The sequence below is a fragment of the Lepisosteus oculatus genome, chromosome 19 (assembly GCF_040954835.1).
Source record: "Lepisosteus oculatus isolate fLepOcu1 chromosome 19, fLepOcu1.hap2, whole genome shotgun sequence".
In the NCBI taxonomy this organism is placed as follows: domain Eukaryota; kingdom Metazoa; phylum Chordata; class Actinopteri; order Semionotiformes; family Lepisosteidae; genus Lepisosteus; species Lepisosteus oculatus.
In genome coordinates, this window is record NC_090714.1 from 109,164 (window position 1) to 165,530 (window position 56,367).

Here is a 56,367-nt window from a genome sequence, read left to right on the forward strand (position 1 = left end):
ATACCTCTGACTGACAATCAGTTCATCTGGGGGTTTTCCTGACAGTGAAGTCACTGAAGGACCAGGCACACAGGGCTTTCCATGCCAGTAAAAGGAGGCTCTACAACATCAATCCCCCAATACAATTGGCTCTGAATATTAAAAGTGCAATCAAACCCTTTGCCCTATGCAGCAGGGAAGTGTGGGATCCCTTCACTGAGCAAGATGACACTAAATGGGACAAACAGCCTGTAGATACTCCACGCACAGAGTTCTGTAAAAACATCCTCCCAACTGGAATGCCACAGAATCCTAAACAGACAATACACGCAACACACACTAACTCTGTTAACCATAACATTATGCGATGGTACCATTCATTTTTAACAAATCATACACAGTATGTCAGGCTCAACAAAACTCTTTCCACGTCACGATCTATGAGCACAGGTGCCCCTCAGGGCTGTGTGAGCTCTCCAGTGCTGTTCACACTTTATACAAATGATTGTACAAGCAGTAGTCAAAGCATCTTCATTTTCACATTCTCAGACAATACAGCTGTCCTGAACAGCATCGCCAGTTAATGCATAGAGGTAGCAGCTTATCTGTATACATGTCAGAAGTCCAAAGGTTTGTGCAATGGCATGACAACAATAGCCTAATTCTCAATGTTAAAAAAACAAACGAAATAGTCTTTGATCCCAGAGCAGTTGGTGATCACACGCATGTAGTTATCCACAATGAATTTGTCACTCAGGTTGACGGATACGATCAAGTGCGATCAGGTGGGGATTTTGTTTTCCTGGGGGGGGTTTAGTGGTGCACCTTGACTTGCAAATTCATTTTTATTTGATGACAATGTTTTGAGTTGTTTTAAAGAACTTACTGTTTTGATTAGATGTATCAGAGACTGTGACTCTGCTTTTAGCTTCCCATTCCTTCCAAACAAAGGGTCTTCTGTTATAGAGAACAGCACAGCATATCCAAAGCGAAGCGCAAGGGGGCTGCAGTCCAGAGAAACCTGTAAGTTTACAAAGAATGGAGGCAATTTCACACCTCTGGTTGTGCCAGAGGGTCCTCAGTGGAAGAGATACCGGGGTCCCCAGCACTGCTGTCAGCTCTTCTGTACTCCTCCTATGCTAACAACTGTGTATCTACTGCTGACTCTGTGAAATGAATCAAGTCTGCAGATGATCCCACCGGAATAAAAAAAAAATCTGTAGAGGAAGGAGGTCATTGCTATAGTCAGCACCCCAGAAATCCGGACCCACGAGAACATAAGCAGAGCATGCAAACTCCACACACACAGCACCCCCGGAAACCAGACCCACGAGAACAGGGGCAGAGCATGCAAACTCCACGCAGACAGCACCCCAGGAATTAAATCCAGGGTCTCAGTGCTGGAACCCACTGCGCCGCCGTCTCTCACCTCCACATGCAGGAGACATGCAGGTCTCGACCGGAGACCGGAGACTCCTCACTCCTGCAGTAACACACCCAGCAGGACTCGCTCATGGTCCAGTGAGCCCAGCGCTGATGTGTCCCTGATAGTCCTGTCCCACAGCCTGCGAGTCACCGTTTCTTCCTTTTCTTCCGCATAATGTCCACAAAATACTCCAGCTAGCGCTTTCTAGACTAACGTTTCTGCTTTGCTCGCTGATTAGATTAAAAAAGCCGTCTGTTTATCTGCTGGAGGTCAGATCGCAACAACTTCTGCAGCACCGTTTCCCCGGCAACCACGTTTTATTTAACAAAGTAAAATAAACACAGGAGAAAAGTTTGCAAACATGCAGGCAGGATGAGCGCTGCAGACACAGGCTTGTGAAATACACAGAACAGAAAACAGAAAGAAAAATACACACTAGAGTACACATAACACAATCAGGGGGACACAATACTCCTGCCCTTTACACAAACAGGTCGGCGCAGCTGTCATGATGTCTCATTTACAAAGAGTCTGAAGATTTGCTCGTCTCTTCCCAGAGCAGCTTCACTCCGGAGAGCAAGAAACAGCTCCTGCCGAGTCCGTCTTGCAAGAGAGACATAGAAATCCGCGACACGATTAAACGCTGAAATTGTAGAATTAATTCTGATGCTCAATCAAATCTGCGGAACGCGTGGGCAGCGCACGTGTTCTGTAGTGCGCTATAGAGCACTAGAGAGACTACATCTCCCACAAGCCCTGTGGGCGAGTTCCTTTTGACGTCATCGATTCGCGTCTTTTTTCTTTTTAATTAGAACAACAATACATGCCATAAAAACAAGAATACATATAACATAGAGTATAGTGAGGGGTACATACGATAATACATGTACATGTTATGCAAAAAGATGAAACAAGTAATCTTGTTTAATAGTAAACAAAAACAGATAAGGTCCGTACATGTTTCAAATTGTCTGTACAAACGCATTTACATCCGTTTTAAAGTGTTTAAACATGGGTCTCCTCCCACAGCATTTCGTTAGTTATTATATCGTGGAAGTATCATATTTTTTTAAATACAAACGACATTTTCATATTACTTTCAATGGGTTTAAATGTTGCATGGTGTTACTTCTTTAAAAGTAATGTCAATATTAGTTTCCTTCTTTACATTAGCTTTCAGAGTTGCTGTCACAAAAGTCACAGTTACCATCTGTTTTGATTTTCAATCTCTGCACAACGAGGATCTGTAAGGAGGCGCTTCAAGATTCGCCGCCATAGACTCGTGTATCTCTGTCGAAAGTGCAGTTCTTTTTGAACTCTTGTAGCAATAAAAATAGATACGATACAAAACAAGAGTATATATAGCAAATCAATAATGTCATCAGGGGTACATAGATAGTATAAAATATTTACACTTCTGAAAAAAAAAATCAATATCTGCACAACAAGTCTTCGACAGCGCTTTGAGACTCACCGCCATAGACTCGTGTATCTCTGTCGCCACCCAGTGGCCATTTCTCGGAAGTGTCACCGCCCGCCGTAATTCAGTGCAGTCCCGGAATAGAAATTCTGATTGGACGAGAGCCGTATCCATCCCGCCTCCTGCCTAAACTCGGCGCTGATTGGTTATGACCCGAGTCACTCAAGGTGGGGGCGGTATTTCCGTTTAAGTACACGGAAGTCCGCGGTGATTGGCTAGGAGTTGTGTCACTCACCCAACGAAAAGGAAGTCCCGCCTTTTCCCACCCAACGGCGTTGATTGGACAAACCGTGCGTCACTCTTATGACGTCACTTAACCACGACGGATCCGGATCTGATGCGTGATTAGCGCGACAGCCGGTCCGTCGCTGAGATCGGTGTGGAGCCGCGGCCCAGGATGCTATGGTTCCGCTCTCTGCTCGTCAAGCACTGCGGACTCACGGAAAACCGTATTGCAGGGCAGAGAGTTATTGAACTCCAGACGTCGCCGGAGAGTTACTTTACTGGCGAGTCGCCTCACGTTGTTGATTAATTCGACCTTATTGTGTTTTCTCTTCTTTAACATTTATATTGCAATAGTAAAAATGCTATTCAATGCACACAAGAGTACATTACAGATCTTACATTACAGACCGGGGTACATTATACAGGCAAATACAGACTAGGTAAGCACAGCTTTCATGTTGGGACATTTAGAAATAGTTTGGAGACGTGCCCTCATGTGTTTCAGATGTGACTTCTTTCCATTTGGAAGCGCCTTACTTCTACCAAGGAAAGAAAAGGCTTCGATAACGAGATCGTAATGAAGAAATAGTAACGATCATTTCATCGATTCTGACATTTATTGCTGAGAAATAGGTGTTATTTTACTGCTGTTATATTGGGCGAGATTTCAAACGGATAATCAAACGAGAACGGGTTTGCCCTGGAATCCATTCCACTGCCGAAACTGAAAGTCAGAGCAACAGAACGGACGTATTGTAAGGCGATTGTGGTGTTGCTCGACCACATCAATTAGGCGAGAAGTACACTCTGCTACTACGACATACGGTCTAATTATTAAATGCTCGATTATTTTTTATCTTTAGGCTATGTACACATATTATAACGAGCAAGTATAATGATTAAGTCAGTGATACATTATATGTTATATTCGGTTCAGCAGTATTGAGCAGTAAAATAACATCTATTTCTCACCAATAAATGTCCGAATTAGAAACCTTCTTTACACAATTGTGCCGATCAATTCAGTGTTTTAATAACAGGACAAAAAAACAAACGTGAGGTTTCTGGGCTGCTTTGAAAAAGACAATTATCATCTATATTACTTTTAAATCTCTGCACACTATGTATCTTTACCGGGTCGATTCAATGTACAATATTGTAATGACGCCTTAACCTTATTATTCATACAAAATGTGTTTGACAATCGTCATGTTTTATTCCACTCAGTTTCCCCAAAGAGGTGCTCCAAAATAGTTTGACAAGATATTGTGAGATTGCAAGAGGGATCTTAAGTATTTATTAGTACAAGTAGAACTAAATTGTTTTCCTTGTAGTCTAATAAAGGTTGTAAATCCTTCTATAGTTTCTGATGGGCTACTGTTAGTTTCTTAAAAGCATCAATACCTCTCTAGGAGTAGCTCTGGTTACGACGGATTGTTATCAGACTTATCACAAACATTATATCTATTCATAAAATCTTCTTGATTCTACATTTCATCATCCACACCAGTTAATTTGTTGACCCCACTTATACTATTTTAAACCCAGTTTTCAAAGCACGGGTTTATTTTTTCTCTGTATTCTAGATGATGATATCAATGGGAGGTATGTTTATCTATAAGAGACCACGTGAGGAGAACTTCTTCATGGAAGCTGGTACGTTTTGGGGGGGTTTCCAGCATCCAAATGACATTCAAGTAAAAAGTCTATACCCGCTAGTTCCTGAATGATTGAATTAGGGGAAACATACACCACCTACTTTGCTTAATTTTGTAAATAATACTCTGTCGGTATCAGTATTAGATGCTCTAAACCCTGTAGCATTTAGGCCTCCTTCTGCCTGTGTTTGACAAATAACAACCATGAATATTTTTTTTTATTTTACAGTAGTAAAGAACATCAAATCACATCTCTTTTTGGATTTTTGAAAATCTTAATACCAAGATATTTAATCACATCTTTTACATGTATATTACGTATGGTGCAGACACTTTCCAACAGCCACCAGTTCACTTTTCTGATATGTAAAGAAAGACCAGATACAGAGGAAATGACTTGTAAACGCATTTAATTGCTTTGTCTACATCTGTGTGCTTTCTCAAAGAGACAGTTGTATCCTCAGCCAATTGGGAACACCTTTAATCTCTTTATCCCGTACTTGAACACCCTGAAACTATTTGTTATAGGAGCGTAGGCAGTGGGAAGAGGAGTGGGCTCGTGTCGAATTGCCTTACCCGTTCCCAATCTGCAGGAGGTCCCACGACGGCAGGTAGCTGCTCCAGTCGCTGGAGCTCAGTTCGCTGTCGAGGGAGGACGAGGGCTCTGGCTCGGGGGAATCACGGCTCCACAGCTCCTGTGCAAGCACTCACAAAACAATAACCAGGAGACGGTATAAGAAAAAGTATTGTAAGACTTGCAGAGTAGATTTGAATAGACAATGGATGTCACACTGCGTGCTTGAATATCACGAGATTCAGTTCATTCTTTCCTGCAGGTTAACTTCCTGTTTGACATTGTACCGCTGTCACTTCTTTACAAACTCATAACTCGCCGTGTTCAATTTTGTGTTGAGTTACAGGAACCTCAGCATCAGATGAAATATTCTCCAGCGCCCCAGGGAGACTGGGGGACTTGCCAGATTTTCAGCTTTATTACTGGGTCCTTCGGCTCAGGGCTGTTGAGCAAAGTGCTCCCCTCTGCTGGAGAGCCACAGGGGCACTACAGAGCGGCCTTGTCTTCCCTGCTCCTGCCCGTGCCTGTGGACGGCCAGTGTGACCGCGTGCGAGACAAAGTAGTGCATTCGTGGTGTAAATACAGAACGTTCACTAGCTGACTGAGGAAAGTTACAGAGACGGGAGTATACGTTCTGAAATAATGTGAACCACTGTTACTACACACAGACAGACTACTCAAAAATCGTGTGGCTTTTTAAGGTCATTTTGTCTGCCTAAAGTATGTTAGATTTGTCACAGCAAAGAGTTTGAATACTTACAGAATGCAGCAGCTAGAATTGTTACTTGGAGCAACAGGTATGACCACATAACCCCCATACTTATCTCTCTTCATTGGCTTCCTATCATGTACGGGGCGGACTTCAAACTCCTTCTACTTACTTACAAGGCTCTCAGAGGTCAGGCACCTGTCCTGCCTCGCAGGGATGCTGCAGAGGAGAAATACCGTACACAGCATGGTTTCAGGGGCATCGTGGATACAGCTGTCGTTTAGGAGGGTTCTGCTGGTCTGCAGAGACCTGCATGGGGTACTGACATACAGACGACGTGATGGATGGATGGATTGATTAAAACCCGCATTCATTTCTTTCTTTTTTTTTAATGATATAATATTAGCATGCCCAAAGGGGTTGGGCAGCCAGTTGACCTTGGACCCCTAGAGGATTTTATTCTCCTTACTGAGGAGCCTTTGGTTCCTTTCCTCCATTGTCTTCAGTTCTGTATTCACAAAATGTATTTTTACTTGCACTGTTAAGCACCTTGGGGCAACCTTGTTGTGAAAGGCGCTATATGAAAATAAATTGAATTGAATGACAGAGTCACGGCTTTTCCAGTTTCCTCTCCTATTATCTTCTTTATCTGCACTCTAAAGCACAGCGAAACCTTGAACCTTTCAACTGGACCACTGCCGTTCTAGATCACAATGACTTTAACTAGGACGGAGACTTGAATGGGATGAAAAAGGAAAAGGCATTATTTGCAGGAAGAAATTAAACTGTTACACCTGATCACTTGCTAAACAAAGTGATTCACTGGAGTGGAGGCGGTGAAAGCTTTGTGAATCAACTTACAAAAGGATACATGTAAGAAACGTAGCTCCCATATTTAACCCTTGAAAAATCTCTGAGTGTTATGTGCAGGTGAAAGTATTGTTCAATTATTCTAATAAAGCTCACTCAACTAAGACCCATGTTGGAAAAGTACCAGAGTATTCTCATCTAAGAGGAAATACTAACAAGTAGGATGTTAAAATGAAAAGCATTAAAAACTGAATGATCTTCAGTAGCGAAACGATTACTGAGCTCTGGGTCACGGTGCTCTTCAAAAAAAAATCAAATTTGAGCAGAGACGCCCATGGACAACAGGTGAGTGAATGAGTTGTTTATTTTGTTTCCTGTGAATTATGTAGAATTCACAACGTTTTCCATTTGTACAGGAAAACCATTGCGAGCAGATTCACTTCTTCTGCACTAGAATGAATGATTTCCATCTTCACTCTAGGGTACTGTGCTTTATAGCACTGTATTGTATTCTGCATATATGTCTGTTATGTATACATTTTCTTTCTCACTTTGTCTCTCTATCCATTTGTATCAGTTTTTTGGAGAGCACCATCACACCAGCATCACAACATTTATTCTACTGCCTTATTAAGCAAATGTCTCTGCTAAATTATTTTTATATACAAAACAAGACCACGCATTGAGCAGAGCAACTGAGCAAAAGCACACTATCGATCTATCCAACCCAGAAAAGCACACATCTCTGTGATACAGAGGCTAAGGCAACATGTGAGTAAAGGATTTTGAATCAGCAATTGCGCTGATGAGCCAGTCAGCAATTTTTCAGAAACAGCAAAAATGTCGTCAGCCTCCAGGAGCTGCAGAAGCTTGTGAGATATAAAGGAGTGAAACCAGGGCAGGAGAAACCGATTCCTTCTGCAGGAAGCTGAGGAAAAAGATGCACACCCTGCAGACTGAAAGGAAGACAGCACAAACTATCGGTCATGTCAGCCTAGAAGAAAGTGTAGTGCAGTGTGAGTTGCAACTAAGTTTTTGTTCAATATTTGTTTTGTCTGAAAGAGTCTATTTTGATTAGATGCATGCAACACTATTTCTTTCTCATTCTCTGTCTTTCTATGTCTTATTTGGATCACAAAGCTCATAACCCCGCCAGCTGCTTTGGCTCTGAAAGCATCCCTCAGCAGGGACAGCCCTGATCCCCAAACACAGGGCTGCCCTTCCCACTGCCCGTCTGCTCTCTGCCCAGTGGAAGTAGCGTTTCTACCCGCAGCTGTGTGAGAGAAGATGAGCTGAGAGCACTAACCCACCTCTGGAGAGGGAAGAGTCTCGGCCGGAGGGGAGCAGGAGCTGCCGGGCTGCCGCAGACAAGGCGCCGCTGAAATGACAGAGAAATCTTTTAGAATCAAACGTCACCTGGCTCAGTGTTTAAGCTGTAGTACACGATCACATTAGATTATTAAAACATGCAGACTGCCATTTCCATTCTGTACAAAGGGTTTTCCATTGTAGAAAACACCACCGTATATCCAAAGCGGAGTGCACTGGGACTGCAGTCCAGAGAAACCCATCATGTTACAAGAACTGGAGGCCATTTCACACCAAAACCGTAGAACAGGATTCTTTCTGCACACCCAGTACTGGGGGCTGTGTCGGAGGCTCCTCACCGGAAGAGACTTGCATTCCTGTTGGCTCCTCTCGTTCTGTGATGATTTTAGCCGTCGAATCGGGCAGGAGGCAGGCGCTCTTCGGGAGCTCTCGTCCCGTGCTATAACTCGGACCACGCGATGGCACAACCGCTTCCTCCGTACAAACAGAAACTTCAAACAACAAACCCCAACAAGAAATCTGTGCACACTTGGACTCCTGCTGCAGCTGAGCAGTCACGCACACACCTCCTGTTGCTCCCAGAGAGAAACAGGCCCAGGGTCCCAGCGCTGCCACCCGCTGCGCCGCGTCTCTCACCTTTTCACCTCCACATGCAGATCATGACGCGACCGGAGACTCGCCGTTTCAACAACTTTTACAGCTCCGTTGACACGGCAACCACGTTTTATTGACAAAGTAAAATAAACACAGGAGAAAAGTTTGCAAACAAGACTGGAGCTAAAAGAAACACGAGGACAGTGGGTTTGCTTTATGTGCCGAGTCGATAAACCAGCGCTGCAGACACGTGAATAAAAGAAAACATACACACAAGGGAACACAGAAGAGAGAGATAGAAATACAAGAGACGATAAATACGCTGAAATTGTATTAATATAATTAATTCTTACGTTCAATCAAATCAGCGAAACACGGGGGCAGGGCAGCCCAGTGAACTAGAGACTACATTACCCATAAGCCCTGTGGGCGACAACATTTTAACGTCATCGACTCGCGTCTTTTGTATTTTTTATGAGATCAAAAACTACAAGAAAACATAACGCAGCAATCGTATTGTGAGGGATACATGCAATAATACATGTACAGTTAGTGGAAAAAAAGATTAAACAAGGTAAATGCAGAAGGGTCCATCCATGCTTCAACGTTCTTACTTCTAGACACAGTACGTCTTTACATCTGTTTGAAACTGTTCAAACAGGGTCTCCTGGACACCATTCCGTTAATAATTATGTTGCGCAAGTATAATAATTTTTAAAAATACAAACGATATTTTCATCTTCCTTTCAAGGGGATTAAAATGTAACAAATGTATTCCTTTAAAAGTAAATTAGTCTCTTTCTTTATATAAGTTTGTAAAAAAAAGTCCTGAATTTTTAAAACATTTCTGAGGTACAGAATTTTCAGAGAACCCAAACACCGGAAATAAAAAGATGCCAAAGACCAGCTCTAATCGTGCCATATATTAAAAAAAAACTAAGAATTTTTTATTCCTTTTTTTCCTCCAAGATAAAAGATAGTCCATTCATTTATGCTTCTTTTTTTTTGGCAAAGCCGCATGTCTCCCGCCTCCTGCTGAAATCTCAGCGCCGATTGGACAAAACCTGCTCACAGTCCGGATCCAGTGGAAGGCTGATCCAGTCTGGGTTTTCCTTAGCCGACAGTCCGGATCCAGTGGAAGGCTGATCCACACCGGGTTTTCCTTAGCCGGCAGTCCGGGTCCAGTGAAAGGCTTTTCCACTCCGGGTTTCCCTTAGCCGACAGGGAGAGAAGGAATCATGACATTGAATACGGGAACAGTGGAGCTGGCGAGATTCAGGGAGGGTTTTCCGGACACATTTGAGTTGATAGTGGAATACACGTTTTTCTTATTGCGCATCAGGAATTTCTGTTGTAAATGTGAATTAGGTTTCTTATTCTAATTCCACACTTCACAAGGATCCCTATCTCATGTCTCTCCAGCGCTGGCTGGGATTACCATTTCAGTGGGCCAGCACTAAGAAACAGGTCTGCACCACCCAGAAAGACAGATTAATTTTTTTCTGTTCAAGCAAGATTGTCAGCTTGTGCCACTGTGAAATCACTTAAAGGTTATTCCTCAGAGACCAGCTCTGCCCCTGTGTTGTTCTACTTACTGTAGTTTTGCAGGACTGAGGCTACAAAGACCTGGCTGTCCATCTTGAAAGGGGCATCACTGTTCCATTTCAGATGGGACACAAGCAGGCAGCCAAAGGGAGCAGAAAACACACTGAGGTGCTGGATCATTCAGGCACATTGTGTCATTGAGAGAAGCTGCTGTAGGAAACCGGAGAAACTGTGCAGAGCTGACCTGGAGACGTGGAGGACATGAGCCAGACAGATGTTCTACTTTAACACTGAAAAGCAAACCTTAATACTGTGCGTAAAAGGCAGAGCTGGGGTGATAAAGGAGAGTCAGAGCGGTGCAGAGAGAGGGCAGGGGAGGTCCAGTCAGTCAAGATGAAGACTAGACAGTGAGAGAGGGACTCTGCAATGGGAGAAAAACTAATGTAGCATTAGTATGAGACCAGTCCATGCGTCAACAGCACAGGCCAACAGAGGAAGGGAGGAAATCAACAGTTTAGGATTCTATATGTGTATTACAAATGAGAAAGTAATAAAGTCCGGCTGTGCCAGGAGATATTTCACACTGTAACGACCTAAGAAAAGCAGTTCATCAGCCTGACAAAGTTTTATTTATCTCATATTCCTTCTTCTTATATTTTTCCACTTTTTGCACAAAATCAAGTAATTATGATCTTTTCTTGATTTTCTTTTCCTGGAAACTAGTTAAGAGATCAGGAGCTCTTGGGATCCTAAGAGGCGACCACTGCATTTAAACGTGAAAGAGTTTTTAATACCATAAACCGATATTGCACTAACCGGAAGCCTTTCCAAATCCTACATGAAAACAGACAGCTTCCCACTTTACAACGCCAGCACGAGTCCGATACAGACGGCTGCATTGGACAGTTTCCCGCACATCAGATACACTCTGTGCAGAATATTAAATAAAGTTCACGATGTACGGAAATACACTGTGTACGTCTTTCCAGACCCTATTCCACTGTTCAGGCCCCAGATGTTCAGCCAGGTCCTTCTCCCAGATCAACTCAACCGCATGACATGCCGATACTCCAGAGTTCCTGTTAATTCAATATAGCTGACAGTCTACATGCGCATACGTTTTAAATACACCTGTGAGCTTGCAAGAACTGCACTGTGAGCTGCAAATCACTTTTTGTTTGATGGCATTTTTTTGTCAAATACACTCTGTGCTGAAAATTAAATTATAGACACTTATGATGAACGGAAAGAGACCCTTTTGTATTTCAATATAGTTTAAGGGCTACATGTTTATAAGTTTTAAAGATCGCTGTAAGTCTCTCCTCAATTCTGACACTATTAGGTGAAGAGTATTTTTACAAAGTAAAGTACAGCTCATACATGTTAGTCTTGAAAGAATCTAGGAGCGTTATTTGGGGACTAAACAATTATACGAATATTTGTGGATGTAATTAATTGTTAAGATCTCTGTTGCAAGATGACAATATCCACGCTGTTACAGTATATTGGAATTTATCATTTGTAAATTGGGTTGTTTTGAAAAAATGTGGATGCTGCCCACCCGAAAAGAACTACCAGAACTAACACAAAAACACAACCACACTACTCTGATCTGTGAGCTTTTTGGACAAGCACACGTTCAAGAAGAAAAGCACAAACACAAACAGACAACTCTCAGACATTGGAGGATACTTTCAATGCATAAATTCTATATATCCTATATAATGTAATCTATAGGAGTCCATAAATCAAAACTATTTCTAGGAACAATGGAATCATTGAAATGAATGAAAACCAGCCTCCAAAATGGATCAGTCTGGAAAACATACTGTGAAAATGTCTACCGACAGATCCCAGACACAGAAGCATTAGACCAGAACAACATATATGTAAACCTGAAAATATTCCAATTGGCTATAAGAGACCACCCAACCCCTTAGACTCCCCAGTCACTGAGCAGGAGCCACTAGACAAACCCCAGGCCCTCAGACCACGAAAGGCCTGTGGCCAAGACACAGTCGACAACACTTGACTCAACTGAAGAACAACACTTTGAAACACAACCAGCTACACATACCTCTGACTGACAATCAGTTCATCTGGGGGTTTTCCTGACAGTGAAGTCACTGAAGGACCAGGCACACGGGGCTTTCCATGCCAGTAAAAGGAGGCTCTACAACATCAATCCCCCAATACAATTGGCTCTGAATATTAAAAGTGCAATCAAACCCTTTGCCCTATGCAGCAGGGAAGTGTGGGATCCCTTCACTGAGCAAGATGACACTAAATGGGACAAACAGCCTGTAGATACTCCACGCACAGAGTTCTGTAAAAACATCCTCCCAACTGGAATGCCACAGAATCCTAAACAGACAATACACGCAACACACACTAACTCTGTTAACCATAACATTATGCGATGGTACCATTCATTTTTAACAAATCGTACACAGTATGTCAGGCTCAACAAAACTCTTTCCACGTCACGATCTATGAGCACAGGTGCCCCTCAGGGCTGTGTGAGCTCTCCAGTGCTGTTCACACTTTATACAAAAGATTGTACAAGCAGTAGTCAAAGCATCTTCATTTTCACATTCTCAGACAATACAGCTGTCCTGAACAGCATCGCCAGTTAATGCATAGAGGTAGCAGCTGATCTGTATACATGTCAGAAATCCAAAGGTTTGTGCAATGGCATGACAACAATAGCCTAATTCTCAATGTTAAACAAACAAACGAAATAGTCTTTGATCCCAGAGCAGTTGGTGATCACACGCATGTAGTTATCCACAATGAATTTGTCACTCAGGTTGACGGATACGATCAGGTGCGATCAGGTGGGGATTCTGTTTTCCTGGGGGGGTTTAGTGGTGCACCTTGACTTGCAAATTCATTTTTATTTGATGACAATGTTTTGAGTTGTTTTAAAGAACTTACTGTTTTGATTAGATGTATCAGAGATTGTGACTCTGCTTTTAGCTTCCCATTCCTTCCAAACAAAGGGTCTTCTGTTGTAGAGAACAGCACAGCATATCCAAAGCGAAGCGCAAGGGGACTGCAGTCCAGAGAAACCTGTAAGTTTACAAAGAATGGAGGCAATTTTACACCTCTGGTTGTACCAGAGGGTCCTCAGTGGAAGAGATACCGGGGTCCCCAGCACTGCTGTCACCTCTTCTGTACTCCTCCTATGCTAACAACTGTGTTATCTACTGCTGACTCTGTGAAATGAATCAAGTCTGAAGATGATCCCACCAGAATAAAAAAAAATCTGTAGAGGAAGGAGGTCATTGCTATAGTCAGCACCCCAGAAATCTGGACCCACGAGAACATAAGCAGAGCATGCAAACTCCACACACTCACAGCACCCAAGGAAACCAGACCCACGAGAACATAAGCAGAGCATGCAAACTCCACACACACAGCACCCCCAGGAAACCGGACCCACGAGAACAGGGGCAGAGCATGCAAACTCCACGCAGACAGCACCCCAGGAATTAAATCCAGGGTCTCAGTGCTGGAACCCACTGCGCCGCCGTCTCTCACCTTTTCACCTCCACATGCAGGAGACAGGCAGGTCTCGACCGGAGACCGGAGACTCCTCACTCCTGCAGTAACACACCCAGCAGGACTCGCTCATGGTCCAGTGAGCCCAGCAGTTTGAGTCTGGTTTCCAGCGCTGATGTGTCCCTGATAGTCCTGTCCCACAGCCTGCGAGTCACCGTTTCTTCCTTTTCTTCTGCATAATGTCCACAAAATACTCCAGCTAGCGCTTTCTAGACTAACGTTTCTGCTTTGCTCGCTGATTAGATTAAAAAAGCCATCTGTTTATCTGCTGGAGGTCAGATCGCAACAACTTCTGCAGCACCGTTTCCCCGGCAACCACGTTTTATTTAACAAAGTAAAATAAACACAGGAGGAAAGTTTGCAAACATGCAGGCAGGATGAGCGCTGCAGACACAGGCTTGTGAAATACACAGAACAGAAAACAGAAAGAAAAATACACACTAGAGTACACATAACACAATCAGGGGGACACAATACTCCTGCTCTTTACACAAACAGGTCGGCGCAGCTGTCATGATGTCTCATTTACAAAGAGTCTGAAGATTTGCTCGTCTCTTCCCAGAGCAGCTTCACTCCGGAGAGCAAGAAACAGCTCCTGCCGAGTCCGTCTTGTAAGAGAGACATAGAAATCCGCGACACGATTAATACGCTGAAATTGTATAATTAATTCTGATGCTCAATCAAACCTGCGGAACGCGTGGGCAGCGCACGTGTTCTGTAGTGCGCTATAGAGCACTTGAGAGACTACATCTCCCACAAGCCCTGTGGGCGACTTCCTTTTGACGTCATCGATTCGCGTCTTTTTTCTTTTTAATTAGAACAACAATACATGCCATAAAAACAAGAATACATATAACATAGAGTATAGTCGGGGGTACATACGATAATACATGTACATGTTATGCAAAAAGATGAAACAAGTAATCTTGTTTAATAGTAAACAAAAGCAGATAAGGTCCGTACATGTTTCAAATTGTCTGTACAAACGCATTTACATCCGTTTTAAAGTGTTTAAACATGGGTCCCCTCCCACAGCATGTCGTTAGTTATTATATCGTGGAAGTATCATATTTTTTTAAATACAAACGACATTTTCATATTACTTTCAATGGATTTAAATGTTGCATGATTTTACTTCTTTAAAAGTAATGCCAATATTAGTTTCCTTCTTTACATTAGCTTTCAGAGTTGCTGTCACAAAAGTCACAGTTACCATCTGTTTTGATTTTCAATCTCTGCACAACGAGGATCTGTAAGGAGGCGCTTCAAGATTCGCCGCCATAGACTCGTGTATCTCTGTCGAAAGTGCAGTTCTTTTTGAACTCTTGTAGCAATAAAAATAGATACGATACAAAACAAGAGTATATATAGCAAATCAATAATGTCATCAGGGGTACATAGATAGTATAAAATATTTACACTTCTGAAAAAAAAAATCAATATCTGCACAACAAGTCTTCGACAGCGCTTTGAGACTCACCGCCATAGACTCGTGTATCTCTGTCGCCACCCAGTGGCCATTTCTCGGAAGTGTCACCGCCCGCCGTAATTCAGTACGGTCCCGGAATAGAAATTCTGATTGGACAAGAGCCGTATCCATCCCGCCTCCTGCCGAAACTCGGCGGTGATTGGTTATGAGCCGAGTCACTCAAGGTGGGGGCGGTATTTCCGTTTAAGAACACGGAAGTCCGCGGTGATTGGCTAAGAGCGGTGTCACTCACCCAACGAAAAGGAAGTCCCGCCTTTTCCCACCCAACGGCGTTGATTGGACACACCGTGCGTCACTCTTATGACGTCACTTAACCACGACGGATCCGGATCTGATGCGTGATTAGCGCGACAGCCGGTCCGTCGCTGAGATCGGTGTGGAGCCGCGGCCCAGGATGCTATGGTTCCGCTCTCTGCTCGTCAAGCACTGCGGACTCCCGGAAAACCGTATTGCAGGGCAGAGAGTTATTGAACTCCAGACGTCGCCGGAGAGTTACTTTACTGGCGAGTCGCCTCACGTTGTTGATTAATTCGACCTTATTGTGTTTTCTCTTCCTTAACATTTATATTGCAATAGTAAAAATGATATTCAATGCACACAAGAGTACATTACAGATCACCGGGGTACATTATACAGGCAAGTACAGACTAGGTAAGCACAGCTTTCATGTTGGGACATTTAGAAATAGTTTGGAGACGTGCCCTCATGTGTTTCAGATGTGATTTCTTTCCATTTGGAAGCGCCTTACTTCTACCAAGAAAAGAAAAGGCTTCGATAACGAGATCGTAATGAGGAAATAGTAACGATCATTTCGGTGCATTCTGACATTTATTGGTGAGAAATAGATGTTATTTTACTGCTGTTATATTGGGCGAGATTTCAAACGGATAATCAAACGAGAACGGGTTTGCCCTGGAATCCATTCCACTGCCGAATCTGAAAGTCAGAGCAACAGAACGGACGTATTGTAAGGCGACTGTGGTGTTGCTCGACCACATCAATTAGGCGAGAAGTACACTCTGCTACTACGACATACGGTCTAATGATTCCATTTCGATTATTTCTTATCTTTAGGCTATTTACACATATAATAACGAGCAAGTATAATGATTAAGCCAGTGATAAATTATATGTAATATTCGGTTCAGCAGTATTGAGCAGTAAAATAACATCTATTTCTCACCAATAAATGTCCGAATAAGAAACCTCCTTTACACAATTGTGCCGATCAATTCAGTGTTTTAATAACAGGACAAAACAAAAACAAACGTAAGGTTTCTGGGCTGCTTTGAAAAAGACAATTATCATCTATATTACTTTTAAATCTCTGCACACTATGTATCTTTACCGGGTCGATTCAATGTACAATTTTGTAATGACGCCTTAACCTTATTATTCATACAAAATGTGTTTGACAATAGTCATGTTTTATTCCACTCAGTTTCCCCAAAGAGGTGCTCCAATATAGTTTGACAAGATATTGTGAGATTGCAAGAGGGATCTTAAGTATTTATTAGTACAAGTAGAACTAAATTGTTTTCCTTGTAGTCTAATAAAGGTTGTAAATTCTTCCATAGTTTCTGAGGGGCTACTGTTAGTTTCTTAAAAGCATCAATACCTCTCTAGGAGTAGCTCTGGTTACGACGGATTGTTATCAGACTTATCACAAACATTATATCTATTCAAAAAATCTTCTTGATTCTACATTTCATCATCCACACCAGTTAATTTGTTGACCCCGCTTATACTATTTTAAACCCACTTTTCAAAGCACGGGTTTATTTTTTCTCTAGCCGCTAGTTCCTGAATGATTAAATTAGGGGAAACATACACCACCTACTTTGCTTAATTTTGTAAATAATACTCTGTCGGTATCAGTATTAGATGCTCTAAACCCTGTAGCATTTAGGCCTCCTTCTGCCTGTGTTTGACAAATAACAACCATGAATATTTTTTTTTTATTTTACAGTGGTAAAGAACATCAAATCACATCTCTTTTTGGATTTTTGAAAATCTTAATACCAAGATATTTAATCACATCTTTTACATGTATATTACGTATGGAGCAGACACTTTCCAACAGCCACCAGTTCACTTTTCTGATATGTAAAGAAAGACCAGATACAGAGGAAATGACTTGTAAACGCATTTAATTGCTTTGTCCACCTCTGTGTGCTTTCTCAGAGAGACAGTTGTATCCTCAGCCAATTGGGAACACCTGTAATCTCTTTATCCCGTACTTGAACACCCTGAAACTATTTGTTATAGGAGCGTAGGCAGTGGGAAGAGGAGTGGGCTCGTGTCGAATTGCCTTACCCGTTCCCAATCTGCAGGAGGTCCCACGGCGGCAGGTAGCTGCTCCAGTCGCTGGAGCTCAGTTCGCTGTCGAGGGAGGACGAGGGCTCTGGCTCGGGGGAATCACGGCTCCACAGCTCCTACCTGTTGCAGAGTGTTTCTGCCCTCCCGATGGCCTCTGTGTTTTAGAAGGATCCATCTCTCTTCGCTTGCTTACACCACAGGTTTCATCGACCATAGTGTGCATCCTGAAGCAGTGAGTTATCGGTCTTATTTCTGCTGAGAAACAGTTCAAGCACTCACAAAACAATAACCAGGAGACGGTATATGAAAAAGTATTGTAAGACTTGCAGAGTAGATTTGAATAGACAGTGGATGTCACACTGCGTGCTTGAATATCACGAGATTCAGTTCATTCTTTCCTGCAGATTAACTTCCTGTTTGACATTGTACCGCTGTCACTTCTTCACAAACTCATAACTCGCCGTGTTCAATTTTGTGTTGAGTTACAGGAACCTCCGCATCAGATGAAATATTCTCCAGCGCCCCAGGGAGACTGGGGCACTTGCCAGATTTTCAGCTTTATTACTGGGTCCTTCGGCTCAGGGCTGTTGAGCAAAGTGCTCCCCTCTGCTGGAGAGCCACAGGGGCACTACAGAGCGGCCTCGTCTTCCCTGCTCCTGCCCGTGCCTGTGGACGGCCAGTGTGACCGCGCGCGAGACAAAGTAGTGCATTCGTGGTGTAAATACAGAACGTTCACTAGCTGACTGAGGAAAGTTACAGAGACGGGAGTATACGTTCTGAAATAATGTGAACCACTGTTACTACACACAGACAGACTACTCAAAAATCATGTGGCTTTTTAAGGTCATTTTGTCTGCCTAAAGTATGTTAGATTTGTCACAGCAAAGAGTTTGAATACTTACAGAATGCAGCAGCTAGAATTGTTACTCGGAGCAACAGGTATGACCACATAACCCCCATACTTATCTCTCTTCATTGGCTTCCTATCATGTACGGGGCGGACTTCAAACTCCTTCTACTTACTTACAAGGCTCTCAGAGGTCAGGCACCTGTCCTGCCTCGCAGGGATACTGCAGAGGAGAAATACCGTACACAGCATGGTTTCAGAGGCCTGTCCGTCATGGGCTGGGCACCATGTGAGTTGAATGCTGCATCAGTGCCATGGATCCAAGAGGGGCATGGTAGATACAGCTATCGTTTAGGAGGATTCTGCTGGTCTGCAGAGACCTGCATGGGGTACTGACATACAGACGATGTGATGGATGGATGGATTGATTAAAACCCGCATTCATTTCTTTCTTTTTTTTTAATGATATAATGTTAGCATGCCCAAGGGGGTTGGGCAGCCAGTTGACCTTGGACCCCTAGAGGATTTTATTCTCCTTACTGAGGAGCCTTTGGTTCCTTTCCTCCATTGTCTTCAGTTCTGTATTCACAAAATGTATATTTACTTGCACTGTTAAGCACCTTGGGGCAACCTTGTTGTGAAAGGCGCTATATGAAAATAAATTGAATTGAATGACAGAGTCACGGCTTTTCCAGTTTCCTCTCCTATTATCTTCTTTATCTGCACTCTAAAACACAGCGAAACCTTGAACCTTTCAACTGGACCACTGCCGTTCTACATCACAATGACTTTAACTAGGACGGAGACTTGAATGGGATGAAAAAGGAAAAGGCATTATTTGCAGGAAGAAATTAAACTGTTACACCTGATCACTTGCTAAACAAAGTGATTCACTGGAGTGGAGGCGGTGAAAGCTTTGTGAATCAACTTACAAAAGGATACATGTAAGAAACGTAGCTCCCATATTTAACCCTTGAAAAATCTCTGAGTGTTATGTGCAGGTGAAAGTATTGTTCAATTATTGTAATAAAGCTCACTCAACTAAGACCCATGTTGGAAAAGTACCAGAGTATTCTCCCCTAAGAGGAAATACTAACAAGTAGGATGTTAAAATGAAAAGCATTAAAAACTGAATGATCTTCAGTAGTTAAGTGATTATTGAGCTCTGGGTCACAGTGCTCCTGAAAAAAAAATCAAATTTCAGCAGAGACACCCACGGACAGCAGGTGAGCACCAAGCTGTGCCAGTGTCTAAGTGTATGAATCACAGTTTCAAGGAGCTTTTTTCAGTTTCGTTCCACTGATCGGTCAACACGGGGGGCACTTCAGTCTTACTCGCCCTATTGCATTAAGAAACTGTACAACATTCTCCAATAACCTCACCTAACGAAAAGCAATTTGCGTAGCTGGGAAAGACTGGACTCCCCCACTGGGGATTTTTGTTTTTCATCCCGATGGGGATGTGCACTATATAGAACGTTGCTGGACCCATGTGCAATTGGTGTCATTTCTAATCTAGAGGTCGAAGCTGTGAAACTTTCTAAGAGATGGAAGATCTCTTGCGAGACACCGATTCACAGAAGGGGCTAATGAGATCTTTGCTTGAAGTCTCATTATGCTGCACTATTTCATTTGTCAGTGGGCACGACTCACAGGCATCTAAAATCATTTCAGTGAGGGACTAAACAGGCCTCTCGCAAAGACTCGGGAACGGACACAGACCTTATCATCTCTGCTCCTCGGGAAGCGTACAGAGATCACATTAGATGTGTTGCTCAAGCTCTTTATTGTCACGTACAGTAAACCCAGCAGTGTGGTCAGTGCGGGATGTGTTCTGTCCCGACGGCAAGGTCGGCAGCCAGAGGAGACCTGAAACACAAGACGGAGAGGTAAGACACTGATTCCGACAGAGAGAGCTTTCACACCGGGTTACCGACAAGAGGAGCAATAAGAGAAGAGTTGTAAAGACACGCCGAAGAGAATATTCTCATCTAAGAGGAAATACTAACAAGTAGGAAGTTAAAACGAAAAGCATTAAAAACTGAATGATCTTCAGTAGCGAAACGATTACCGAGCTCTGGGTCACGGTGCTCTTGAAAAAAAAATCAAATTTGAGCAGAGACGCCCACGGACAGCAGGTGAGTGAATGAGTTGTTTATTTCCATTTGTACAGGGAAACCATTGCGAGCAGATTCACTTCTTCTACACTAGAATGAATGATTTCCATCTTCACTCTAGGGTACTCTGCTTTATAGCACTGTATTGTATTCAGCATATATGTCTGTTATGTATACATTTTCTTTCTCACTTTGTCTCTCTGTCCATTTGTATCAGTTTTTTGGAGAGCACCATCACACCAGCATCACAACATTTATTCTACTGCCTTATTAAGCAAATGTCTCTACTAAATTCTTTTTATATAGAAAACATATTTTTGGACATGATATACACAAATGGCTAATTATACCTTCTGATAATATTTCCATCTTAGAAATGAAGCATTTCTCTCCTGCAGTTTGAGGTTGTTAAATAGAAAACTGGATCACCCCAGGGCTGAATCTTCTCCCTCTCTTACACACGTTGTTCATGAACGATTACAAGAGCAAACACATAGACTGACTTCTCACAAAGTGTGTCGATGACACAGTCCCGGTCAGCTTACTAAAGGACCCAGAAAATCACCACGGGCCATTCTGAACAGTTTCTCGAAATGGTCTGTTGACTTCTCTTTGATGTTTCATGTTACAAGAGCAAAACAATACTCACTGATTTGAGGATAATTGCGCCATCCCTCCAGCCTACTGAAATGAACCGTCAGACTGCAGAAGCTGTCAGTGACTACAGGTCCTTGGGACTGGTCAGAGAAACCTGAGATGAGACAAACGTTGTGAGACCATTTATAAGCTTGTGACCTCAAATTAAACAGAAGTCAGACATTTTCAAAGGGGGCAACACCGCGGCACCGTGCTTAGCATCGCTGCCTCATAGCACCGGGGCCCTGGAGTTGATTCCAGGGGTGCTGTCTGTGTGGAGTCTGCATGTTTGTTCACGCTGCAGGGGACACCTCTCCCCCACAGGGCACACAGACACAAACTCACACCACAGCCCATTTTCCCACAACACAATCAACCCGCCAGTATCAGTCTGTGTTCAGTGCTGGGGAGGTGCCTTGTCCTTGCAGAACAAAAACAAGGTGATCAGGACTGACGGCAAGATTCAGGTATTCAAGTACCCAGTAAATCCAGGGCTCAAATGGGGGAACTGTTTCACGAGCTACACAATATCCTCACACACGATGACAGAGCCTTGGAAAGCCGTGTGGAGAGTGAGGTGCTCGTACCCAGCCGGAGTTAAAAGACCATGCATTGAGCAGAGCAACTGAGCAAAAGCACACTATCGATCTATCCAACCCAGAAAAGCACACATCTCTGTGATACAGAGGCTAAGGCAACATGTGAGTAAAAGATTTTGAATCAGCAATTGTGCTGATGAGCCAGTCAGCAATTTTTCAGAAACAGCAAAAATGTCGTCAGCCTCCAGGAGCTGCAGAAGCTTGTGAGATATAAAGGAGTGAAACCAGGGCAGGAGAATCTGATTCCTTCTGCAGGAAGCTGAGGAAAAAGATGCACACCCTGCAGACTGAAAGGAAGACAGTACAAACTATCGGTCATGTCAGCCTAGAAGAAAGTGTAGTGCAGTGTGAGTTGCAACTAAGTTTTTGTTCAATATTTGTTTTGTCTGAAAGAGTCTATTTTGATTAGATGCATGCAACACTATTTCTTTCTCATTCTCTGTCTTTCTATGTCTTATTTGGATCACAAAGTTCATAACCCCGCCAGTTGCTTTGGCTCTGAAAGCATCCCTCAGCAGGGACAGCCCTGATCCCCAAACACAGGGCTGCCCTTCCCACTGTCCTCTGCTCTCTGCCCAGAGGAAGTAGCGTTTCTACCCCGCAGCTGTGTGAGAGAAGATGAGCTGAGAGCACTAACCCACCTCTGGAGAGGGAAGAGTCTCGGCCGGAGGGGAGCAGCGAAACACGGGGGCAGGGCAGCCCAGTGAACTAGAGACTACATTACCCATAAGCCCTGTTGGCGACAACATTTTGACGTCATCGACTCGCGTCTTTTGTATTTTTTATGAGATCACAAATTACAAGAAAACATAACGCAGCAATCGTATTGTGAGGGATACATGCAATAATACATGTACAGTTAGTGGAAAAAAAGATTAAACAAGGTAAATGCAGAAGGGTCCATCCATGCTTCAACGTTCTTACTTCTAGACACAGTACGTCTTTACATCTGTTTGAAACTGTTCAAACAGGGTCTCCTGGACACCATTCCGTTAATAATTATGTTGCGCAAGTATAATAATTTTTAAAAATACAAACGATATTTTCATCTTCCTTTCAAGGGGATTAAAATGTAACAAATGTATTCCTTTAAAAGTAAATTAGTCTCTTTCTTTATATAAGTTTGTAAAAAAAAGTCCTGAATTTTTAAAACATTTCTGAGGTACAGAATTTTCAGAGAACCCAAACACCGGAAATAAAAAGATGCCAAAGACCAGCTCTAATCGTGCCATATATTAAAAAAAAAAACTAAGAATTTTTTATTCCTTTTTTTCCTCCAAGATAAAAGATAGTCCATTCATTTATGCTTCTTTTTTTTTTGGCAAAGCCGCACGTCTCCCGCCTCCTGCTGAAATCTCAGCGCCGATTGGACAAAACCTGCTCACAGTCCGGATCCAGTGGAAGGCTGATCCAGTTTGGGTTTTCCTAAGCCGACAATCCGGATCCAGTGGAAGGTTTACCCACTCCGGGTTTCCCTTAGCCGACAGTCCGGGTCCAGTGGAAGGCTGATCCACTCCGGGTTTTCTTTAGCCGACAGTCCGGGTCCAGTGGAAGGCTGATCCACACCGGGTTTTCCTTAGCCGGCAGTCCGGGTCCAGTGAAAGGCTTTTCCACTCCGGGTTTCCCTTAGCCGACAGGGAGAGAAGGAATCATGACATTGAATACGGGAACAGTGGAGCTGGCGAGATTCAGGGAGGGTTTTCCGGACACATTTGAGTTGATAGTGGAATACACGTTTTTCTTATTGCGCATCAGGAATTTCTGTTGTAAATGTGAATTAGGTTTCTTATTCTAATTCCACACTTCACAAGGATCCCTATCTCATGTCTCTCCAGCGCTGGCTGGGATTACCATTTCAGTGGGCCAGCACTAAGAAACAGGTCTGCACCACCCAGAAAGACAGATTAATTTTTTTCTGTTCAAGCAAGATTGTCAGCTTGTGCCACTGTGAAATCACTTAAAGGTTATTCCTCAGAGACCAGCTCTGCCCCTGTGTTGTTCTACTTACTGTAGTTTTGCAGGACTGAGGCTACAAAGACCTGGCTGTCCATCTTGAAAGGGGCATCACTGTTCCATTTCAGATGGGACACAAGCAGGCAGCCAAAGGGAGCAGAAAACACACTGAGGTGCTGGATCATTCAGGCACATTGTGTCATTGAGAGAAGCTGCTGTAGGAAACCGGAGAAACTGTGCAGAGCTGACCTGGAGACGTGGAGGACATGAGCCAGACAGATGTTCTACTTTAACACTGAAAAGCAAACCTTAATACTGTGCGTAAAAGGCAGAGCTGGGGTGATAAAGGAGAGTCAGAGCAGTGCAGAGAGAGGGCAGGGGAGGTCCAGTCAGTCAAGATGAAGACTAGACAGTGAGAGAGGGACTCTGCAATGGGAGAGAAACTAATGTAGCATTAGTATGAGACCAGTCCCTGCGTCAACAGCACAGGCCAACAGAGGAAGGGAGGAAATCAACAGTTTAGGATTCTATATGTGTATTACAAATGAGAAAGTAATAAAGTCCGGCTGTGCCAGGAGATATTTCACACTGTAACGACCTAAGAAAAGCAGTTCATCAGCCTGACAAAGTTTTATTTATCTCATATTCCTTCTTCTTATATTTTTCCACTTTTTGCACAAATCCAAGTAATTATGATCTTTTCTTGATTTTCTTTTCCTGGAAACTAGTTAAGAGATCAGGAGCTCTTGGGATCCTAAGAGGCGACCACTGCATTTAAACGTGAAAGAGTTTTTAATACCATAAACCGATATTGCACTAACCGGAAGCCTTTCCAAATCCTACATGAAAACAGCCAGCTTCCCACTTTACAACGCCAGCACGAGTCCGATACAGACGGCTGCATTGGACAGTTTCCCGCACATCAGAGACACTCTGTGCAGAATATTAAATAAAGTTCACGATGTACGGAAATACACTGTGTACGTCTTTCCAGACCCTATTCCACTGTTCAGGCCCCAGATGTTCAGCCAGGTCCTTCTCCCAGATCAACTCAACCGCATGACATGCCGATACTCCAGAGTTCCTGTTAATTCAATATAGCTGACAGTCTACATGCGCATACGTTTTAAATACACCTGTGAGCTTGCAAGAACTGCACTGTGAGCTGCAAATCACTTTTTGTTTGATGGCATTTTTTGTCAAATACACTCTGTGCTGAAAATTAAATTATAGACACTTATGATGAACAGAAAGAGACCCTTTTGTATTTCGATATAGTTTAAGGGCTACATGTTTAAAAGTTTTAAAGATCGCTGTAAGTCTCTCCTCAATTCTGACACTATTAGGTGAAGAGTATTTTTACAAAGTAAAGTACAGCTCATACGTTAGTCTTGAAAGAATCTAGGAGGTTTATTTGGGGACTAAACAATTATACGAATATTTGTGGATGTAATTAATTGTTAAGATCTCTGTTGCAAGATGACAATATCCTCGCTGTTACAGTATATTGGAATTTATCATTTGTAAATTGGGTTGTTTTGAAAAAATGTGGATGCTGCCCACCCGAAAAGAACTACCAGAACTAACACAAAAACACAACCACACTACTCTGATCTGTGAGCTTTTTGGACAAGCACACGTTCAAGAAGAAAAGCACAAACGCAAACAGACAACTCTCAGACATTGGAGGATACTTTCAATGCATACATTCTATATATCCTATATAATGTAATCTATAGGAGTCCATAAATCAAAACTATTTCTAGGAACAATGGAATCATTGAAATGAATGAAAACCAGCCTCCAGAATGGATCAGTCTGGAAAACATACTGTGAAAATGTCTACCGACAGATCCCAGACACAGAAGCATTAGACCAGAACAACATATATGAAAACCGGAAAATATTCCAATTGGCTATAAGAGACCACCCAACCCCTTAGACTCCCCAGTCACTGAGCAGGAGCCACTAGACAAACTCCAGGCCCTCAGACCACGAAAGGCCTGTGGCCAAGACACAGTCGACAACACTTGACTCAACTGAAGAACAACACTTTGAAACACAACCAGCTACACATACCTCTGACTGACAATCAGTTCATCTGGGGGTTTTCCTGACAGTGAAGTCACTGAAGGACCAGGCACACAGGGCTTTCCATGCCAGTAAAAGGAGGCTCTACAACATCAATCCCCCAATACAATTGGCTCTGAATATTAAAAGTGCAATCAAACCCTTTGCCCTATGCAGCAGGGAAGTGTGGGATCCCTTCACTGAGCAAGATGACACTAAATGGGACAAACAGCCTGTAGATACTCCACGCACAGAGTTCTGTAAAAACATCCTCCCAACTGGAATGCCACAGAATCCTAAACAGACAATACACGCAACACACACTAACTCTGTTAACCATAACATTATGCGATGGTACCATTCATTTTTAACAAATCATACACAGTATGTCAGGCTCAACAAAACTCTTTCCACGTCACGATCTATGAGCACAGGTGCCCCTCAGGGCTGTGTGAGCTCTCCAGTGCTGTTCACACTTTATACAAATGATTGTACAAGCAGTAGTCAAAGCATCTTCATTTTCACATTCTCAGACAATACAGCTGTCCTGAACAGCATCGCCAGTTAATGCATAGAGGTAGCAGCTTATCTGTATACATGTCAGAAGTCCAAAGGTTTGTGCAATGGCATGACAACAATAGCCTAATTCTCAATGTTAAAAAAACAAACGAAATAGTCTTTGATCCCAGAGCAGTTGGTGATCACACGCATGTAGTTATCCACAATGAATTTGTCACTCAGGTTGACGGATACGATCAAGTGCGATCAGGTGGGGATTTTGTTTTCCTGGGGGGGGTTTAGTGGTGCACCTTGACTTGCAAATTCATTTTTATTTGATGACAATGTTTTGAGTTGTTTTAAAGAACTTACTGTTTTGATTAGATGTATCAGAGACTGTGACTCTGCTTTTAGCTTCCCATTCCTTCCAAACAAAGGGTCTTCTGTTATAGAGAACAGCACAGCATATCCAAAGCGAAGCGCAAGGGGGCTGCAGTCCAGAGAAACCTGTAAGTTTACAAAGAATGGAGGCAATTTCACACCTCTGGTTGTGCCAGAGGGTCCTCAGTGGAAGAGATACCGGGGTCCCCAGCACTGCTGTCACCTCTTCTGTACTCCTCCTATGCTAACAACTGTGTATCTACTGCTGACTCTGTGAAATGAATCAAGTCTGCAGATGATCCCACCGGAATAAAAAAAAAATCTGTAGAGGAAGGAGGTCATTGCTATAGTCAGCACCCCAGAAATCCGGACCCACGAGAACATAAGCAGAGCATGCAAACTCCACACACACAGCACCCCCGGAAACCAGACCCACGAGAACAGGGGCAGAGCATGCAAACTCCACGCAGACAGCACCCCCAGGAAACCAGACCCATGAGAACAGGGGCAGAGCATGCAAACTCCACACAGACAGCACCCCAGGAATTAAATCCAGGGTCTCAGTGCTGGAACCCACTGCGCCGCCGTCTCTCACCTCCACATGCAGGAGACATGCAGGTCTCGACCGGAGACCGGAGACTCCTCACTCCTGCAGTAACACACCCAGCAGGACTCGCTCATGGTCCAGTGAGCCCAGCGCTGATGTGCCCCTGATAGTCCTGTCCCACAGCCTGCGAGTCACCGTTTCTTCCTTTTCTTCCGCATAATGTCCACAAAATACTCCAGCTAGCGCTTTCTAGACTAACGTTTCTGCTTTGCTCGCTGATTAGATTAAAAAAGCCATCTGTTTATCTGCTGGAGGTCAGATCGCAACAACTTCTGCAGCACCGTTTCCCCGGCAACCACGTTTTATTTAACAAAGTAAAATAAACACAGGAGAAAAGTTTGCAAACATGCAGGCAGGATGAGCGCTGCAGACACAGGCTTGTGAAATACACAGAACAGAAAACAGAAAGAAAAATACACACTAGAGTACACATAACACAATCAGGGGGACACAATACTCCTGCCCTTTACACAAACAGGTCGGCGCAGCTGTCATGATGTCTCATTTACAAAGAGTCTGAAGATTTGCTCGTCTCTTCCCAGAGCAGCTTCACTCCGGAGAGCAAGAAACAGCTCCTGCCGAGTCCGTCTTGCAAGAGAGACATAGAAATCCGCGACACGATTAATACACTGAAATTGTAGAATTAATTCTGATGCTCAATCAAATCTGCGGAACGCGTGGGCAGCGCACGTGTTCTGTAGTGCGCTATAGAGCACTAGAGAGACTACATCTCCCACAAGCCCTGTGGGCGAGTTCCTTTTGACGTCATCGATTCGCGTCTTTTTTCTTTTTAATTAGAACAACAATACATGCCATAAAAACAAGAATACATATAACATAGAGTATAGTCGGGGGTACATACGATAATACATGTACATGTTATGCAAAAAGATGAAACAAGTAATCTTGTTTAATAGTAAACAAAAACAGATAAGGTCCGTACATGTTTCAAATTGTCTGTACAAACGCATTTACATCCGTTTTAAAGTGTTTAAACATGGGTCTCCTCCCACAGCATTTCGTTAGTTATTATATCGTGGAAGTATCATATTTTTTTAAATACAAACGACATTTTCATATTACTTTCAATGGGTTTAAATGTTGCATGGTGTTACTTCTTTAAAAGTAATGTCAATATTAGTTTCCTTCTTTACATTAGCTTTCAGAGTTGCTGTCACAAAAGTCACAGTTACCATCTGTTTTGATTTTCAATCTCTGCACAACGAGGATCTGTAAGGAGGCGCTTCAAGATTCGCCGCCATAGACTCGTGTATCTCTGTCGAAAGTGCAGTTCTTTTTGAACTCTTGTAGCAATAAAAATAGATACGATACAAAACAAGAGTATATATAGCAAATCAATAATGTCATCAGGGGTACATAGATAGTATAAAATATTTACACTTCTGAAAAAAAAAATCAATATCTGCACAACAAGTCTTCGACAGCGCTTTGAGACTCACCGCCATAGACTCGTGTATCTCTGTCGCCACCCAGTGGCCATTTCTCGGAAGTGTCACCGCCCGCCGTAATTCAGTGCAGTCCCGGAATAGAAATTCTGATTGGACGAGAGCCGTATCCATCCCGCCTCCTGCCGAAACTCGGCGCTGATTGGTTATGACCCGAGTCACTCAAGGTGGGGGCGGTATTTCCGTTTAAGAACACGGAAGTCCGCGGTGATTGGCTAGGAGTTGTGTCACTCACCCAACGAAAAGGAAGTCCCGCCTTTTCCCACCCAACGGCGTTGATTGGACAAACCGTGCGTCACTCTTATGACGTCACTTAACCACGACGGATCCGGATCTGATGCGTGATTAGCGCGACAGCCGGTCCGTCGCTGAGATCGGTGTGGAGCCGCGGCCCAGGATGCTATGGTTCCGCTCTCTGCTCGTCAAGCACTGCGGACTCACGGAAAACCGTATTGCAGGGCCGAGAGTTATTGAACTCCAGACGTCGCCGGAGAGTTACTTTACTGGCGAGTCGCCTCACGTTGTTGATTAATTCGACCTTATTGTGTTTTCTCTTCTTTAACATTTATATTGCAATAGTAAAAATGCTATTCAATGCACACAAGAGTACATTACAGATCTTACATTACAGACCGGGGTACATTATACAGGCAAATACAGACTAGGTAAGCACAGCTTTCATGTTGGGACATTTAGAAATAGTTTGGAGACGTGCCCTCATGTGTTTCAGATGTGACTTCTTTCCATTTGGAAGCGCCTTACTTCTACCAAGGAAAGAAAAGGCTTCGATAACGAGATCGTAATGAAGAAATAGTAACGATCATTTCATCGATTCTGACATTTATTGCTGAGAAATAGGTGTTATTTTACTGCTGTTATATTGGGCGAGATTTCAAACGGATAATCAAACGAGAACGGGTTTGCCCTGGAATCCATTCCACTGCCGAAACTGAAAGTCAGAGCAACAGAACGGACGTATTGTAAGGCGATTGTGGTGTTGCTCGACCACATCAATTAGGCGAGAAGTACACTCTGCTACTACGACATACGGTCTAATTATTAAATGCTCGATTATTTTTTATCTTTAGGCTATGTACACATATTATAACGAGCAAGTATAATGATTAAGTCAGTGATACATTATATGTTATATTCGGTTCAGCAGTATTGAGCAGTAAAATAACATCTATTTCTCACCAATAAATGTCCGAATTAGAAACCTTCTTTACACAATTGTGCCGATCAATTCAGTGTTTTAATAACAGGACAAAAAAACAAACGTGAGGTTTCTGGGCTGCTTTGAAAAAGACAATTATCATCTATATTACTTTTAAATCTCTGCACACTATGTATCTTTACCGGGTCGATTCAATGTACAATATTGTAATGACGCCTTAACCTTATTATTCATACAAAATGTGTTTGACAATCGTCATGTTTTATTCCACTCAGTTTCCCCAAAGAGGTGCTCCAAAATAGTTTGACAAGATATTGTGAGATTGCAAGAGGGATCTTAAGTATTTATTAGTACAAGTAGAACTAAATTGTTTTCCTTGTAGTCTAATAAAGGTTGTAAATCCTTCTATAGTTTCTGATGGGCTACTGTTAGTTTCTTAAAAGCATCAATACCTCTCTAGGAGTAGCTCTGGTTACGACGGATTGTTATCAGACTTATCACAAACATTATATCTATTCATAAAATCTTCTTGATTCTACATTTCATCATCCACACCAGTTAATTTGTTGACCCCACTTATACTATTTTAAACCCAGTTTTCAAAGCACGGGTTTATTTTTTCTCTGTATTCTAGATGATGATATCAATGGGAGGTATGTTTATCTATAAGAGACCACGTGAGGAGAACTTCTTCATGGAAGCTGGTACGTTTTGGGGGGGTTTCCAGCATCCAAATGACATTCAAGTAAGAAGTCTATACCCGCTAGTTCCTGAATGATTGAATTAGGGGAAACATACACCACCTACTTTGCTTAATTTTGTAAATAATACTCTGTCGGTATCAGTATTAGATGCTCTAAACCCTGTAGCATTTAGGCCTCCTTCTGCCTGTGTTTGACAAATAACAACCATGAATATTTTTTTTTATTTTACAGTAGTAAAGAACATCAAATCACATCTCTTTTTGGATTTTTGAAAATCTTAATACCAAGATATTTAATCACATCTTTTACATGTATATTACGTATGGTGCAGACACTTTCCAACAGCCACCAGTTCACTTTTCTGATATGTAAAGAAAGACCAGATACAGAGGAAATGACTTGTAAACGCATTTAATTGCTTTGTCTACATCTGTGTGCTTTCTCAGAGAGACAGTTGTATCCTCAGCCAATTGGGAACACCTTTAATCTCTTTATCCCGTACTTGAACACCCTGAAACTATTTGTTATAGGAGCGTAGGCAGTGGGAAGAGGAGTGGGCTCGTGTCGAATTGCCTTACCCGTTCCCAATCTGCAGGAGGTCCCACGACGGCAGGTAGCTGCTCCAGTCGCTGGAGCTCAGTTCGCTGTCGAGGGAGGACGAGGGCTCTGGCTCGGGGGAATCACGGCTCCACAGCTCCTGTGCAAGCACTCACAAAACAATAACCAGGAGACGGTATAAGAAAAAGTATTGTAAGACTTGCAGAGTAGATTTGAATAGACAGTGGATGTCACACTGCGTGCTTGAATATCACGAGATTCAGTTCATTCTTTCCTGCAGGTTAACTTCCTGTTTGACATTGTACCGCTGTCACTTCTTTACAAACTCATAACTCGCCGTGTTCAATTTTGTGTTGAGTTACAGGAACCTCAGCATCAGATGAAATATTCTCCAGCGCCCCAGGGAGACTGGGGGACTTGCCAGATTTTCAGCTTTATTACTGGGTCCTTCGGCTCAGGGCTGTTGAGCAAAGTGCTCCCCTCTGCTGGAGAGCCACAGGGGCACTACAGAGCGGCCTTGTCTTCCCTGCTCCTGCCCGTGCCTGTGGACGGCCAGTGTGACCGCGTGCGAGACAAAGTAGTGCATTCGTGGTGTAAATACAGAACGTTCACTAGCTGACTGAGGAAAGTTACAGAGACGGGAGTATACGTTCTGAAATAATGTGAACCACTGTTACTACACACAGACAGACTACTCAAAAATCGTGTGGCTTTTTAAGGTCATTTTGTCTGCCTAAAGTATGTTAGATTTGTCACAGCAAAGAGTTTGAATACTTACAGAATGCAGCAGCTAGAATTGTTACTTGGAGCAACAGGTATGACCACATAACCCCCATACTTATCTCTCTTCATTGGCTTCCTATCATGTACGGGGCGGACTTCAAACTCCTTCTACTTACTTACAAGGCTCTCAGAGGTCAGGCACCTGTCCTGCCTCGCAGGGATGCTGCAGAGGAGAAATACCGTACACAGCATGGTTTCAGGGGCATCGTGGATACAGCTGTCGTTTAGGAGGGTTCTGCTGGTCTGCAGAGACCTGCATGGGGTACTGACATACAGACGACGTGATGGATGGATGGATTGATTAAAACCCGCATTCATTTCTTTCTTTTTTTTTAATGATATAATATTAGCATGCCCAAAGGGGTTGGGCAGCCAGTTGACCTTGGACCCCTAGAGGATTTTATTCTCCTTACTGAGGAGCCTTTGGTTCCTTTCCTCCATTGTCTTCAGTTCTGTATTCACAAAATGTATATTTACTTGCACTGTTAAGCACCTTGGGGCAACCTTGTTGTGAAAGGCGCTATATGAAAATAAATTGAATTGAATGACAGAGTCACGGCTTTTCCAGTTTCCTCTCCTATTATCTTCTTTATCTGCACTCTAAAGCACAGCGAAACCTTGAACCTTTCAACTGGACCACTGCCGTTCTACATCACAATGACTTTAACTAGGACGGAGACTTGAATGGGATGAAAAAGGAAAAGGCATTATTTGCAGGAAGAAATTAAACTGTTACACCTGATCACTTGCTAAACAAAGTGATTCACTGGAGTGGAGGCGGTGAAAGCTTTGTGAATCAACTTACAAAAGGATACATGTAAGAAACGTAGCTCCCATATTTAACCCTTGAAAAATCTCTGAGTGTTATGTGCAGGTGAAAGTATTGTTCAATTATTCTAATAAAGCTCACTCAACTAAGACCCATGTTGGAAAAGTACCAGAGTATTCTCATCTAAGAGGAAATACTAACAAGTAGGATGTTAAAATGAAAAGCATTAAAAACTGAATGATCTTCAGTAGCGAAACGATTACTGAGCTCTGGGTCACGGTGCTCTTCAAAAAAAAATCAAATTTGAGCAGAGACGCCCATGGACAACAGGTGAGTGAATGAGTTGTTTATTTTGTTTCCTGTGAATTATGTAGAATTCACAACGTTTTCCATTTGTACAGGAAAACCATTGCGAGCAGATTCACTTCTTCTGCACTAGAATGAATGATTTCCATCTTCACTCTAGGGTACTGTGCTTTATAGCACTGTATTGTATTCTGCATATATGTCTGTTATGTATACATTTTCTTTCTCACTTTGTCTCTCTATCCATTTGTATCAGTTTTTTGGAGAGCACCATCACACCAGCATCACAACATTTATTCTACTGCCTTATTAAGCAAATGTCTCTGCTAAATTATTTTTATATACAAAACAAGACCACGCATTGAGCAGAGCAACTGAGCAAAAGCACACTATCGATCTATCCAACCCAGAAAAGCACACATCTCTGTGATACAGAGGCTAAGGCAACATGTGAGTAAAGGATTTTGAATCAGCAATTGCGCTGATGAGCCAGTCAGCAATTTTTCAGAAACAGCAAAAATGTCGTCAGCCTCCAGGAGCTGCAGAAGCTTGTGAGATATAAAGGAGTGAAACCAGGGCAGGAGAAACCGATTCCTTCTGCAGGAAGCTGAGGAAAAAGATGCACACCCTGCAGACTGAAAGGAAGACAGCACAAACTATCGGTCATGTCAGCCTAGAAGAAAGTGTAGTGCAGTGTGAGTTGCAACTAAGTTTTTGTTCAATATTTGTTTTGTCTGAAAGAGTCTATTTTGATTAGATGCATGCAACACTATTTCTTTCTCATTCTCTGTCTTTCTATGTCTTATTTGGATCACAAAGCTCATAACCCCGCCAGCTGCTTTGGCTCTGAAAGCATCCCTCAGCAGGGACAGCCCTGATCCCCAAACACAGGGCTGCCCTTCCCACTGCCCGTCTGCTCTCTGCCCAGTGGAAGTAGCGTTTCTACCCGCAGCTGTGTGAGAGAAGATGAGCTGAGAGCACTAACCCACCTCTGGAGAGGGAAGAGTCTCGGCCGGAGGGGAGCAGGAGCTGCCGGGCTGCCGCAGACAAGGCGCCGCTGAAATGACAGAGAAATCTTTTAGAATCAAACGTCACCTGGCTCAGTGTTTAAGCTGTAGTACACGATCACATTAGATTATTAAAACATGCAGACTGCCATTTCCATTCTGTACAAACAAAGGGTTTTCCATTGTAGAAAACACCACCGCATATCCAAAGCGGAGTGCACTGGGACTGCAGTCCAGAGAAACCCATCATGTTACAAGAACTGGAGGCCATTTCACACCAAAACTGTACAATAGGATTCTTTCTGCACACCCAGTACTGGGGGCTGTGTCGGAGGCTCCTCACCGGAAGAGACTTGCATTCCTGTTGGCTCCTCTCGTTCTGTGATGATTTTAGCCGTCGAATCGGGCAGGAGGCAGGCGCTCTTCGGGAGCTCTCGTCCCGTGCTATAACTCGGACCACGCGATGGCACAACCGCTTCCTCCGTACAAACAGAAACCCCAACAAGAAATCTGCGCACACTTGGACTCCTGCTGCAGCTGAGCAGTCACGCACACACCTCCTGTTGCTCCCAGAGAGAAACAGGCCCAGGGTCCCAGCGCTGCCACCCGCTGCGCCGCGTCTCTCACCTTTTCACCTCCACATGCAGATCATGACGCGACCGGAGACTCGCCGATTAGATAAAAAAAGCCATCTGTTTCAACAACTTTTACAGCTCCGTTGACACGGCAACCACGTTTTATTGACAAAGTAAAATAAACACAGGAGAAAAGTTTGCAAACAAGACTGGAGCTAAAAGAAACACGAGGACAGTGGGTTTGCTTTATGTGCCGGGTCGATAAACCAGCGCTGCAGACACGTGAATAAAAGAAAACATACACACAAGGGAACACAGAAGAGAGAGATAGAAATACAAGAGACGATAAATACGCTGAAATTGTATTAATATAATTAATTCTTACGTTCAATCAAATCAGCGAAACACGGGGGCAGGGCAGCCCAGTGAACTAGAGACTACATTACCCATAAGCCCTGTGGGCGACAACATTTTAACGTCATCGACTCGCGTCTTTTGTATTTTTTATGAGATCAAAAACTACAAGAAAACATAACGCAGCAATCGTATTGTGAGGGATACATGCAATAATACATGTACAGTTAGTGGAAAAAAAGATTAAACAAGGTAAATGCAGAAGGGTCCATCCATGCTTCAACGTTCTTACTTCTAGACACAGTACGTCTTTACATCTGTTTGAAACTGTTCAAACAGGGTCTCCTGGACACCATTCCGTTAATAATTATGTTGCGCAAGTATAATAATTTTTAAAAATACAAACGATATTTTCATCTTCCTTTCAAGGGGATTAAAATGTAACAAATGTATTCCTTTAAAAGTAAATTAGTCTCTTTCTTTATATAAGTTTGTAAAAAAAAGTCCTGAATTTTTAAAACATTTCTGAGGTACAGAATTTTCAGAGAACCCAAACACCGGAAATAAAAAGATGCCAAAGACCAGCTCTAATCGTGCCATATATTAAAAAAAAACTAAGAATTTTTTATTCCTTTTTTTCCTCCAAGATAAAAGATAGTCCATTCATTTATGCTTCTTTTTTTTGGCAAAGCCGCACGTCTCCCGCCTCCTGCTGAAATCTCAGCGCCGATTGGACAAAACCTGCTCACAGTCCGGATCCAGTGGAAGGCTGATCCAGTCTGGGTTTTCCTTAGCCGACAGTCCGGATCCAGTGGAAGGCTGATCCACACCGGGTTTTCCTTAGCCGGCAGTCCGGGTCCAGTGAAAGGCTTTTCCACTCCGGGTTTCCCTTAGCCGACAGGGAGAGAAGGAATCATGACATTGAATACGGGAACAGTGGAGCTGGCGAGATTCAGGGAGGGTTTTCCGGACACATTTGAGTTGATAGTGGAATACACGTTTTTCTTATTGCGCATCAGGAATTTCTGTTGTAAATGTGAATTAGGTTTCTTATTCTAATTCCACACTTCACAAGGATCCCTATCTCATGTCTCTCCAGCGCTGGCTGGGATTACCATTTCAGTGGGCCAGCACTAAGAAACAGGTCTGCACCACCCAGAAAGACAGATTAATTTTTTTCTGTTCAAGCAAGATTGTCAGCTTGTGCCACTGTGAAATCACTTAAAGGTTATTCCTCAGAGACCAGCTCTGCCCCTGTGTTGTTCTACTTACTGTAGTTTTGCAGGACTGAGGCTACAAAGACCTGGCTGTCCATCTTGAAAGGGGCATCACTGTTCCATTTCAGATGGGACACAAGCAGGCAGCCAAAGGGAGCAGAAAACACACTGAGGTGCTGGATCATTCAGGCACATTGTGTCATTGAGAGAAGCTGCTGTAGGAAACCGGAGAAACTGTGCAGAGCTGACCTGGAGACGTGGAGGACATGAGCCAGACAGATGTTCTACTTTAACACTGAAAAGCAAACCTTAATACTGTGCGTAAAAGGCAGAGCTGGGGTGATAAAGGAGAGTCAGAGCAGTGCAGAGAGAGGGCAGGGGAGGTCCAGTCAGTCAAGATGAAGACTAGACAGTGAGAGAGGGACTCTGCAATGGGAGAGAAACTAATGTAGCATTAGTATGAGACCAGTCCCTGCGTCAACAGCACAGGCCAACAGAGGAAGGGAGGAAATCAACAGTTTAGGATTCTATATGTGTATTACAAATGAGAAAGTAATAAAGTCCGGCTGTGCCAGGAGATATTTCACACTGTAACGACCTAAGAAAAGCAGTTCATCAGCCTGACAAAGTTTTATTTATCTCATATTCCTTCTTCTTATATTTTTCCACTTTTTGCACAAATCCAAGTAATTATGATCTTTTCTTGATTTTCTTTTCCTGGAAACTAGTTAAGAGATCAGGAGCTCTTGGGATCCTAAGAGGCGACCACTGCATTTAAACGTGAAAGAGTTTTTAATACCATAAACCGATATTGCACTAACCGGAAGCCTTTCCAAATCCTACATGAAAACAGCCAGCTTCCCACTTTACAACGCCAGCACGAGTCCGATACAGACGGCTGCATTGGACAGTTTCCCGCACATCAGAGACACTCTGTGCAGAATATTAAATAAAGTTCACGATGTACGGAAATACACTGTGTACGTCTTTCCAGACCCTATTCCACTGTTCAGGCCCCAGATGTTCAGCCAGGTCCTTCTCCCAGATCAACTCAACCGCATGACATGCCGATACTCCAGAGTTCCTGTTAATTCAATATAGCTGACAGTCTACATGCGCATACGTTTTAAATACACCTGTGAGCTTGCAAGAACTGCACTGTGAGCTGCAAATCACTTTTTGTTTGATGGCATTTTTTGTCAAATACACTCTGTGCTGAAAATTAAATTATAGACACTTATGATGAACAGAAAGAGACCCTTTTGTATTTCGATATAGTTTAAGGGCTACATGTTTAAAAGTTTTAAAGATCGCTGTAAGTCTCTCCTCAATTCTGACACTATTAGGTGAAGAGTATTTTTACAAAGTAAAGTACAGCTCATACATGTTAGTCTTGAAAGAATCTAGGAGGTTTATTTGGGGACTAAACAATTATACGAATATTTGTGGATGTAATTAATTGTTAAGATCTCTGTTGCAAGATGACAATATCCTCGCTGTTACAGTATATTGGAATTTATCATTTGTAAATTGGGTTGTTTTGAAAAAATGTGGATGCTGCCCACCCGAAAAGAACTACCAGAACTAACACAAAAACACAACCACACTACTCTGATCTGTGAGCTTTTTGGACAAGCACACGTTCAAGAAGAAAAGCACAAACGCAAACAGACAACTCTCAGACATTGGAGGATACTTTCAATGCATACATTCTATATATCCTATATAATGTAATCTATAGGAGTCCATAAATCAAAACTATTTCTAGGAACAATGGAATCATTGAAATGAATGAAAACCAGCCTCCAGAATGGATCAGTCTGGAAAACATACTGTGAAAATGTCTACCGACAGATCCCAGACACAGAAGCATTAGACCAGAACAACATATATGAAAACCGGAAAATATTCCAATTGGCTATAAGAGACCACCCAACCCCTTAGACTCCCCAGTCACTGAGCAGGAGCCACTAGACAAACTCCAGGCCCTCAGACCACGAAAGGCCTGTGGCCAAGACACAGTCGACAACACTTGACTCAACTGAAGAACAACACTTTGAAACACAACCAGCTACACATACCTCTGACTGACAATCAGTTCATCTGGGGGTTTTCCTGACAGTGAAGTCACTGAAGGACCAGGCACACAGGGCTTTCCATGCCAGTAAAAGGAGGCTCTACAACATCAATCCCCCAATACAATTGGCTCTGAATATTAAAAGTGCAATCAAACCCTTTGCCCTATGCAGCAGGGAAGTGTGGGATCCCTTCACTGAGCAAGATGACACTAAATGGGACAAACAGCCTGTAGATACTCCACGCACAGAGTTCTGTAAAAACATCCTCCCAACTGGAATGCCACAGAATCCTAAACAGACAATACACGCAACACACACTAACTCTGTTAACCATAACATTATGCGATGGTACCATTCATTTTTAACAAATCATACACAGTATGTCAGGCTCAACAAAACTCTTTCCACGTCACGATCTATGAGCACAGGTGCCCCTCAGGGCTGTGTGAGCTCTCCAGTGCTGTTCACACTTTATACAAATGATTGTACAAGCAGTAGTCAAAGCATCTTCATTTTCACATTCTCAGACAATACAGCTGTCCTGAACAGCATCGCCAGTTAATGCATAGAGGTAGCAGCTTATCTGTATACATGTCAGAAGTCCAAAGGTTTGTGCAATGGCATGACAACAATAGCCTAATTCTCAATGTTAAAAAAACAAACGAAATAGTCTTTGATCCCAGAGCAGTTGGTGATCACACGCATGTAGTTATCCACAATGAATTTGTCACTCAGGTTGACGGATACGATCAAGTGCGATCAGGTGGGGATTTTGTTTTCCTGGGGGGGGTTTAGTGGTGCACCTTGACTTGCAAATTCATTTTTATTTGATGACAATGTTTTGAGTTGTTTTAAAGAACTTACTGTTTTGATTAGATGTATCAGAGACTGTGACTCTGCTTTTAGCTTCCCATTCCTTCCAAACAAAGGGTCTTCTGTTATAGAGAACAGCACAGCATATCCAAAGCGAAGCGCAAGGGGGCTGCAGTCCAGAGAAACCTGTAAGTTTACAAAGAATGGAGGCAATTTCACACCTCTGGTTGTGCCAGAGGGTCCTCAGTGGAAGAGATACCGGGGTCCCCAGCACTGCTGTCAGCTCTTCTGTACTCCTCCTATGCTAACAACTGTGTATCTACTGCTGACTCTGTGAAATGAATCAAGTCTGCAGATGATCCCACCGGAATAAAAAAAAAATCTGTAGAGGAAGGAGGTCATTGCTATAGTCAGCACCCCAGAAATCCGGACCCACGAGAACATAAGCAGAGCATGCAAACTCCACACACACAGCACCCCCGGAAACCAGACCCACGAGAACAGGGGCAGAGCATGCAAACTCCACGCAGACAGCACCCCAGGAATTAAATCCAGGGTCTCAGTGCTGGAACCCACTGCGCCGCCGTCTCTCACCTCCACATGCAGGAGACATGCAGGTCTCGACCGGAGACCGGAGACTCCTCACTCCTGCAGTAACACACCCAGCAGGACTCGCTCATGGTCCAGTGAGCCCAGCGCTGATGTGTCCCTGATAGTCCTGTCCCACAGCCTGCGAGTCACCGTTTCTTCCTTTTCTTCCGCATAATGTCCACAAAATACTCCAGCTAGCGCTTTCTAGACTAACGTTTCTGCTTTGCTCGCTGATTAGATTAAAAAAGCCGTCTGTTTATCTGCTGGAGGTCAGATCGCAACAACTTCTGCAGCACCGTTTCCCCGGCAACCACGTTTTATTTAACAAAGTAAAATAAACACAGGAGAAAAGTTTGCAAACATGCAGGCAGGATGAGCGCTGCAGACACAGGCTTGTGAAATACACAGAACAGAAAACAGAAAGAAAAATACACACTAGAGTACACATAACACAATCAGGGGGACACAATACTCCTGCCCTTTACACAAACAGGTCGGCGCAGCTGTCATGATGTCTCATTTACAAAGAGTCTGAAGATTTGCTCGTCTCTTCCCAGAGCAGCTTCACTCCGGAGAGCAAGAAACAGCTCCTGCCGAGTCCGTCTTGCAAGAGAGACATAGAAATCCGCGACACGATTAAACGCTGAAATTGTAGAATTAATTCTGATGCTCAATCAAATCTGCGGAACGCGTGGGCAGCGCACGTGTTCTGTAGTGCGCTATAGAGCACTAGAGAGACTACATCTCCCACAAGCCCTGTGGGCGAGTTCCTTTTGACGTCATCGATTCGCGTCTTTTTTCTTTTTAATTAGAACAACAATACATGCCATAAAAACAAGAATACATATAACATAGAGTATAGTGAGGGGTACATACGATAATACATGTACATGTTATGCAAAAAGATGAAACAAGTAATCTTGTTTAATAGTAAACAAAAACAGATAAGGTCCGTACATGTTTCAAATTGTCTGTACAAACGCATTTACATCCGTTTTAAAGTGTTTAAACATGGGTCTCCTCCCACAGCATTTCGTTAGTTATTATATCGTGGAAGTATCATATTTTTTTAAATACAAACGACATTTTCATATTACTTTCAATGGGTTTAAATGTTGCATGGTGTTACTTCTTTAAAAGTAATGTCAATATTAGTTTCCTTCTTTACATTAGCTTTCAGAGTTGCTGTCACAAAAGTCACAGTTACCATCTGTTTTGATTTTCAATCTCTGCACAACGAGGATCTGTAAGGAGGCGCTTCAAGATTCGCCGCCATAGACTCGTGTATCTCTGTCGAAAGTGCAGTTCTTTTTGAACTCTTGTAGCAATAAAAATAGATACGATACAAAACAAGAGTATATATAGCAAATCAATAATGTCATCAGGGGTACATAGATAGTATAAAATATTTACACTTCTGAAAAAAAAAATCAATATCTGCACAACAAGTCTTCGACAGCGCTTTGAGACTCACCGCCATAGACTCGTGTATCTCTGTCGCCACCCAGTGGCCATTTCTCGGAAGTGTCACCGCCCGCCGTAATTCAGTGCAGTCCCGGAATAGAAATTCTGATTGGACGAGAGCCGTATCCATCCCGCCTCCTGCCGAAACTCGGCGCTGATTGGTTATGACCCGAGTCACTCAAGGTGGGGGCGGTATTTCCGTTTAAGAACACGGAAGTCCGCGGTGATTGGCTAGGAGTTGTGTCACTCACCCAACGAAAAGGAAGTCCCGCCTTTTCCCACCCAACGGCGTTGATTGGACAAACCGTGCGTCACTCTTATGACGTCACTTAACCACGACGGATCCGGATCTGATGCGTGATTAGCGCGACAGCCGGTCCGTCGCTGAGATCGGTGTGGAGCCGCGGCCCAGGATGCTATGGTTCCGCTCTCTGCTCGTCAAGCACTGCGGACTCACGGAAAACCGTATTGCAGGGCCGAGAGTTATTGAACTCCAGACGTCGCCGGAGAGTTACTTTACTGGCGAGTCGCCTCACGTTGTTGATTAATTCGACCTTATTGTGTTTTCTCTTCTTTAACATTTATATTGCAATAGTAAAAATGCTATTCAATGCACACAAGAGTACATTACAGATCTTACATTACAGACCGGGGTACATTATACAGGCAAATACAGACTAGGTAAGCACAGCTTTCATGTTGGGACATTTAGAAATAGTTTGGAGACGTGCCCTCATGTGTTTCAGATGTGACTTCTTTCCATTTGGAAGCGCCTTACTTCTACCAAGGAAAGAAAAGGCTTCGATAACGAGATCGTAATGAAGAAATAGTAACGATCATTTCAGTGCATTCTGACATTTATTGCTGAGAAATAGGTGTTATTTTACTGCTGTTATATTGGGCGAGATTTCAAACGGATAATCAAACGAGAACGGGTTTGCCCTGGAATCCATTCCACTGCCGAAACTGAAAGTCAGAGCAACAGAACGGACGTATTGTAAGGCGATTGTGGTGTTGCTCGACCACATCAATTAGGCGAGAAGTACACTCTGCTACTACGACATACGGTCTAATTATTAAATGCTCGATTATTTTTTATCTTTAGGCTATGTACACATATTATAACGAGCAAGTATAATGATTAAGTCAGTGATACATTATATGTTATATTCGGTTCAGCAGTATTGAGCAGTAAAATAACATCTATTTCTCACCAATAAATGTCCGAATTAGAAACCTTCTTTACACAATTGTGCCGATCAATTCAGTGTTTTAATAACAGGACAAAAAAACAAACGTGAGGTTTCTGGGCTGCTTTGAAAAAGACAATTATCATCTATATTACTTTTAAATCTCTGCACACTATGTATCTTTACCGGGTCGATTCAATGTACAATATTGTAATGACGCCTTAACCTTATTATTCATACAAAATGTGTTTGACAATCGTCATGTTTTATTCCACTCAGTTTCCCCAAAGAGGTGCTCCAAAATAGTTTGACAAGATATTGTGAGATTGCAAGAGGGATCTTAAGTATTTATTAGTACAAGTAGAACTAAATTGTTTTCCTTGTAGTCTAATAAAGGTTGTAAATCCTTCTATAGTTTCTGATGGGCTACTGTTAGTTTCTTAAAAGCATCAATACCTCTCTAGGAGTAGCTCTGGTTACGACGGATTGTTATCAGACTTATCACAAACATTATATCTATTCATAAAATCTTCTTGATTCTACATTTCATCATCCACACCAGTTAATTTGTTGACCCCACTTATACTATTTTAAACCCAGTTTTCAAAGCACGGGTTTATTTTTTCTCTGTATTCTAGATGATGATATCAATGGGAGGTATGTTTATCTATAAGAGACCACGTGAGGAGAACTTCTTCATGGAAGCTGGTACGTTTTGGGGGGGTTTCCAGCATCCAAATGACATTCAAGTAAAAAGTCTATACCCGCTAGTTCCTGAATGATTGAATTAGGGGAAACATACACCACCTACTTTGCTTAATTTTGTAAATAATACTCTGTCGGTATCAGTATTAGATGCTCTAAACCCTGTAGCATTTAGGCCTCCTTCTGCCTGTGTTTGACAAATAACAACCATGAATATTTTTTTTTATTTTACAGTAGTAAAGAACATCAAATCACATCTCTTTTTGGATTTTTGAAAATCTTAATACCAAGATATTTAATCACATCTTTTACATGTATATTACGTATGGTGCAGACACTTTCCAACAGCCACCAGTTCACTTTTCTGATATGTAAAGAAAGACCAGATACAGAGGAAATGACTTGTAAACGCATTTAATTGCTTTGTCTACATCTGTGTGCTTTCTCAGAGAGACAGTTGTATCCTCAGCCAATTGGGAACACCTTTAATCTCTTTATCCCGTACTTGAACACCCTGAAACTATTTGTTATAGGAGCGTAGGCAGTGGGAAGAGGAGTGGGCTCGTGTCGAATTGCCTTACCCGTTCCCAATCTGCAGGAGGTCCCACGACGGCAGGTAGCTGCTCCAGTCGCTGGAGCTCAGTTCGCTGTCGAGGGAGGACGAGGGCTCTGGCTCGGGGGAATCACGGCTCCACAGCTCCTGTGCAAGCACTCACAAAACAATAACCAGGAGACGGTATAAGAAAAAGTATTGTAAGACTTGCAGAGTAGATTTGAATAGACAGTGGATGTCACACTGCGTGCTTGAATATCACGAGATTCAGTTCATTCTTTCCTGCAGGTTAACTTCCTGTTTGACATTGTACCGCTGTCACTTCTTTACAAACTCATAACTCGCCGTGTTCAATTTTGTGTTGAGTTACAGGAACCTCAGCATCAGATGAAATATTCTCCAGCGCCCCAGGGAGACTGGGGGACTTGCCAGATTTTCAGCTTTATTACTGGGTCCTTCGGCTCAGGGCTGTTGAGCAAAGTGCTCCCCTCTGCTGGAGAGCCACAGGGGCACTACAGAGCGGCCTTGTCTTCCCTGCTCCTGCCCGTGCCTGTGGACGGCCAGTGTGACCGCGTGCGAGACAAAGTAGTGCATTCGTGGTGTAAATACAGAACGTTCACTAGCTGACTGAGGAAAGTTACAGAGACGGGAGTATACGTTCTGAAATAATGTGAACCACTGTTACTACACACAGACAGACTACTCAAAAATCGTGTGGCTTTTTAAGGTCATTTTGTCTGCCTAAAGTATGTTAGATTTGTCACAGCAAAGAGTTTGAATACTTACAGAATGCAGCAGCTAGAATTGTTACTTGGAGCAACAGGTATGACCACATAACCCCCATACTTATCTCTCTTCATTGGCTTCCTATCATGTACGGGGCGGACTTCAAACTCCTTCTACTTACTTACAAGGCTCTCAGAGGTCAGGCACCTGTCCTGCCTCGCAGGGATGCTGCAGAGGAGAAATACCGTACACAGCATGGTTTCAGGGGCATCGTGGATACAGCTGTCGTTTAGGAGGGTTCTGCTGGTCTGCAGAGACCTGCATGGGGTACTGACATACAGACGACGTGATGGATGGATGGATTGATTAAAACCCGCATTCATTTCTTTCTTTTTTTTTAATGATATAATATTAGCATGCCCAAAGGGGTTGGGCAGCCAGTTGACCTTGGACCCCTAGAGGATTTTATTCTCCTTACTGAGGAGCCTTTGGTTCCTTTCCTCCATTGTCTTCAGTTCTGTATTCACAAAATGTATATTTACTTGCACTGTTAAGCACCTTGGGGCAACCTTGTTGTGAAAGGCGCTATATGAAAATAAATTGAATTGAATGACAGAGTCACGGCTTTTCCAGTTTCCTCTCCTATTATCTTCTTTATCTGCACTCTAAAGCACAGCGAAACCTTGAACCTTTCAACTGGACCACTGCCGTTCTACATCACAATGACTTTAACTAGGACGGAGACTTGAATGGGATGAAAAAGGAAAAGGCATTATTTGCAGGAAGAAATTAAACTGTTACACCTGATCACTTGCTAAACAAAGTGATTCACTGGAGTGGAGGCGGTGAAAGCTTTGTGAATCAACTTACAAAAGGATACATGTAAGAAACGTAGCTCCCATATTTAACCCTTGAAAAATCTCTGAGTGTTATGTGCAGGTGAAAGTATTGTTCAATTATTCTAATAAAGCTCACTCAACTAAGACCCATGTTGGAAAAGTACCAGAGTATTCTCATCTAAGAGGAAATACTAACAAGTAGGATGTTAAAATGAAAAGCATTAAAAACTGAATGATCTTCAGTAGCGAAACGATTACTGAGCTCTGGGTCACGGTGCTCTTCAAAAAAAAATCAAATTTGAGCAGAGACGCCCACGGACAGCAGGTGAGTGAATGAGTTGTTTATTTTGTTTCCTGTGAATTATGTAGAATTCACAACGTTTTCCATTTGTACAGGAAAACCATTGCGAGCAGATTCACTTCTTCTGCACTAGAATGAATGATTTCCATCTTCACTCTAGGGTACTGTGCTTTATAGCACTGTATTGTATTCTGCATATATGTCTGTTATGTATACATTTTCTTTCTCACTTTGTCTCTCTATCCATTTGTATCAGTTTTTTGGAGAGCACCATCACACCAGCATCACAACATTTATTCTACTGCCTTATTAAGCAAATGTCTCTGCTAAATTATTTTTATATACAAAACAAGACCACGCATTGAGCAGAGCAACTGAGCAAAAGCACACTATCGATCTATCCAACCCAGAAAAGCACACATCTCTGTGATACAGAGGCTAAGGCAACATGTGAGTAAAGGATTTTGAATCAGCAATTGCGCTGATGAGCCAGTCAGCAATTTTTCAGAAACAGCAAAAATGTCGTCAGCCTCCAGGAGCTGCAGAAGCTTGTGAGATATAAAGGAGTGAAACCAGGGCAGGAGAAACCGATTCCTTCTGCAGGAAGCTGAGGAAAAAGATGCACACCCTGCAGACTGAAAGGAAGACAGCACAAACTATCGGTCATGTCAGCCTAGAAGAAAGTGTAGTGCAGTGTGAGTTGCAACTAAGTTTTTGTTCAATATTTGTTTTGTCTGAAAGAGTCTATTTTGATTAGATGCATGCAACACTATTTCTTTCTCATTCTCTGTCTTTCTATGTCTTATTTGGATCACAAAGCTCATAACCCCGCCAGTTGCTTTGGCTCTGAAAGCATCCCTCAGCAGGGACAGCCCTGATCCCCAAACACAGGGCTGCCCTTCCCACTGCCCGTCTGCTCTCTGCCCAGTGGAAGTAGCGTTTCTGCCCCGCAGCTGTGTGAGAGAAGATGAGCTGAGAGCACTAACCCACCTCTGGAGAGGGAAGAGTCTCGGCCGGAGGGGAGCAGGAGCTGCCGGGCTGCCGCAGACAAGGCGCCGCTGAAATGACAGAGAAATCTTTTAGAATCAAACGTCACCTGGCTCAGTGTTTAAGCTGTAGTACACGATCACATTAGATTATTAAAACATGCAGACTGCCATTTCCATTCTGTACAAACAAAGGGTTTTCCATTGTAGAAAACACCACCGCATATCCAAAGCGGAGTGCACTGGGACTGCAGTCCAGAGAAACCCATCATGTTACAAGAACTGGAGGCCATTTCACACCAAAACTGTACAATAGGATTCTTTCTGCACACCCAGTACTGGGGGCTGTGTCGGAGGCTCCTCACCGGAAGAGACTTGCATTCCTGTTGGCTCCTCTCGTTCTGTGATGATTTTAGCCGTCGAATCGGGCAGGAGGCAGGCGCTCTTCGGGAGCTCTCGTCCCGTGCTATAACTCGGACCACGCGATGGCACAACCGCTTCCTCCGTACAAACAGAAACCCCAACAAGAAATCTGCGCACACTTGGACTCCTGCTGCAGCTGAGCAGTCACGCACACACCTCCTGTTGCTCCCAGAGAGAAACAGGCCCAGGGTCCCAGCGCTGCCACCCGCTGCGCCGCGTCTCTCACCTTTTCACCTCCACATGCAGATCATGACGCGACCGGAGACTCGCCGATTAGATAAAAAAAGCCATCTGTTTCAACAACTTTTACAGCTCCGTTGACACGGCAACCACGTTTTATTGACAAAGTAAAATAAACACAGGAGAAAAGTTTGCAAACAAGACTGGAGCTAAAAGAAACACGAGGACAGTGGGTTTGCTTTATGTGCCGGGTCGATAAACCAGCGCTGCAGACACGTGAATAAAAGAAAACATACACACAAGGGAACACAGAAGAGAGAGATAGAAATACAAGAGACGATAAATACGCTGAAATTGTATTAATATAATTAATTCTTACGTTCAATCAAATCAGCGAAACACGGGGGCAGGGCAGCCCAGTGAACTAGAGACTACATTACCCATAAGCCCTGTGGGCGACAACATTTTAACGTCATCGACTCGCGTCTTTTGTATTTTTTATGAGATCAAAAACTACAAGAAAACATAACGCAGCAATCGTATTGTGAGGGATACATGCAATAATACATGTACAGTTAGTGGAAAAAAAGATTAAACAAGGTAAATGCAGAAGGGTCCATCCATGCTTCAACGTTCTTACTTCTAGACACAGTACGTCTTTACATCTGTTTGAAACTGTTCAAACAGGGTCTCCTGGACACCATTCCGTTAATAATTATGTTGCGCAAGTATAATAATTTTTAAAAATACAAACGATATTTTCATCTTCCTTTCAAGGGGATTAAAATGTAACAAATGTATTCCTTTAAAAGTAAATTAGTCTCTTTCTTTATATAAGTTTGTAAAAAAAAGTCCTGAATTTTTAAAACATTTCTGAGGTACAGAATTTTCAGAGAACCCAAACACCGGAAATAAAAAGATGCCAAAGACCAGCTCTAATCGTGCCATATATTAAAAAAAAACTAAGAATTTTTTATTCCTTTTTTTCCTCCAAGATAAAAGATAGTCCATTCATTTATGCTTCTTTTTTTTGGCAAAGCCGCACGTCTCCCGCCTCCTGCTGAAATCTCAGCGCCGATTGGACAAAACCTGCTCACAGTCCGGATCCAGTGGAAGGCTGATCCAGTCTGGGTTTTCCTTAGCCGACAGTCCGGATCCAGTGGAAGGCTGATCCACACCGGGTTTTCCTTAGCCGGCAGTCCGGGTCCAGTGAAAGGCTTTTCCACTCCGGGTTTCCCTTAGCCGACAGGGAGAGAAGGAATCATGACATTGAATACGGGAACAGTGGAGCTGGCGAGATTCAGGGAGGGTTTTCCGGACACATTTGAGTTGATAGTGGAATACACGTTTTTCTTATTGCGCATCAGGAATTTCTGTTGTAAATGTGAATTAGGTTTCTTATTCTAATTCCACACTTCACAAGGATCCCTATCTCATGTCTCTCCAGCGCTGGCTGGGATTACCATTTCAGTGGGCCAGCACTAAGAAACAGGTCTGCACCACCCAGAAAGACAGATTAATTTTTTTCTGTTCAAGCAAGATTGTCAGCTTGTGCCACTGTGAAATCACTTAAAGGTTATTCCTCAGAGACCAGCTCTGCCCCTGTGTTGTTCTACTTACTGTAGTTTTGCAGGACTGAGGCTACAAAGACCTGGCTGTCCATCTTGAAAGGGGCATCACTGTTCCATTTCAGATGGGACACAAGCAGGCAGCCAAAGGGAGCAGAAAACACACTGAGGTGCTGGATCATTCAGGCACATTGTGTCATTGAGAGAAGCTGCTGTAGGAAACCGGAGAAACTGTGCAGAGCTGACCTGGAGACGTGGAGGACATGAGCCAGACAGATGTTCTACTTTAACACTGAAAAGCAAACCTTAATACTGTGCGTAAAAGGCAGAGCTGGGGTGATAAAGGAGAGTCAGAGCAGTGCAGAGAGAGGGCAGGGGAGGTCCAGTCAGTCAAGATGAAGACTAGACAGTGAGAGAGGGACTCTGCAATGGGAGAGAAACTAATGTAGCATTAGTATGAGACCAGTCCCTGCGTCAACAGCACAGGCCAACAGAGGAAGGGAGGAAATCAACAGTTTAGGATTCTATATGTGTATTACAAATGAGAAAGTAATAAAGTCCGGCTGTGCCAGGAGATATTTCACACTGTAACGACCTAAGAAAAGCAGTTCATCAGCCTGACAAAGTTTTATTTATCTCATATTCCTTCTTCTTATATTTTTCCACTTTTTGCACAAATCCAAGTAATTATGATCTTTTCTTGATTTTCTTTTCCTGGAAACTAGTTAAGAGATCAGGAGCTCTTGGGATCCTAAGAGGCGACCACTGCATTTAAACGTGAAAGAGTTTTTAATACCATAAACCGATATTGCACTAACCGGAAGCCTTTCCAAATCCTACATGAAAACAGCCAGCTTCCCACTTTACAACGCCAGCACGAGTCCGATACAGACGGCTGCATTGGACAGTTTCCCGCACATCAGAGACACTCTGTGCAGAATATTAAATAAAGTTCACGATGTACGGAAATACACTGTGTACGTCTTTCCAGACCCTATTCCACTGTTCAGGCCCCAGATGTTCAGCCAGGTCCTTCTCCCAGATCAACTCAACCGCATGACATGCCGATACTCCAGAGTTCCTGTTAATTCAATATAGCTGACAGTCTACATGCGCATACGTTTTAAATACACCTGTGAGCTTGCAAGAACTGCACTGTGAGCTGCAAATCACTTTTTGTTTGATGGCATTTTTTGTCAAATACACTCTGTGCTGAAAATTAAATTATAGACACTTATGATGAACAGAAAGAGACCCTTTTGTATTTCGATATAGTTTAAGGGCTACATGTTTAAAAGTTTTAAAGATCGCTGTAAGTCTCTCCTCAATTCTGACACTATTAGGTGAAGAGTATTTTTACAAAGTAAAGTACAGCTCATACATGTTAGTCTTGAAAGAATCTAGGAGGTTTATTTGGGGACTAAACAATTATACGAATATTTGTGGATGTAATTAATTGTTAAGATCTCTGTTGCAAGATGACAATATCCTCGCTGTTACAGTATATTGGAATTTATCATTTGTAAATTGGGTTGTTTTGAAAAAATGTGGATGCTGCCCACCCGAAAAGAACTACCAGAACTAACACAAAAACACAACCACACTACTCTGATCTGTGAGCTTTTTGGACAAGCACACGTTCAAGAAGAAAAGCACAAACGCAAACAGACAACTCTCAGACATTGGAGGATACTTTCAATGCATACATTCTATATATCCTATATAATGTAATCTATAGGAGTCCATAAATCAAAACTATTTCTAGGAACAATGGAATCATTGAAATGAATGAAAACCAGCCTCCAGAATGGATCAGTCTGGAAAACATACTGTGAAAATGTCTACCGACAGATCCCAGACACAGAAGCATTAGACCAGAACAACATATATGAAAACCGGAAAATATTCCAATTGGCTATAAGAGACCACCCAACCCCTTAGACTCCCCAGTCACTGAGCAGGAGCCACTAGACAAACTCCAGGCCCTCAGACCACGAAAGGCCTGTGGCCAAGACACAGTCGACAACACTTGACTCAACTGAAGAACAACACTTTGAAACACAACCAGCTACACATACCTCTGACTGACAATCAGTTCATCTGGGGGTTTTCCTGACAGTGAAGTCACTGAAGGACCAGGCACACAGGGCTTTCCATGCCAGTAAAAGGAGGCTCTACAACATCAATCCCCCAATACAATTGGCTCTGAATATTAAAAGTGCAATCAAACCCTTTGCCCTATGCAGCAGGGAAGTGTGGGATCCCTTCACTGAGCAAGATGACACTAAATGGGACAAACAGCCTGTAGATACTCCACGCACAGAGTTCTGTAAAAACATCCTCCCAACTGGAATGCCACAGAATCCTAAACAGACAATACACGCAACACACACTAACTCTGTTAACCATAACATTATGCGATGGTACCATTCATTTTTAACAAATCATACACAGTATGTCAGGCTCAACAAAACTCTTTCCACGTCACGATCTATGAGCACAGGTGCCCCTCAGGGCTGTGTGAGCTCTCCAGTGCTGTTCACACTTTATACAAATGATTGTACAAGCAGTAGTCAAAGCATCTTCATTTTCACATTCTCAGACAATACAGCTGTCCTGAACAGCATCGCCAGTTAATGCATAGAGGTAGCAGCTTATCTGTATACATGTCAGAAGTCCAAAGGTTTGTGCAATGGCATGACAACAATAGCCTAATTCTCAATGTTAAAAAAACAAACGAAATAGTCTTTGATCCCAGAGCAGTTGGTGATCACACGCATGTAGTTATCCACAATGAATTTGTCACTCAGGTTGACGGATACGATCAAGTGCGATCAGGTGGGGATTTTGTTTTCCTGGGGGGGGTTTAGTGGTGCACCTTGACTTGCAAATTCATTTTTATTTGATGACAATGTTTTGAGTTGTTTTAAAGAACTTACTGTTTTGATTAGATGTATCAGAGACTGTGACTCTGCTTTTAGCTTCCCATTCCTTCCAAACAAAGGGTCTTCTGTTATAGAGAACAGCACAGCATATCCAAAGCGAAGCGCAAGGGGGCTGCAGTCCAGAGAAACCTGTAAGTTTACAAAGAATGGAGGCAATTTCACACCTCTGGTTGTGCCAGAGGGTCCTCAGTGGAAGAGATACCGGGGTCCCCAGCACTGCTGTCAGCTCTTCTGTACTCCTCCTATGCTAACAACTGTGTATCTACTGCTGACTCTGTGAAATGAATCAAGTCTGCAGATGATCCCACCGGAATAAAAAAAAAATCTGTAGAGGAAGGAGGTCATTGCTATAGTCAGCACCCCAGAAATCCGGACCCACGAGAACATAAGCAGAGCATGCAAACTCCACACACACAGCACCCCCGGAAACCAGACCCACGAGAACAGGGGCAGAGCATGCAAACTCCACGCAGACAGCACCCCAGGAATTAAATCCAGGGTCTCAGTGCTGGAACCCACTGCGCCGCCGTCTCTCACCTCCACATGCAGGAGACATGCAGGTCTCGACCGGAGACCGGAGACTCCTCACTCCTGCAGTAACACACCCAGCAGGACTCGCTCATGGTCCAGTGAGCCCAGCGCTGATGTGTCCCTGATAGTCCTGTCCCACAGCCTGCGAGTCACCGTTTCTTCCTTTTCTTCCGCATAATGTCCACAAAATACTCCAGCTAGCGCTTTCTAGACTAACGTTTCTGCTTTGCTCGCTGATTAGATTAAAAAAGCCGTCTGTTTATCTGCTGGAGGTCAGATCGCAACAACTTCTGCAGCACCGTTTCCCCGGCAACCACGTTTTATTTAACAAAGTAAAATAAACACAGGAGAAAAGTTTGCAAACATGCAGGCAGGATGAGCGCTGCAGACACAGGCTTGTGAAATACACAGAACAGAAAACAGAAAGAAAAATACACACTAGAGTACACATAACACAATCAGGGGGACACAATACTCCTGCCCTTTACACAAACAGGTCGGCGCAGCTGTCATGATGTCTCATTTACAAAGAGTCTGAAGATTTGCTCGTCTCTTCCCAGAGCAGCTTCACTCCGGAGAGCAAGAAACAGCTCCTGCCGAGTCCGTCTTGCAAGAGAGACATAGAAATCCGCGACACGATTAAACGCTGAAATTGTAGAATTAATTCTGATGCTCAATCAAATCTGCGGAACGCGTGGGCAGCGCACGTGTTCTGTAGTGCGCTATAGAGCACTAGAGAGACTACATCTCCCACAAGCCCTGTGGGCGAGTTCCTTTTGACGTCATCGATTCGCGTCTTTTTTCTTTTTAATTAGAACAACAATACATGCCATAAAAACAAGAATACATATAACATAGAGTATAGTGAGGGGTACATACGATAATACATGTACATGTTATGCAAAAAGATGAAACAAGTAATCTTGTTTAATAGTAAACAAAAACAGATAAGGTCCGTACATGTTTCAAATTGTCTGTACAAACGCATTTACATCCGTTTTAAAGTGTTTAAACATGGGTCTCCTCCCACAGCATTTCGTTAGTTATTATATCGTGGAAGTATCATATTTTTTTAAATACAAACGACATTTTCATATTACTTTCAATGGGTTTAAATGTTGCATGGTGTTACTTCTTTAAAAGTAATGTCAATATTAGTTTCCTTCTTTACATTAGCTTTCAGAGTTGCTGTCACAAAAGTCACAGTTACCATCTGTTTTGATTTTCAATCTCTGCACAACGAGGATCTGTAAGGAGGCGCTTCAAGATTCGCCGCCATAGACTCGTGTATCTCTGTCGAAAGTGCAGTTCTTTTTGAACTCTTGTAGCAATAAAAATAGATACGATACAAAACAAGAGTATATATAGCAAATCAATAATGTCATCAGGGGTACATAGATAGTATAAAATATTTACACTTCTGAAAAAAAAAATCAATATCTGCACAACAAGTCTTCGACAGCGCTTTGAGACTCACCGCCATAGACTCGTGTATCTCTGTCGCCACCCAGTGGCCATTTCTCGGAAGTGTCACCGCCCGCCGTAATTCAGTGCAGTCCCGGAATAGAAATTCTGATTGGACGAGAGCCGTATCCATCCCGCCTCCTGCCTAAACTCGGCGCTGATTGGTTATGACCCGAGTCACTCAAGGTGGGGGCGGTATTTCCGTTTAAGTACACGGAAGTCCGCGGTGATTGGCTAGGAGTTGTGTCACTCACCCAACGAAAAGGAAGTCCCGCCTTTTCCCACCCAACGGCGTTGATTGGACAAACCGTGCGTCACTCTTATGACGTCACTTAACCACGACGGATCCGGATCTGATGCGTGATTAGCGCGACAGCCGGTCCGTCGCTGAGATCGGTGTGGAGCCGCGGCCCAGGATGCTATGGTTCCGCTCTCTGCTCGTCAAGCACTGCGGACTCACGGAAAACCGTATTGCAGGGCAGAGAGTTATTGAACTCCAGACGTCGCCGGAGAGTTACTTTACTGGCGAGTCGCCTCACGTTGTTGATTAATTCGACCTTATTGTGTTTTCTCTTCTTTAACATTTATATTGCAATAGTAAAAATGCTATTCAATGCACACAAGAGTACATTACAGATCTTACATTACAGACCGGGGTACATTATACAGGCAAATACAGACTAGGTAAGCACAGCTTTCATGTTGGGACATTTAGAAATAGTTTGGAGACGTGCCCTCATGTGTTTCAGATGTGACTTCTTTCCATTTGGAAGCGCCTTACTTCTACCAAGGAAAGAAAAGGCTTCGATAACGAGATCGTAATGAAGAAATAGTAACGATCATTTCATCGATTCTGACATTTATTGCTGAGAAATAGGTGTTATTTTACTGCTGTTATATTGGGCGAGATTTCAAACGGATAATCAAACGAGAACGGGTTTGCCCTGGAATCCATTCCACTGCCGAAACTGAAAGTCAGAGCAACAGAACGGACGTATTGTAAGGCGATTGTGGTGTTGCTCGACCACATCAATTAGGCGAGAAGTACACTCTGCTACTACGACATACGGTCTAATTATTAAATGCTCGATTATTTTTTATCTTTAGGCTATGTACACATATTATAACGAGCAAGTATAATGATTAAGTCAGTGATACATTATATGTTATATTCGGTTCAGCAGTATTGAGCAGTAAAATAACATCTATTTCTCACCAATAAATGTCCGAATTAGAAACCTTCTTTACACAATTGTGCCGATCAATTCAGTGTTTTAATAACAGGACAAAAAAACAAACGTGAGGTTTCTGGGCTGCTTTGAAAAAGACAATTATCATCTATATTACTTTTAAATCTCTGCACACTATGTATCTTTACCGGGTCGATTCAATGTACAATATTGTAATGACGCCTTAACCTTATTATTCATACAAAATGTGTTTGACAATCGTCATGTTTTATTCCACTCAGTTTCCCCAAAGAGGTGCTCCAAAATAGTTTGACAAGATATTGTGAGATTGCAAGAGGGATCTTAAGTATTTATTAGTACAAGTAGAACTAAATTGTTTTCCTTGTAGTCTAATAAAGGTTGTAAATCCTTCTATAGTTTCTGATGGGCTACTGTTAGTTTCTTAAAAGCATCAATACCTCTCTAGGAGTAGCTCTGGTTACGACGGATTGTTATCAGACTTATCACAAACATTATATCTATTCATAAAATCTTCTTGATTCTACATTTCATCATCCACACCAGTTAATTTGTTGACCCCACTTATACTATTTTAAACCCAGTTTTCAAAGCACGGGTTTATTTTTTCTCTGTATTCTAGATGATGATATCAATGGGAGGTATGTTTATCTATAAGAGACCACGTGAGGAGAACTTCTTCATGGAAGCTGGTACGTTTTGGGGGGGTTTCCAGCATCCAAATGACATTCAAGTAAAAAGTCTATACCCGCTAGTTCCTGAATGATTGAATTAGGGGAAACATACACCACCTACTTTGCTTAATTTTGTAAATAATACTCTGTCGGTATCAGTATTAGATGCTCTAAACCCTGTAGCATTTAGGCCTCCTTCTGCCTGTGTTTGACAAATAACAACCATGAATATTTTTTTTTATTTTACAGTAGTAAAGAACATCAAATCACATCTCTTTTTGGATTTTTGAAAATCTTAATACCAAGATATTTAATCACATCTTTTACATGTATATTACGTATGGTGCAGACACTTTCCAACAGCCACCAGTTCACTTTTCTGATATGTAAAGAAAGACCAGATACAGAGGAAATGACTTGTAAACGCATTTAATTGCTTTGTCTACATCTGTGTGCTTTCTCAGAGAGACAGTTGTATCCTCAGCCAATTGGGAACACCTTTAATCTCTTTATCCCGTACTTGAACACCCTGAAACTATTTGTTATAGGAGCGTAGGCAGTGGGAAGAGGAGTGGGCTCGTGTCGAATTGCCTTACCCGTTCCCAATCTGCAGGAGGTCCCACGACGGCAGGTAGCTGCTCCAGTCGCTGGAGCTCAGTTCGCTGTCGAGGGAGGACGAGGGCTCTGGCTCGGGGGAATCACGGCTCCACAGCTCCTGTGCAAGCACTCACAAAACAATAACCAGGAGACGGTATAAGAAAAAGTATTGTAAGACTTGCAGAGTAGATTTGAATAGACAATGGA

The 56,367-nt window shown here is 42.9% G+C and overlaps 5 long non-coding RNA genes across 5 annotated transcripts; 1 reads left to right on the forward strand and 4 right to left on the reverse strand.

Annotated features, from left to right (window-relative positions):
• Positions 1-8,882: 8,882 nt before the first annotated feature.
• LOC138224239 (uncharacterized) lies at positions 8,883-11,741 on the reverse strand. Its single transcript, XR_011182624.1, has 2 exons — positions 10,380-11,741; positions 8,883-9,996 (listed from the first exon to the last, which is right to left on the reverse strand). It is a non-coding gene; the product is annotated as an uncharacterized lncRNA (long non-coding RNA).
• Positions 11,742-16,835: 5,094 nt separating this feature from the next.
• LOC138224240 (uncharacterized) lies at positions 16,836-19,228 on the forward strand. The gene is made up of 2 exons (XR_011182625.1): positions 16,836-17,933; positions 18,190-19,228. It is a non-coding gene; the product is annotated as an uncharacterized lncRNA (long non-coding RNA).
• A 1,086-nt stretch (positions 19,229-20,314) lies between these two features.
• Positions 20,315-21,411, reverse strand: LOC138224238 (uncharacterized). Its single transcript, XR_011182623.1, has 2 exons — positions 21,314-21,411; positions 20,315-20,416 (listed from the first exon to the last, which is right to left on the reverse strand). It is a non-coding gene; the product is annotated as an uncharacterized lncRNA (long non-coding RNA).
• Positions 21,412-34,883: 13,472 nt separating this feature from the next.
• LOC138224252 (uncharacterized) lies at positions 34,884-37,617 on the reverse strand. The gene is made up of 2 exons (XR_011182653.1): positions 36,380-37,617; positions 34,884-35,996 (listed from the first exon to the last, which is right to left on the reverse strand). It is a non-coding gene; the product is annotated as an uncharacterized lncRNA (long non-coding RNA).
• A 9,680-nt stretch (positions 37,618-47,297) lies between these two features.
• Positions 47,298-50,031, reverse strand: LOC138224268 (uncharacterized). The gene is made up of 2 exons (XR_011182686.1): positions 48,794-50,031; positions 47,298-48,410 (listed from the first exon to the last, which is right to left on the reverse strand). It is a non-coding gene; the product is annotated as an uncharacterized lncRNA (long non-coding RNA).
• Positions 50,032-56,367: the final 6,336 nt, after the last annotated feature.